Source organism: Lepisosteus oculatus, chromosome 26, assembly GCF_040954835.1.
Source record: "Lepisosteus oculatus isolate fLepOcu1 chromosome 26, fLepOcu1.hap2, whole genome shotgun sequence".
Classification (NCBI taxonomy): domain Eukaryota; kingdom Metazoa; phylum Chordata; class Actinopteri; order Semionotiformes; family Lepisosteidae; genus Lepisosteus; species Lepisosteus oculatus.
In genome coordinates this window covers 5,820,313-5,891,586 of record NC_090721.1, presented here as the reverse complement: position 1 = coordinate 5,891,586, position 71,274 = coordinate 5,820,313, and the positions used below count along the sequence as shown (strand labels likewise).

General features: G+C 38.7%; 7 protein-coding genes across 9 annotated transcripts; 1 reads left to right on the top strand and 6 right to left on the bottom strand.

The window, feature by feature from the left end:
• Positions 1-25,361: 25,361 nt before the first annotated feature.
• LOC107079942 (uncharacterized) lies at positions 25,362-27,800 on the bottom strand. Its single transcript, XM_015367600.2, has 4 exons — positions 27,616-27,800; positions 26,625-26,867; positions 26,009-26,248; positions 25,362-25,657 (listed from the first exon to the last, which is right to left on the bottom strand). Exons 1-4 carry the CDS (start codon positions 27,685-27,687, stop codon positions 25,445-25,447), a joined length of 768 nt encoding a protein of 255 aa, XP_015223086.2. The 5' UTR covers positions 27,688-27,800; the 3' UTR covers positions 25,362-25,444.
• A 370-nt stretch (positions 27,801-28,170) lies between these two features.
• mettl27 (methyltransferase like 27) lies at positions 28,171-33,220 on the top strand. 2 transcript variants are annotated; one of them, XM_015367602.2, is made up of 6 exons: positions 28,173-28,595; positions 29,551-29,687; positions 30,296-30,424; positions 30,838-30,973; positions 31,618-31,710; positions 32,218-33,220. In XM_015367602.2, exons 2-6 carry the CDS (start codon positions 29,562-29,564, stop codon positions 32,424-32,426), a joined length of 693 nt encoding a protein of 230 aa, XP_015223088.2. In that variant the 5' UTR covers positions 28,173-28,595; positions 29,551-29,561; the 3' UTR covers positions 32,427-33,220. The 2 variants fall into 2 exon arrangements, with proteins under 2 accessions (XP_015223089.2, XP_015223088.2); XM_015367603.2 differs by lacking the exon at positions 30,296-30,424 and having other exon boundaries at positions 28,171-28,595.
• Positions 33,221-33,652: 432 nt separating this feature from the next.
• Positions 33,653-62,166, bottom strand: LOC102683559 (claudin-4-like). Of its 2 annotated transcripts, none has more exons than XM_015367605.2 (2): positions 62,020-62,166; positions 33,653-36,043 (listed from the first exon to the last, which is right to left on the bottom strand). In XM_015367605.2, the coding sequence occupies exon 2, from the start codon at positions 36,016-36,018 to the stop codon at positions 35,386-35,388; it is 633 nt and encodes a 210-aa protein (XP_015223091.1). In that variant the 5' UTR covers positions 36,019-36,043; positions 62,020-62,166; the 3' UTR covers positions 33,653-35,385. The 2 variants fall into 2 exon arrangements, with proteins under 2 accessions (XP_015223091.1, XP_069040671.1); XM_069184570.1 differs by lacking the exon at positions 62,020-62,166 and adding an exon at positions 38,822-39,558 and having other exon boundaries at positions 33,653-36,006.
• On the bottom strand, positions 41,018-42,882 carry LOC102683149 (claudin-4-like). Its single transcript, XM_015367604.2, has one exon. The coding sequence runs from the start codon at positions 42,775-42,777 to the stop codon at positions 42,145-42,147; it is 633 nt and encodes a 210-aa protein (XP_015223090.1). The 5' UTR covers positions 42,778-42,882; the 3' UTR covers positions 41,018-42,144.
• Positions 43,852-45,810, bottom strand: LOC102696734 (claudin-4-like). Its single transcript, XM_015367601.2, has one exon. It carries the CDS (start codon positions 45,324-45,326, stop codon positions 44,598-44,600), a length of 729 nt encoding a protein of 242 aa, XP_015223087.1. The 5' UTR covers positions 45,327-45,810; the 3' UTR covers positions 43,852-44,597.
• LOC102682740 (claudin-like protein ZF-A89) lies at positions 47,396-51,400 on the bottom strand. Its single transcript, XM_069184572.1, has 2 exons — positions 50,835-51,400; positions 47,396-48,297 (listed from the first exon to the last, which is right to left on the bottom strand). The coding sequence occupies exons 1-2, from the start codon at positions 51,311-51,313 to the stop codon at positions 47,658-47,660; spliced, it is 1,119 nt and encodes a 372-aa protein (XP_069040673.1). The 5' UTR covers positions 51,314-51,400; the 3' UTR covers positions 47,396-47,657.
• LOC102682539 (claudin-4-like) lies at positions 53,596-58,969 on the bottom strand. Its single transcript, XM_069184571.1, has 2 exons — positions 58,331-58,969; positions 53,596-54,610 (listed from the first exon to the last, which is right to left on the bottom strand). The coding sequence occupies exons 1-2, from the start codon at positions 58,819-58,821 to the stop codon at positions 53,971-53,973; spliced, it is 1,131 nt and encodes a 376-aa protein (XP_069040672.1). The 5' UTR covers positions 58,822-58,969; the 3' UTR covers positions 53,596-53,970.
• Positions 62,167-71,274: the final 9,108 nt, after the last annotated feature.

Genomic DNA, 71,274 nt, shown 5'->3' with positions numbered 1-71,274 from the left:
TATTTTCTTTTAAATAAGAGATGTTAAAATGACTGAGAAAAAAAGTAAGGAATTATAACATCCCTGTATCACTATACATGATTTACTGATTTGGCCATTTAGAAGCCCCTTAAACATTTAGATCCTTACAGAGAATACTTATTTTTTATGGACACTCTGAATTCTAAGAACATAAGAGTGCTTACAAAAGAGAGGAAGTCTACAGCTTTGTCAGGGTTAGGGCCTTTGAAGATTTGGATCAGATGCCCTCTAAAGTTTCCCTGTTCAGAACTAAAAAGGTTCAATTCTTTCAGCTTGTCAGTTTCGATATTCCTAGGCCACAGAATGTGTCTGTTTGCTCTTCTCTGGACGGCTTCCAGAGTAGCAAGATCTTTCTTCTATCCTGGTGGCCAAAATTGTACACAGAATTGTAAAAGACAGCTTATTTGTGCATAGTACAATTTTAACATCCTTTCATTTAAATTTGATCCTTTTAACTATATATCCAAACTCTGCCTGCAACATGAAAAATATATATACATAGAAACCCGACACCTAAGTCTTTTTTAAACATAACCTCTACAAGTTAGGTGTTTCCCATTTGACACCCAGATTCTATGTTTTCGACGCATGCAACTCTGAGCATCATCTGCATTAACTGTGACCTGCCATCTGTTCCTAGTCTGGTATCATCTGCAAAGCGGATCACTTTGTTCATTCATAGCATGAGTTAGATGAGCTTTTAAGAGCTAGGCTAGAATGGCACATTAGATTTCAAGTGGATAGTAGCACAAACTGTGATCCTGTTACTGGCCACTTGTGACAGAGAGGCCTGTGACGAGGTACAGGTAGCATGGGAAATATACTATTCATACACCTTTCATTGAGTGGTTACTAGATAAGTTCCTGAGGGGGCACACTCAGGGCTTGACTAGTAACTGCTACTTAATTTCATATACATCCCCATACATATAACACATACTTAATTTCAAATACATTCACATACATTAAACACAGGTATGAGTGAGTACTGTGGTGTGAATGGAGAGCGCTCTCAAAATGGATGATACTCACTGTTTGTTTGGTGTCGGTACTTCCGGGGTGGAGTCAGCCTAAGGTGGCCTCAGAAGGCCAAACATAACCCTCCCTTCTCAAGGTTTATTTATGGAGATGGCATAAACCACATTCACGTGAAGAGAGGGAGATGTTATTGTTTGTATTGTTTATTTTCTGTATTGTTTGTTTGAACCCGGATCAAAAGAACTGTGTTATTAAGATATGTGATGTGGTTAGAAAGGATTTAATTATGAATGTATAATTTGTGAAATTATTATGAATTGGAGAAATGGTTTGTTCCAGAGGGGGAGGGGCTTACATGCTATTTAAGCTGGCTCCTCAGCCTAAGAGGGAGTTGTTGGTGGTGGTTGGTGAGTCAGGTAGTGTGACTTAAACCAGAGAGAAAACAATAAGAAAAGGAAGATTTGTCTTTATTTGAAGAATTATTTTTGTTCCTTTTTGGGGTTTTGTTTTTCTGGTGTGGGGGACTGCGTGCACTGTAAATAAACTGTACTTATTTTACTTGAGTGCTTTGTGGCGGAGCCATTATTTTCTAAAACTGACCTACTTTGGCCTTCCTCAGGCCATTGTGTGACACCACTAAAACCCGTTTTATTTCCCTGAAAGGATGCAATGATTAAGATTTTCTAGTACGATTTTATAGGTGGTTTGAAGATTAAGTAGACAAGTCTGGACTCTGGCCAAAGGAACTAATGTCAAGGAAGCCTGAGAGTACTGACTGGATGAAGGAGATTGTGGTTAAAAACAGCCAAGTGGCTAACAAATGGGAAAAGTTTTCGCAAGCTGCCTTAGCACAGAGCCCCTCTCTGCCAGCCAGATGCTTGAAAAGCTGATCAATTAACAGATGTTAATTAGTTAATTAGTTGTTTCACACCAGGAGGTGTCAAGATCCAGTCTTGCTGCAGGGAGCTTCTGGCTTACCTTCAACCCAAACCTCAAAATATTATTTTTTAATTAATCACAAAACTGTATTGCCTGTATTGAGACCAGTAAAAACTTTAAAGATAATTTAGAAAGTATGATTAATCAAGTGCGTATTTCAAATAATAAGCCTTAGTAACAGACTTTAATAAATAATTTAAAATGGCAGGGTCTGTCAGAAATTAAATTTATTCAAGCTAACTGACAGTTTGATCAAAAGTTGAAGTTGGAGCAAAAACCACAAGACCTCAGAGCTCTCTGAAAAATTAATTTCACACCCCCGTTCAGACAGAATTAGCGTTGACTCAGTACCACCAGATTTACTTTTATTTAAAAATTCTGTATTTCTCAGTAGCTTTGGCAATACAATGGTGTCTAGCATTTAGATGGCAAACTAAACCAGACTGTCAGGCTAAATATTTTTATAATGGGTTTGTGGTGTCAATCAACAAATCATACTAGCATTATAACCTGAAAGTGCTGGAAACCTCAGAATTTAAGAAAAAAAATCACTAAACAAATTTGTAGGAAAAGAACATTTTTGTTTCAAATTTAACAAAAACCTGTATTCTGGGACTGGGATTCAAAAACCTCAACCTGGATTAGGTAGGCAAAAGTTCCCAGGTATTGCACGTGTTTTAAATTAAACGTTTCTTATAAAAATGTATTTTGTTTCAGCTTTGCAATCAAGCCTAGGAATTTCTGACACACAACACAACTTCTAGCCTATTCCATCTTGCCCTACTAGATTCATTGCATTGGTAATTTGAATAGTGCATTATTCCAAGGCTCAGAAAATGAAAGAAACTTTTTTTCTGTGTCTGAAGATACCAACGGAGAAACTGGGATATGTGTAACACATTTATACTCAGTGTTGATGTGCTTTACAAAATGTAAAAATAGTATCCGTGCCATCGCTTAATTGTTTTTGCAGCATGAGAATCGGATGGTTTCAAGGAACTAATGGGAAGAGAAGACATTAAGAAAAAAGACATACCACATCTGTTTGAATGAAACACTGGTTATTGGAAGCACCTTTTTGTAAAAAGGATCAATTAAACATTCTTTTATAATCAATCATCAACAAAGCGCCTCTAAAGGTTTTTGATACAACTTCTCTACGTTTTGAAAACAAAGTGGAAAATTTACTCTGTGAATAAAAGAAACCATTGCCTGACACTGACAGAAAATCACACTGTAGTCATGCTGTTACTTTGCAACATCGGCCTTTTAAAACTGCCATTCCCACCATGATAGTTCCACGTTTCTGTTGGAAAGTCTTTCTTTTCCAAGCCTCTGTGACTTTTACACGGGAATTCTGAGGTAATCCTCTTTGGCTTCATCCAAAAAGTCAACTGTCTATAGGTCAATTCCAGCCTCCCTGACCTATTTCAGGATGCACAAAGATTAATATTCCCATGTTCCTCATCTCGTGATGTGGTCTCCAGATTGCAGATTAATCCCAACTGAATTTCCCGTGTCGGTAAACACTTCCGTCTGCAAGAAGAGAACCACTAATAAATTGATCTATTACAGAGTAATAAATTCTGTTAACCTCTAACAGACCGTTAATCTATCATCGAAAAAATTTAAAAGGTGTAATTTGCAATTCTGTAACATCTTGAAAATTGAAACGTTAGTTCCAGAGTGTTACTCGACTCTTGAACCCTGGAAGGCTGTTTCTTTCAGTGTTATACAAGAATATGAAGATGGTAAATAGAGGGTAACGAAGCTCTTTGTTGTGCTTCCAAAACTAGAGACACAGTAAGACGGCATCTTTCCTAAACAGGGGGAATGCAGCCTAGTCAAATACCCGCATCTCTGCTTGTGACACACAGAGCAATCACAATTTCATCTGTGACTTAATGATATTTTGATTACAGCACATCAAAGCCAGAAAAAATCAACATATGCCAGTATCAGAAAATATGAGCGGAATAGTTGCAATGAGGCAGAATGTGGGAATTGACATTAAGATTATGTCGCTTTTTAGTGCATTGACACATGACATGGCATTCTCATTTATGCTAGGAAACAGAGGACAACACATGTCCTAAGCAAGGCCAGGATTTGTTTAGCAAGCTGCATTTTTGGAAGTGTTCATCTTGGACAGAGGGGCAAACATAAACAAACAGGTCACAAGATCGAAATAAAACAAACGCCATAAATCTTAAATCTGCTGCCTTGTTTTTTCATCTCCCCTTGAAATACAATAAATTATCAGAACAAATCTCTTTCTTTCAGCACCACATTCTAAATTTCACTTTAACTCCCTTTAAAGATTAATGATCAAACTACCAGCCTGAACTGCCATTAATTTGTCAGCATACTCATCAAACCCCTCTAAAAACCATTCGTAGAATCAGAGTTTTTCCAGTAATCCGTAGTCTGCACAAATTCATCACTGAATAAAAAGAGACTAGTACTGGATGTTAGCCACAGTCTTTCAGGACAAGAACCTACAATTTTTCTGTTTGCGCAATATAGGCCCTTGCCTATTCATTCAGCCCAGCTCAGTACCTTCCTCTTTTGACTGAAGCCACTAATGAAATTGTAATTCAGGTCTTCATACTATCCAAAAATGCATCCAATATTTGCACACTGGACAGATGTCACTGTCCAGTATTTATATAGATTCAACCAAAAGCAGAATGAACTCTGTTGAAGCTATCAAACCGAATGGTGAAAAATATCTGATACATGATACTGATAAGGCCTCAATGCTCATTATTTCGAACTACTGATATACCTTTCGGAAAAATTCTATAACTTTCCAAGCCCTGTGCATCCCTTGCAGGCTTTAAAATCTTTAAACGATACAATGTACTACAAAATGTACAGTACTGGATTTGAGTATCTATGAATACATGTTTATTTTGTATTATTATTTCCCTGACGTGTATTTATTTTCAAATAACTGTGAGCAGCTCTGCATGGAATCATCCAGGAAGAAATGTTTGTATAATCTAAGTGGGCTAATACTTTTTTGCCAAAAATGGTCTAGATTTCTTTATACTGTTTGCAAGCAACAGTACAATTGATATTTGAGTGTTTGAAGTGGCACAAAGATCTACACCAGAGAACAATTAAGCACTTTGTTTTGATCTAGCTCATAAAAATATAACAATTTATCAATTAATGTGTCAACAGTATGTTTCACAGGTAGTACACCCAACAGCTGAAGAGTATATCTCTTCAGCAGAGCTGTAAATTCTTTGGCACGCTTTTGCAGCTCATGAAACCATTCAAGAATGGAGTCCAGCAGGTGCAGGTCAGTCTAAGCATCAGGCTTAGAGACAGTTTATAGTTGTTCTGCTCTCTTTAAGAGTCTTATTAGACACTGAGGGGTTTCTAAATTCTGGACAGTGACAAAGATTACAAGGTTTCAATGAAATGATTTAATGCTAACAGGAACATAAACGACACACAGGAGAATGTATTCATGAAAAAAAATGTTATGAAAGAAACTGGCAAATACATTTCAGGAAGAACACAAGAAAAAGTCGTACTAGCTCTCACACCACTCTTGCTGCATCTGTGCTATCAAAACTTTAAGACTGGTTGCCAGACTGGTCTGCGGCTCTGCAGTCAAAGCAAAAAACATGTACAGTATGTGAGCTAAATAAAACTTTAGTCAGAATGCATTGGAGCCTTTACAGTTATCAGAATGTTATTATCAGTTATTAAAATGTTACAATTATTCAAACATTTAATGCAATGACAAAAATTGAAAACAACAAGGGACCTAAAATAGAACCATGTGGGACATCAAGTATTGACATTGTGTATTCTAAAATGTTTTACTTTTCATATAGCCCCAGCTCAGAGCTCTAAGTGTAATGCCAATCATCATTGTAAATCTAATCCAAAATAGGGACCATGTATTTGATTAATTCAGCCCATACAGTCATTTGTTCAGCATTGTAAGGAGTGACCACTTCTGGTGCTTAAAGACTGGAGTTTTCAAGATTGAATGATCTCTCAATGTTTCGTTGAACAAATGGCCAAACATGTAAAAAAAACCTACTATGTCTTTATAATTTGAAGATTTTAGGACAGCTTATATAAGGTTCTCCTTGACCAGGGCTGGCCACTGATGAAGATGCAGAGCCTAAAACTGTGAGCAGACACAGACATGTCATAGATCAGTGGCTTGCGCAATTAGGGCAAAAAAGCTACATTTAAAAAAAAATCCTTGGATTACTAACTCCAGAGCAAGAAGCAATACTTATGCACATGGGCTTTTGGGGGAATATTTGATGTGTATGAAACCAGCACTATTGTGATATTAGTATATTCTCAAAGAGAAAGAAAACAACAGCTTAAGGTAGCCATAGATTTTCTGCTAAAGTTCATTTCATATTATTAAAATATTCCTTTCTGTTTTCCATTTTTTTAGAGCCTTTAGATTTTTTTAGCCAAATTTTCACCAAGCTAAATACCCTTAATATTCTCTTTTTTGTACAAAATCAATTAAACTTAGAAAATACTCTTCTCTGATCAGAGAACTGAGAAATAAGTAGAGTCTCTACATACAAGTTTGTATAAAATGTAACACAGATCCTAAAAAACATTAGCATCAAGAGACAGCTGCATTGAATTTTTGGATTTTAACAAAAAAAAAACTATTTTTAAATACATAATTAAAAAAAAATATACGTTTAAATTTATGTGTGCAAAATTGTTTGTGAGTAATGGAAATCTTAATATTGTTTCCATAAAAAACTGTCTAGACAATAAATAATACAAACTACCTATTTTCTGTCCAACCAAACAGGCTCTTAAGAATGTGTCAGGTCTATCAATCGCACAAAGCTTTTCTTAAATATCCTGCTGCCAAACAAATTACATTTGCTGATAGCTAACATTTTATTTCTTATACAGTCAATTGTGCCAGGCTCTGATGATCTGGAATATTGTTATGAATTAAATTAAGTATTCCTTTCAAAAATCTGTCTAATATACTTTGTTGAAATTGTAGTGAAATGACAGTAAGGGAGAATAATTAAACTTGAAATATCGCATTAAATCCTGTATTACTGATTTTCACATTCATATTATTATCGTGGCAATGCTATTAATTAATGCAAGCTAGAAATACACGCCTTTACCCAGGAAGAGTTTTGTGTGCAGAATTCATACACTGGCTTCCACCCCCCCCAGATGTTTGACAAAAATTCAGGTCTGACATGGCAAATGAGAGATCAAGTAATCAGCAGTATTAGCTTGTGAATTGTTATATATTTCCTGTCAAATGCAAATGTAACTGGCAATGCCAACTCAGCTACGCAATACGTCTACCATTCGATTTAGGAAACAGATTCATTTAGTTTAAACAGAAAAAAAAGAGTCTCCCTGGTACTTCAGTTCTAAGAAAAACAGTTTGCTTGAATTGGTGCATACTGTACCTGTCTGGCTGCTTCTAGACGTGATCTAAAGATGCCAAGCATCTTAAATTAATTTTTTACACAGAAACCTTGGTTTTGGCGGCTGAACAGCTTTTGCTATTATTTTACTATGTTTTTGAATTGTAATCTTTATTTTTCCGATTATGCCCGTGCAGTCACTTAAGCTGGATTTGAAAAGCAAACCAAGACAAAAAAGCACAGTTAGTTTGGGTTTCATGAACATATTATACGTTTGCACCTAACGAGATGTCTCCTCTTTTGAATAATTCAGACGATTGGAATTTTTCCTGTCTTCCTGTTTTTACATTTGGATCTCGGATAAGAATTCATGAATAAAAATCAGATGTTCTCAGCAGTCATCAATTTTGAAGGATATGGCTCAGCTGAGTTGCGTCTGGTTATCTTTATTGAATTTATTTCACTGATCAAGATTTCACTGGCAGATTTTGACCTGTCTCAATGTTATCACAAACATATTATGCACTAATTAAAAACTCAAAGTCAGCATTAAAATTTACAAGTTATTTTCATATTCTGGTAAATCAGACTGCATTGCAGAAATATTATTTAGCTCGGACACTGATTATTAATTTCTTAAGAGTTTATTACATATCAGGTTTACAATTACTGTAAACCAGATACAGTACATAAGAAAACTCTACAGACGTATTAGACTCCAAATTATAGTGTATAGGTATAACATATGCTTCAGTAGGAGGATTGGTAAAGCATGTGTTTATGCAAAAGGTTTTGAAAGTGGGAACAACTTATCCAGCAATGTTGCTGAAACCAATACCCTGGCATCTTTCAAGACATGGCTGGATGAGATATTGTACATTATGGATCAATTATCTACTAACAGGCTAGACAGACCAAGTCATCTCCTTATATGTGTAACCTTACTTATGCTCTTGTATAGTACTAATTGCATTCTTTAATGACAATAAAATGGCTGCATCTTCCATCTGTACACCAAACAGCAGAGAAATAATGCTATCATACTTTAAAGTCATTTTGATTTACAATCTGCAGTCTAGAGTAAGCATTCCACTTATCTAGGCAGAATATGCAGAGCTCTTTCTTGGTTTGTGTTTTCTTGATATATCTTGTAAACACAAAATAATTGCTGGAGTCAGGAGCAACAAACTCACCACAGATATGCATTGTTGTGTGTCCGTGATGTGTATTTATAAATGACAGTTGTACAAAGTATTTGGAGGTAATACAGGATAAACACTTTTCTAGTTTTGGCATTTCAGACCTGCACTCTAGATGACCCTGTGCCGCAGTCTCTGTTATGCATGTTAAATTCTTCGCAGTTGAGGGGATGCTGACCATATCAAGAATTTACAGAGGCTTCATACAAGCAGTACTTGAGATGGGACATAAAAGTGTTAAGCCCCAGGTTCAATGTCCGGGAATTGATCGAGTGATCCTTATCAGAAATTCCTGCTGTAGAAAAACAAAAAGGCTGTGAGGGGTCAACTCTGTACACTTTGGAAAATAAAGGGTGTGAACTACCCCAACTCACCTATTTTGGCAAAGGTGTGGGGATCCACCCTACCAGTTTCTGTTTTTTTGTCCAAGAATTCACTGTTAACAGAGTGGTAACTCTAAATTTATACTTAACATAGTAGCTCCTATGCACAGGGAAAAATTTGAGTAAGTAGATGTTCTGACTGATGAAAACCATTCGCCTGCAAACTAATTTTTCCTCAATAATGTCACCGAAATCCCACAACAATCCATGAAGTGGCAAGAGTCTGTTTTCCTGAGAGCCCAGTGAGCCCTAGCAAACTAGTCCTGGCGACACTCTTACCAGTTGCTTGCCAGTATTGGGGAAATGACTAGTGACATGATTCGGGAAATTCTTGACATCTGGGCCATAGAGCTCAACCTACAATCAGTTCTTTTACTGGTTGAGACATTTGGGAACTGTATGTCAGCTTTAAACAGACAATCATGGGGGAAAAATTAAAGGCTCCTGGATTACTATCAAAACTAGAAAGCACTTCACATCTGTCATAGTAGGCCGATCATGATGAAGCTTCAGATTTTAATTGTGCTGTGACAGTAGAGCAGAGGGCAGTATGCAGGTGCTGAAAATTGTTCCAGGCTGTGCTAGGTCCTGAAATGACACAGTGGTCTGTGGAATGTAATGGTTTCTTCACCCAGATAAATTTGCGGTTAGGTAATGTACTGTACTTCCAGACCTTTATTTTTAATTAAAATGAACGATTAAAAGTAAAACAGGAACGTTTGCAGATTCCTGTCACTGTAAAATGTGCCTGGCTTCCGTGCTTTTTATTTCAGCAGCTCAATAGTTTCAAGACAGATTCCGTAAACAAGTGTGCAATTGAAAGCATATGGAAAGAGTAAGACACTTGTACTCTCCCTGGTCCATTCTCTTAAAAGGAGCAGTGAACAGGTACAAATTAAAAACTAACAAGCAGCAGTCACAACTCATTTAGAAATGGCAGTCCGACACCAAAGGTTTTCTTTGTGCCAAGACAATACCAGTTACATTCCTTCCTTGAAATGTACACAAAGCACTTCTAATGTCATTTTTCCTTCAAATTTATTAGCAGCAGGGTATTTTTTAAAAATTAAACAATAATAAGGAAATTATTAAAATTAGCCAAAACATAACAACCAGATGTATACTTTCTCTCCTCAAAGCCATATTAGATCTAGTTTCTGAAAACCTACTACGTAAACTGAAAGCCTGTGTCCTTGAAGAACTGAGGCTTACAAGTCCCTCCAGAGCCCATGAACCTTTACAGTCATATTATACTCTAATAGGCAACAACTGAACCCTTCTAATGTCCTGAAGTGAAGAGAAGTTGAAATGTTCTCATAATCTTTTTTACTTATATTGATGTTATATGACACAAATAGTTACATTAACATTGGCTCACCACTAAAGAAAACCTCCAAGTTCAAGTCTTTGTACAAGCTACATATATTTCTAAGTAACAGATGTGCTGTTAGCCTTGTACATATGAACCCATCAGTATTTCCTGTATATCCAAGGAAAGAGTATATAACTGACCTCCAGCTGTCTCTGTCTGACCTGCTGCTCAGCAGACTTATTTATCTGGGATATTTCATTACATTCTCACTGGTATCTTCCTGTGTAACCCACTAAATAATGCACTGAAGAAACCCAACAGCGCTGTTTTCCATAACCATCCAATTGCTTGGCTCTTAGTTCAAACATTGCACATTTTCTTATTCTGAATTTTTAATTCTGAATTTTTCCGTCTTCTTTTTTATTTTTCTCATTCTCCGGTTTACAGAATACAGTGGTGCTTGCAACCATCTAAGGGAGTAAATAGTATTTGCTTTTTTTAAAAAAAAAATTAAAAAGCAGAGGTATTGTATATATGTATTTTTGTGGGATATGTAATCTCTCCCCTTGAAAATGCTTGGGCCAGATAATTTTTTTACAACAATCTGGGGGACACATTGCATACTTGAAAAACCCTAAGTGACCTGAATTTGATGAAAATCCATTTTATTGTGAATTTGGCTTTTCGGCCTGCAGTTTCTCCCTGTCTACTTCAAATTATACAAACTGTCATCGAGAAAGGCTCGTTTGAAGAAATGCAAATACAGAAGTTGAAAAGGAAATATGTCACACTTCGAGCAACCTGTCGTCCCATGTCCATTCCACATATGGTTACAAACATGGATTCCCCCTGTGCCTTTCTTTCATTGGATGTCAAGAAATTTTAGATCGTTTTAAGAGATATTATCCAGGGTTGGTACAAAATTATATGGGATTGGGATCAGGCTTTATTAATATACATAAAATTAAATTCACTAGCTAAAAGGCAAGAAATGGTTGTCTCAGTTTTCTATTTCTAGAGCCACTTACCTTGCGTGCCATATTTCTAAAACTGTTATTTCAAACTGCCCATCATTCTACTATCTCTGCCACTATTTCTGAAAAGAGGACTCAGCTATCATGCTGTGCTGGTGACAAAGTACTACTATGTGCAGATAATGCTTCTCCATGAGCCACTACAAGTACTCTTAGTAGATGTTACAGATCCATCATCTTGCCACCAGAGAGGTGCCCCAACCTCTGATTGATGGTCCAGAGGCGCACCAGAGGCACAGATCAAGCAGACGTCTGTAACCAATCCCTGATTGCCTAGTGTACCTAGGGCTTCACGCCTCCCCTCCTCAGGCCTATATACTGTCAACTCTACTCTCAGGCCTTGTAGTGCACAGTATTATATACCTCTGCTTTGAGATTTTTTCTCTTCTTAGTATTCTCCTAATACTGTCTTGGCTCCTTTGCTTGTTTAGGTCAGTCCTTGTTGATCAGTTCTTGTTATTTTTCATGTAAAAGCTTCTTGGATTTAGGATGACCTACCTGGTTCTGGACTTTGGCCTGTTTCTAAATTTTGGATGTGGATTGTGTTATATTGTAGTCTATTGGACTTCTTTGATAATTGGAACCCACACAGGGCCCATTCTTTTGTTTTTCTAAGCTGTCTAGGCAGCCTTTACACTCGACTTAAATAAATTTGACTTTATATAAAAAAGTAGTGCCCGGCCTCAATCTTGTTCTGCATTGCCTCAGCTGCATATGTTCTATTACGTGTGTGTTGTGAGGAATAATTTCCTGTGTGTTTGTGGAACTGAAAAGCGTTCTAGTTCTAGCATACTTTGGTACTATTGGTCATACAATGGAAAGCACTTCAAAGCTAGGAAATAAATACAGCATTATAACCTGTACAAGACCTTTGAAAGGGATGAACCCACTTAAAACTGTTCTCAACCTAAATTTGGGTTCAAGATAATGACATCTTTAGAGAATGACAACTTATATTTTTTAGTGGTTCAAGTAGGTAGCTGCATCAGCATGTGTAGGCTGCAAAGGAACAAATAAAGGTTTATTCCATGCTGAAAAGAGAAGAAAGAAACACAAAGTTCTGGCTGTGGAGCCTTCTTGGGGTGTGTCACTGTGTTTCTTTTCTTCTCTTTTTAGCATGGAATGAAACTTTACTCGTTCCTTTATATTTTTTAAAGTATATTTTGATTCACTACAAGAGGGTAAATCTTATTTACCACATGTTTAAGTGAAGGAAATGGAACAGTACAAAGAACAGTCTATCCATCTGTCCATCAGATAACCAGTACATATCTGAACAAACTCAGGGAGTCATCTAGTTTGGATAAAAGCAAAGATTTTGTGCACAAAAGTACTTGTCGTCAGGTAAACGTGTTTATTGCTGGATTTGTCTATATTTGGTTTCAAAAGCATTCTCATCACACAAGCCTGGACTGAGGTATTTTCCAAATATTAGACAAATACAGTAATTCACCTTACTGCTTTCAAAGTTTAGTATAGTACTTTCCTTAAACATGAATTTCAGTTACTAATGTTTTCAGAATCAGTGACTCGCACTCTCTGTCAGCTTTGAATCATGAAAATTGACTGATTACTGACACAAGCCCCTGGGGCCATGCATCAAGGAGCAAAGCTTCCTAATGTAACATCAAGGATTTTAGGTTGCACAATGGAGGGCCAAAGAACTGATGGAAATGTCAGAGAGTCTAGGCCAATGCTTATTTCTCCCATCAGGAATCTGCCCCATCTGCACGCACAGACCACAGCTTCAAGTCCACATTTTAAAAGTTTGGCCAATGTCTGGACAAGCTGAGGCCACATTTCAATCTGTTAATTAACCATTGGAAAGGAATTTCCAGAAGGTTCATTTTAGAGAAATACTTGCACAAACATTTGCTCTGTGGGGTTTAATGAAGCATAACATTTAGAAAAAATGAAATGAAATTCAGTTCATCTGTCAATCTGATACATCATCAAGCCAACAGGGGTAACATTGATGGATCATCGCATCTTACATCTTTAACATTAAACAGAGGAACTAAAGCTTTTGATTTTTCTCTGGACTATACAGATACTTTACAAAGAAGCGGAGGGTTTCATGAGCAGTCAAAAACATTGCCTCTACAGTTAATAAATGTCAGAGATATATCACATAGCTCAATAATTCAGACTCAAATGACGACATGCCAGAAAAGTATTTTCAATGCAAGCACACTTATTCTGTCTGTAGTGCAGACTAGACAAGAAATTCTTCAGAAATCTGTTTGGTGCTCCTGGATGAGTTAGGCTGTCAAGATATCTTCAGCCAAAGCTTCAAGGTATTGTCAGCATTTTCTTCTTCACTTTTCTGGTACTTTTATCACCTCTACATCCCTGTTCATTTATGGAAATATTACTCAACAATTTGAGCCTGGTTTTGTACACAGTGGAATCATTCCAAACCACACTGGCATCTAATGAAAACAAGCCAGTGACACAGAGTGCGTGACTCATTAAGGGCAATTTTAAAATCACTAATTTCTAGTAATTTACAAAGCAAACTAAGCTGATAAAATGCACTGTGAAAACAAATCCATTTAAGTTTCCACTGTGGGGTCCACTGATTATGAGCTTATTATTTAGAATATAAATAACTTAAATACGTTGCAAAAAAAGCAATACACATTTATAATAGCCATGTAATTGTGCAATTTAAATACACATTACAATAAAAAAATATGTAATCATAATAATTTGACAAATACCCTTTTGTTATACAACTAAATATATATATATACACACAAGAACGTGGCTAAGTTTGAATGAAGCCTTTATAAAACCCCTTTTCTCCGGTAATCAGTTTTTGAAGATTAAAGTGGGTTCTAATATCATTATGCATTTCCTACATATAAACATGATCCATATTTCATAATTACATGGATGGTAATGGACATAGTCACACTAGTATAACCTACCACCGTACAGTAGTCTTTAAAAGGCACCCATGGATTATCAGATTTTCAGAATCACATTCACTTTTACAGTAGATCTAACAAAAGAAAGTTATGCTTGTTGAAACAAAGGCTTGTTGTCTCATCCGATCATCATGATAATACGATGATAATCATTCACTTATACCTACAGCTTTGTGGTACATGGGGAAGTGGCATGGGTGTTTATTAAATGGATCCAAAGATCTGGGATCATGTTTATTTATAGCACCATCTGATGTGAAAATACAAGCTTTCCTAAAATGGGCACACATGAAAAGCAAAAGTTTTGTGAAGATCATCACCATCAGTGCATCTTAGGAGTTCTCATTAGAATGTTAGTACATATGGTGCTCTCTGTTTTATTTGCTTTCCTCATAAACCATATATCTGAAGCCTGTCTGGATCTTATATCATAACCTGATATTCATTTAAAAGCTGCTCTCGGTCTGATCTCCCTGCTAACACTTCTCCCACAACTGACCAAAAAGCTCCCACAGTCCACCATTTTTGCCTTAATGTTGATGCAGATTCAAAAAGTACCAGTGCCAAAATGATTTCTCTCATGAAAAATGTTTTAAAGGCATCGGCAATAATAGCCGATGTGTCTTCTGTGTAGAAGATCCACCCTAAATGTTTAAGGATGTAGTGAAACACAAAATGACCTCTTTCGTTACACCACCTAACCTATGAAAAGCATGTTTTTACTTTGCTCTTTGGAAGAAATATTACCATGGCTGTTTTTACAGCTGCTGCTGTCAAGTCCAGGGTCTAAGACATTCCTCGAGTTGCAAGGCTGAAGAATGAGAATGTTTCGAGTAGTAAAACAAATTACATTATTTCACTTGGTCACAAAGTGGAATTATTCATAGTCACTTCTTACATCATGTCTTCGCTTCGGTCATTTATTTTTATTTAATGGTAACGGAAGACAAAGAAAGTCAACCAGAATATGGGAGAAACTCTTAATCTGATTTTTTTTTCTGTTTCAAAAGCACAGCAATACCAGGCAATTAAGATTTTCATATTTCTCTGTGAGATTCCATACCTGGAATCCAAAAAAGTTAATGTATGACATGGAAACAAACTATTTTGCCAAGTCTTAAATCAATTTCCTGTTTAATTTACTGTATGTCCCCCAAAATTGTGCTCAGTGCCTGTTTAGACTATCAGCAAGTTCCTACACTTAAAATTTTAGCATGGCTTTGCTTCTGTATTTCTTTTTTTTCTGGTAAAGTGAAAAACCTTTATCAGATACAATTGATGGGTAAATGGCACTGTTCTTCATTTAAATGTGCAGCATAGCCCTCTTTGTGTTGGTTTACTACGTAATAAGTCAGGCTTGTGGTCCAGAAGTCCAAACTTGACAGCATTCTCAAGTCAAGTCTGTGTTTTTCCTTTCCCCATTTTGGATTCATTTCCAGGACATGTGTTGTTCCCACACAACATATCCTCTAACTGCCAGTTGATGCCACATTAAATAAATCAGCTTAATGGTTTAATTGGAGAAATTGATAACATCTCAGCCAACAACGGACAAAATCAGAGGATCTGCAATGGGGGGTTGTCCATTCAATTTCATTTTAATCATTCTTTCAATTTTTTTTTAAATGTCTCACTTGATTTCACACTAAGAAACATTTGAAAACCGGTGCCATTTCCCATCTGACAGCCCCAAATGTTTCTCTTTTACTTTACTGGTTGTACTTGACCACACAGATTCTCTTTTTGAAGCCCAAAAAAATGATGTCATCTTGCCGAAATGAATGCTATCTTTTCATTCTGATTAAAAAGGTCCTTTCTTTGTAAGGCTAAACTAAACTGATGTGAAACCTGGGGGGGGTGCATCTACTGTATATCATATAGTGGAGTATTTTGTGAATCTAGGTCAATACAAATTAGTGGACAAAACTGAATGTCAAAACTATTTGCCAGCAATTCGCTAAATAGTGCATTTCATTTGTAAAGAAATAAATCACAACCCATATACATTTTTGTTAAAAAAGAGCTTGGTGATTAGTTGTCACATATGCACAGTAATGCCAAATTTGAATGTAACCAAATACTTTTGTTGCATCACATATGTATTTATTTTATAAAATGGCAGCCATTTAAATAAGTCATTCCAATGAAATATTTCAAAGACTTCCAGATGTTTATACATTCCACGCAGGTGGCTTTGTGTTAAACATCACGCCCTTCAGAATGTTTAGGAAAAGACTGCTTGGCAGGAGGCCATTACCTGACCTCAAAATCTTCACCTGAGGAAGCGCAAGTGTACTTGTCGGCAGGTTTCAAATGAATAGAAACAGCAAGCAAGTCGGCAAACAAAAAAAAACTGCAAAAATTTGTTTGTAATTTGTGATTGGCAGGTGAGATGAAGCTCTGATGCAGTCCAGGCCTTACATTTAAAAAACAACAACATTTTAACAGTAATTTAAGCACACTTAACCAGCTCTGGAGGACAGATCAAGTCACTGGAGAACAGGTCTTCGCTGCTCTCGTTTAAAGTGTACAGCGCTAATTCTTTTGTGCCGGAGATGAGCTGGAGGCCTGCTATCTCACCTCCAGCTTATTCACCTGCTTTCTCTGTGGTCTTCCCAGCCACTTCCTTAACTGACCTGATCAAAAAAGAATTGCCCATAAATGGAGAAAAGTCCTGGCCCACACTGCGGTATGTGCACAGAATTTATGTGTGTGTGTGTGTTTCGGTAGAATGCAGAAAGGCAAAAGATATGTGTGTGTACTGTACGTGTGTGTGTGCGTGCATGTGTGTGTAAAAAACATTGAAAATTTAAGATTGTTCCACCAAAGCCTCTTTGCATTCCAAACCTTTCAGCTTCTTCGAGTTGCTTGGCATGAGGAGAAGCCAGACTTTCGGAATTTCAGCATTTCATTTTCGAGGAATGATATCTGATCAGATTGGGCCATGTGGTTCAGAGTTTTCCCAAGAGAATCCAGGAAGGCAGGATGGAGAACAGAATACCTGGACTGTCATTATGAAACACTTCTGCAGCAACCAGGTGAATTAGTAGTTAATAATGATAAGTCAAAACTGGCCAAAATCATCGCAGACATAAATACTATGGACAGACACTTAAACCCAATAAAATCATCAACATATTCAAATACTATTTGTCTTGGAAACAATATATGATTTATATACTGTAGCTCCATCTCCACATGGCAGGAAAAGGTCCAAGAAAATGGTATGATGAACCAAGTGTGTCTTAATCTTAAACTGAGGCTCTTCCTGCACAGCATTACAGTGCACCTCACCTTCCACTGCATCTAACAAGGGGAACACAAGTAATTTTACCGAGCAAAAAAGTTTGTTTTTTGCTTCCAAGTAGTGATGGTTCTGTGTTTTTCCCATCTGATTTTGTCCAAACGCTTCTCTAAAGAGAGATGAAGCCCCCCTAATGTGGAGGCTGAAACACAGTCTCCTGTATGGACATGATTACCTCCACTGTATCCGTATCCTGTCAGATCTGTTATTTGGGAGTAAGAATGGCCAGACATAATAGCTTAACGTTAACAAAACAGATTAACTTTTTGGAAGTAAGGAATTTTACAATCAATGAGTTAAATTAATCGCATTACTCACCTCCCCGCCCACAAAAAAATTACAAGCATGTGAACAAAATGGTTCAATCTCTACGTCTGAGCAGAAACATTTCCATATTTTGCCTCAACCAGCTCTGCCAGAATATCTTCTTTGATGCATTCAGTAATGATTTATAACTACGGATTACAGTAAATCCCTCCAAAGGGTTATTCAGAATTCCAGTGATGGTGAGCATTCTTCTCAAGTTAAATATCTAACATATTTTATGTACAATCTACCGGTTTCCCCCTTCAGTGGTACCACAAGGATGTCTTTCACCTGCCTGTACTCACAGTGTAATGTAGGATAACTAAAAAAAATCTCCTAGAAATGACAACAGTTTTCCATTCCTTAACAAACACAGATAAGAGCCACCAAGCGTTGGTTTCAAATACCAAGCGTCATTTCACAAATCTGTTCTTGCTAGGGACAAAAGTTTGCAGATTTCATTTCCAGGAGTGGGCTTCTAACCCTTGTCCATGACTACATGGGTTTGTTCTTTTGGCAGTCTCATTTATGAGCAAAGGGATAAAACGTCCAAGCGTGTACTTCCAGCTGTTTTAAGATAACCATGCAACATACATTTTCGGCATGAGGAGTCGAAAAGTCACATTTAACATCTTTTCAGCTCTTTGTGGGTTATTCACCAGAGCCTGGCCTGTTAAACGTTCACATGAAAAACTGAGGAGGTGGCCAGTCCCTGAGATGAAACCAAAGAAATAATAAAAACTCACCAAAGGAAACAGAAGTTTAAAACCCAAATGACAAAGAAAGGTTTGCGAATCAATCTATACATTAAAGTTTTTTTTGTACCGTGTATATATTATATTTGTAGTACTCATTTATAATATATTTCCAGAACAGCTGAATCTTTGCAAATGTTTCCAATGCATGAAAACAGTTCACACTTTGTATACTGTCAGAATCCCTGGCGCCCTTTGAGATAGTGTAGACACCAGTCCACTTTTAGTGGAGCTCTTCGAAAAGCACAAGTTTGAATTTGGAAACCTGAGCCTGCTGGATATCCCAAAGTCTTCATCACAGCTCCCAACCCCCTTAAGTTACACTTTAGCTATAACTCAAGGGGGAAACATAAAACAACCCTACATTCAGGTCCATGTTTGCAGTAGAAAACTAAGATGTTACCTTATCTTAAAAGTAGCTCTCTTCAGTGTATTAGTTCAGTAAAGTATTAAACAAGGATCTGTATGCCTGCTTTTCTTTGCTTATTTGGCAATATGGTGGAAATGGATCCACATGAGAATAGTATAATCTGGAAAGATTAATAAATTCATATAAATTGACATGGCTTACCAGGTAACAGTCAAGAGACTCAAATTAAATAAATTCTGCCTGTTTCCTTGTTACCATTCAGACAGATATAATTAACACCATTGTTTCATGGTTATTGTCTGACTATTTCTCCAAAATATGTTTAACAGCTCACAAATACTGGCAGACACAGCAGCTAGGGCCGTCTTCTGATATCATGCTCTTTATTTAGTCTGTTTTCATTAAGAAAACAATATTTGGATGTGTCAGGACAGGGTAATGGCTTCCAGGACTTAGGTTTTGGCACAAAACACCTCCGATTTGAAGTACAATGGTCAGCTTCAGAGCAATCATTCCAGTGTTCAATTCCCCTGCCTGAATGTTCACATGTTTCTGCAGTGAAACACAATTTAAGGATGGCTGTGGCAAATATTCCTTATGGCACAGTTTCACAGCAGGAAAACTGAAGTTCTTCTGTGTTTAGATAACTTTTTCCTTTACAAAAACGACTGGACCCACACTGCAGCAGAACTATAAATTATCAATGATGACCATTCAAGAAAACCTTACAAAAAAAGCATTGTTTTCTGAGGTACAGCCTGAAAACAGTGTTTTGCAATATTTCAACTTTTGTGGTGTTGAATAGCTCATAGTGAATTTCAATGCACTCAGCTCATATTCTCCCTTTACTCAAAAGAAAATGTGTTCTAGGCTCACATTCAATTTACCAGTCTGTATTATTACCATGCATTTGCATTAAATTGTTCTAATTACCAGGTACCTGTCAAGGGACTCAAACTGAATAAATCCTGCCTGTTTCCAGACTGTCCTTCCTTGTCACCAGAATTGGAAAACATTACGAAAAAAAATGTAAAGGGATAAAATCTCTAACTGCAAGGATACCTCAACTTCAGTTTTATCTGAGTTGTTTATTGCTAAGAAGACTTCGCCCATTTATTTCAAGCATGTGAACCCCTTCCATAACTCCAGATACATAATGTAGTACACACACAACATGTAATGCAATGCATATAACTAGTGCTATTAAGGAGACAATGTGCCAAAAACAGTTTTTATAATGTATGAAACTATACAGAAATTATACAGTACACAAAATGTACTTATTTGATAAACATATGATGCACGGGTAAAAGAAGAGCTGTCTTTTTTCCATTCAGTCATTCTGTTAATTCTGAGGGAAGCTCTAATCACATGCAATAGTACGTATGTTGGGTTAGGTCACCTAATTCTATACATTAATGTGTTGGAATGTGGTGAGCAGAACAGTGCTTCACCGATTAAATATGAAACAGTTTCACAGGCAGTTTCTCCACGGTCACCACAGTTTTCAAGACACTTTCAGAGCAAACCAAACATTGGCATTTGCACATACTATTAGGTTGTCAAAGGTTAAGCAAACATGTCTGCTACACAAGGAAGAAAAGAAGGCCTACATTGGCAGCTCTTCATCAGTACAGCTGTCATCCATGAGGCCGAGAGACATAGATGATTTTGATGCAAAATTGGAAGTTTTCATGTTTTCAGCACCTAAACCACTGAGAACGTCCATTGCTTTGGTCCATACAGAAAAAACAGCAAATCCAAACAGACATAGCATATAGAGAGAGTGGGATAAACTGGTATTATTTCTAATTTGTTCAAGCATTTGTAAATACCCGATCAACAATGTGCTAATTAACTATTATATTAATGGCCATTTGCGATATTGTTCATTTCTACAGTTTTGAACATGAGTTGAGTCTGTGAACATGCATCTTGTGAAAATCTGCACAGACTCTTACAGCTTCTGTTTTTCCTAAGAGGTTTCACATTGGAAAATCTTCTTTTGTTAAGCTGTATCTTCAGACTAACCAGACAAAGATACTACACATCTACATTTGATTCTGCACCACCTTCTTCCCCCAGTGCATTAAGTGCATACATACTATACATATCTAAAATATATTATTAATTACATTATACCGCCATAAAAAAGGCACTACATTCAGCAAAACTTCAAATCAAATTCATATTCATTCCAAAGTACCCCTAGTCTTATAGTAAATGTTATCTATACTTTAACAAACTTTATGTAAAAAAAAGAAGTCACAGTGATAAATTGGAAAATAAATATGGGAAAATGCTAACTTTATTACCATCTCTAGAATGATTAAGGTGAGAGAGAAATGCATCCTGGCTGTATATTTGAACAATTCTCATAATTTCCCTGCAGACATTATAGTTCTAGCAGTCTTTTTAATGGAGATTCAAAACCGAGGGAGTTTTTAAAGAAAAACTAAAAAAGGAGTTCAATTCTAATTTTACAAAGGAAAAAAAAAAAGGAAAGCTCTTGGCCCACTCCAAAAACAATCCAGACGAGAAAACATGTCTTCCTAGACAGGACTAAGTTAACCTCCTGCTGTTTTCATCTCAATGATAACATTAACTCCCATCAGCCCAAGACACAGTAAAACCTTAAGAACCTGCAGACTATTCTGTGCTCCACAAACATGGTAACGTGGATCCAGTCATATGCTATAGCTCTCAGCCAGTGTCAATGAGTGGCATAGCCTGAAACTGAACCACCAACTCCAGGCTGCACTTGTCTTGCATTCCAGACAGACACTGAGTCTCTTAGGAACCTTGACAGACAAATAAACCACAATTGCTTCACAATTACTATCTGGAAGGTAAAAAGCTTTCCATTTTAATATAATGCAAGTCCCTGAAGACAGACCACAAGACTTAGAAGATTTATAGGTATATGGAACTACAAAAGTGCAGTGTTAATAAAACAAGTTAATGTAATAGTTTGAGAAAAGGCATGTTTTTTTAGTTTTTTTTTTCCATTTTCTGTTCTGTACCACTAATTGAGAGCATTCTATTCCCTCTATACACGTGCTTCACTTGAGGAAAGGTAAATTGTTCCCAGGCAGCAATCTGCATGTTTTCTGCGAAGACTCAGCAAACTTAAATGCCCAGCTGCTAGCTCCAACTAGTCTGTGCCAGGGTCATGATTGAGACTCTTGACCGCCAGTGCCAAAAATCACAACAGCTGGAATGCGTGGACTGAAACAAGATTTTTTTTTTACTTAAATCCTTACTGAGTGACCATAAAAGGCTGAGAGAATTGTTCAAAGACCGTGAAAAAATGTTCATGTTACCTTTAGGTACTAGAAACAGCACAGAACATGACCTTGATGCAGAATACTTTCTAACATGACAGTTTAATTCCCAATTTAACCCATTTTCAAAACACATACAGAAGCAGAACAGATTGCATTTACAAATTATTTTCTCACAGCAAAGTGTTTGCTAAAATGAATGATAAAAGGCATCTCTGAATGAAGATTTGGACCGTTTATCTGAATTATTTTTGCAGAAGAGACAACAACATCGTAGGAAACAAACAATGTAGCTTTATCTCAAATAGAATTTCAGTTGGTTTTACTGGTATCTGAAAAAGTTGCATTTACTTGTATTTCGCTAGCATATAATATTATAGTAAAACAACCTCTGCTAATATATATAATAGTACCATTAGATTTACTAAGGTGGACTTAAGCTACATGGAATTCAGACTAGGTGATTCATTTAGTATAGTCTGATTAATACTTAAAAGTACTTAAGGTAGCCTGGAGCTAAAATGTACAGCATCTTGAATGTAAGAAGCTTAAACTCCTCTCTAAATTATACAGGCAGACAGTGCAAAATACACAGGTCAGGGGTTACAAAATTCATTGCTGACTAATTTGCAATTATAAATGCAGTTGTGCTTATTTAAATGTTTGTAAAAGGCACAAACACATCCTCTCTTTCCTCAATGGCATAGGGCATTAATACTTTATCTTTTATTACCTTAACCTGTCTCATTTACCTTCTAAGAGCACAAGGCTTCAGAGCACATTATGGAATCAGCTTCTCTGTCACAGGCACCTGTGTCTGGGCTGTATGATGCTTAAGCTTAACAGCTAACTCACTTTTGGGGTCTCCATTCTTTAAGAGCATACAGCATGCTCCATTCACAGTTACACAAAACGAAAAGAAACCTAATTGAAAGACAAACATGTAAATACACTCTTAGGACTGCATCTTCGTATCTTTGTGCCAAAATCTATGGATGCCATATTTCAAATGTAAAGCAAAACTCAATGACTGAAACCATGCTTGCTTGTGAGTCACACTGCAGTCAGAGCCTGCTGTCCAACCATTGCCTCAGGAGAACATAATAACTATAAGAGCCTTGTAGCCACAACAAACAAACTCAATAAGTCAAAAGACTGGTCTTCTGACACAAGGGATGTGAATGATTTTGAGAACCACTCACACTGACATCGCTATAACACTTCATTGTGTTTGGTATGTCCTACTGTAGTGATACTAGACCTTTTAATAACCAGATGAAAGAAGATCACTTAGGTTTCATAAAAATTACGATATTCAAAAGATGTAGCAAAACATAATCTTCACTAGAAGCCTAATGACAGGGTTTGGCTGGGAATTGTAGAGGTCAAAGGGCCTACACAGGGCTGAATTCTCTCCCCGCTGGCTGCTGAGACTGAAAATGTGCACTGATTGGGAATTTGTCCATTACTATCCATTCCAATACGCGTTTGAGTTTGAAGAACATTGTTGGTTATCATTTGCTCTGACTAAAATTCATACATCTGAATCTGCGATGTATGCCTTGTGACTGACTGCGATAAAGACATCATCAGAATTTGGGTGACTGAGACTGTGGAGTGTCGAAAGGCTGCCATGTCTTGTTATCAGGTGCTATGTTAACACGTCCACTTATTTACACCATCTCCCCACCCAAGGTCCCTTTAAATGGAAGGCCATTGCAAGGAGATTGAATTAATGGTTTAACACAATCAATTGTATGGGTTTTTAAATGAAAATAATCACCCAGAATTAGTAGAGATGAACAAAGTAAAGAAGCAAACAAATCTCAATTTTAAAGTCAGTATTTTGTCACCTGGCATGCAGTTTAGTCTTTTACGACTAGCTTTTTACGAATGTGTTTTTGGAGATATTCACAAAGTCCACAAAGAATTCTAAAACCAAAAACTGTACAGTTTAATTCTTCTATTTTATACATTATTACAAAACCTGGGGGAAACGATTAAATTATTTTAGCCAGCCCCGCAGGAATGCAAAGAGCTCTTCCTGTACAATAACAGATGTATGTCTGACTCGCTGATAATCTTTTTCTCCCATGAACAGGAGAAAGAATACCATGCCCTGTTCAGTCATCACACAGGAACCAAGCAGTAAGACAGCATGTCTTTGGGGGGTGGCAGGATACCGGAGCACCCAAAGGAACACATGAAAATGGGGTGAACGTGCAAACTCTAGATAAAAGATGCCCCAGCCTAAAATCAAACACAGGGCTTGTGCTTGTTGCAAATCCACTGTATCACCATAAGAGTTAATGACATTTGCGGGTTTTGCTTTTCTTTTTCTGGAGAACAGGTCTGATTTATTAGGCACCACCTAATCTTCACCCACCACCACCTAATCTCCAGCACCACCCTATCTCCATCTACTGATAAAACCTTATTACGAACCCTTTCACTTCTGAATGCTGACTGCATTCTCTGTGGTTTCACATAGAAACTATACCACAGTGAAGCTGAAAGCATAGATGCTACATTTCTAGCAGAAGGTCGCCACCTTCTGGAAGATCTGTAAAAACAGCAAACAACAGGTAAGCAGATTTTTCTTATAGTTTAATACCAGATCAGAAATCGGACAGGAATCGATTTCCCATTGTGAGCAATAGAGTAAATAATTTAAAATCCTAGGGCTTATCTTTAAATTAAAATAAAATGATCATGAATTCTTCTTAAAAATAAAAGCACAGCTGGAATAGGGAATGACAGTATACTCACATAAAGGGAAAAAATCTCCTGCTGTTTTCTGCCCTTATCTAAGTGTTTTAAATTTAGTTACTCAGTATTTTCATCTTTTGTCATTCAAACCTTGTATTCTATCCATACAAAATACAAGGCATGAAGGCCTAGGTCATTTTAAGCATCTCTATAAAGATATGGCTGAAGAGTGCTTAAAGTGCAGGTAATGTTCACACTTTCTCATTGATGTTTTTGTTTAACTGAGCTTTTAGAGAATAACCGTAATCATGAAGGGCAGTACAAGACGATTCAGACGTCTTCAAACATACAGTGTGATGCTTATTTGGTTAAATAAGAAGGCCACACTCTATCATGAATACAAAATGAAGGAAACAACCAAGCAACAAAGAGGAGACAATATTTTGTTTATATGTCAGCAGTGGCACACCAAGAGACAGAATTATTTCTTGTGCTGAATCTTCCTCCTGCAGTCACAGCGCTGACCTTTCCTGACTGCTCTCTCTACCACTATCTGTGCAGTACTCCTTCAGGCATGCATGAAGCACAGTGGACACCAGCAAGAACAAGAGCATGCAGACTCTGAGCCCTGCAGTGACTATAATTACGAAAACGTGGTCTGCTGTGTTTATCACTACCCTCATCAGGTTCAATGGGACTGCCACCAGCCGTAGCTGAAAAATACCCTGTTCGAAGACAAGGAGAAAGGGGGGGAGAGTTGGGGTGAGTTAAAATGTCCTTAAAAAAAACACTTTATAAGATGGCAATAGGTTTTTGTTCAATATATAACACCTTGCTGAAAAAATCAAATGTAGTGGAGCTGAATGTATAAATCCAACACTATTAACATTCAATAACTCTGCATAGTGATACAAAGATTCATATTAAACTAGACAGGTACATTGCTGCAATAAAGGAACAAATGACAATACTAGTTCAGTCCTAGCACAGTACAGAAAGCATGACTTATCTAAGGTACAACAGCTCAAAACTAGTTCTTTTGGTAACTGTAAAAGTCTACTGATAATGTCCCTCACCTTTTCTTTCAGTATAATCATACACATTCGTCCTGTCATGCTTGTGAGTTTCCATATCACCAGTATTAAAACGGCAGCTACAATGATCACCCTCTGTAGCAGATTGTGCCAGCAGGTTTTCAGAGGCACAAAGGGGCTTGTTATTTTGTGAAAGACTGTACGGTACAGTAGGGGACCCGTTGCCCATACAACAAGCCACATGACCTTCAGCACGGACTTCGCAACAGCAAACAATGATGGCTGCATTCAAATAGTAACAAGAAAATGAAAAAAATATATATTAATAACATCCACATTGGAAGTGTCAGCAAAATATGCCAGTTCTGTAATTATAATCATACTTTTAAGGGTGGAGTAAAGTGTGTCATAGATAATAATGGGAATCTTGTAGATGATGAAAGGGAAATGGTCAATGCATTAACACAATTGCGGTCGGGTGATTATCAAGGAAGAAAATAACAGCAAGTTCTACATCATATTACCTTAGAGGAGACAGAAGGTTTACAAGACTCACTCCAAAATGTACTTCCTTCCCAAATTGCATGCTTTATAGTCAGGCAGAACAAACAAGGAAACAAACCCTAGACACAGCATTACTTCATACTTCAAGACTTACCTCTGGTAAGATCCTGCCACCTTGAGGCGATTCTTCATTATTGGAGCTGCAAGGCTGGGGCCAGCCCTGCCTGGGCACAGGGAGAGGAGGAGTGGCTGGGTGAGACTCACACCAGCAGAAGACAGGTGACTTCTGGTTACTGGGTGGACCCACAAGGCCTTGTGCCCACTGGCAGACCCTGTCTCCATACTGCTCTGTCTTTCTGATCACATTGCTGTAGAGGACCTCTCTGCTGCTGAGAATCTGTGCGGAACCACAGAAAGTCAAACAGGCTGGAATACATGACATGCTGTAGAATATAGGATGAAAGGGAAAAAAAACGGAGAATTTCCTAAAGTAATTCGAATCATGGCTTTCATCCACAATAAAGCACCGTGTCTTTGTTTCAACAAAACCTACTGGCGTTTTCATAGATTTTAAAGAATAAAATATTAGGGAAATGAGGGATATTTTATCAAAAACACAAAGGAACTGGTTTATGATTGATAATATAGCAATTATAACTGAAGAAAGGGTAAAAACCAAAAAAAGGAAAATATTAGGCAAACCTAAATGAAGAAAAAGGAAAAATACATGAAGACATTGCACAATAATTAAGCAAGCAAAACACTGAATTTTAATCTTTCTTGATCAGTCGAGTTTTACTGTGCACATAATATGAATATTTAACTTCAAAACTAGACAGCTCCCCGGAAATTGAACCCAGGGCTGCAGAACTGTGAGAACTGATGCTAACCACTGCACCACCCTGCCACCCAGATCCCTCATTTTAGAGTTTGTATATGTAGTGTTTGCATGGCTCATCTTATGACAGCTGCATAGAAATAAATTGGTTTACAAATGAAGGTCATTCCCATAAAATGGCTGAATTTGTATATTTGGAGCAAAACATATCAGTCATAAAAGTGCCCTAAATGTAATCCCTCTTAACTGTCAATTATATAATTACAACTACTCAGTCGGCGTGATTTGCGGTTTTTAAAGGTCTCACCAGAGAGACTATGTTGATTAGCTGGGCGGCGAGGCTCACTAGGGTGGGCGGGGGTCTCGGCTGGCTCTCCATGTCTTCCACCCGCAAAATGAGCTCCGCAGTCCCAGCCAGACCCGCAGCTCTCCGGCACCCTTACGTCATGCCAACGTGCGGAATCGGCTGTTGTTTGATGTGCTGCTTGTAACACTGAAATCGTGTCGTCACAAAGAGGAAAATGTCAGACAAATATTTTGTGTAAGATATTTTACTCTCCATACACAATATGTGTTAGCAAATCAAGGAGTGAGCATTGGTACTAATCGGTAGAATATAGGCGTCTGAGTCTGAGTAAAGTACCAGTAAAGTTTTAGATGGCTTTATGGTAACTGTCTCGTATTTCTTACACATTTTTGCGATTAAGTTGATTTTTTAAAAGTATTTTGATGTTCCATTTGCGGCTCTAAGAAAATATCCTCTTTTGAATGATTTATGGGTGTGTAAAAGTACTCGTGTCTGCACTGCCATTCTTAGCAATGCACCTATCAACCTACCCATGTTTCCAGGAAGCTGATTTGCAGCAACCCGGAACCTCTCTCTAAAGCACAGAGTGCAAGGAGGGACTACACACGCAAGTGCATTACTGAAGACACACTGGGACACAATTTAGAGACTCCACTGAGTCGAACCCAGGACCCAAGAGTACAAGAGCTGTGTTAGGCGGCAATAGCGCTACCTTCCACGTCAACGTGCACCGCTTAAATAAACCCACTGCTCACAAAATCCTGGACTCAGATTTACAAAACACGCCGTCTTCACGTCGTTTCGAGGGTAGCCTAGCAGAGAACGATTCGTCGCCTTTTGGGGAGCTAAACACTTTCTTCTTTCGACTGCCTGGGATATGACATTGTAACAAGAAAGCTATTCTCCATACGGTTGAATATCAAGCACGTAGCCTCAGCATTGTTATTAGCGGCATAAACTCTGCTGTCGTAATTAACAAGGTGACTGAAACTCGTATAATTCCGGTGTTTTACAGGTTTTGTCGGGGGGGGGAGTCCTTCTTTCTTCCTCTGGGCACACTATTGCGTCTTTCTTCTATGCAAACTACCTTTAGTATATATACATGAATATATCTTTCTTGCAATATCATATAATATTATCAGTTATCTAATAAAAGCCTAACACTTGCTGTTTCGCAGTTGTAAAAGGACACTAGAGTTCTCTATGTGAACATATTTTACAGTACGTGATCAAGGCTGCAAGATGCAGCAAACATTTGGTGCATGTTCCAGTGTTATTTGTGCAATTATGGTGAATAATATAAAAAGACTGAAATCTGCTTACTCCGTTTTCTTCAAAGCCGTCCCATCGTGCTGCACCTATCTGTTTTCTTGGTCAATTAAGCAGCAGAATTGGAAGATATGAGAGAAGTTCATAAATTGGTCCAGTTTTGTCAATGATTGGGCTTATTTAGTTTGTTAGGAGCTGAGGTAGTATGAAACCTAGTATATGCTGTACCATGGCCCTCCAAGAACAGAATGGGACAGCCCTGCTTTTAAGTGTCACTATATACCATAAATACTTACTGTAATTACCCCCCCTGCGACATTATAATCCCAATTTAACTACTCCTTCAACAAAGATATACCTTGCTGTTAGTATGAATTCAGAACATGTAGGGAGTGAGCAGCACAACATTTTCCAGACTACCATGATATATTTCAGGTGAAGTCAACCCTGGAACTATTCCAGTGCATGCTTTTGCTTCAGCAATTTCTTAATAATCAAGGTTTCTTCAGCACTTGACTTAATTAAGCAATTAATGATCTGTTCAGTTATCAGTTTATTATAACGTTCCACATCTGTAAGTGGCATGGAATGGAAGTGGTCGACAAGCTGTGTTTCCGGTATTCGTGATTTCCACAGCTCACGAGAGACTTCATTTTCTGTTTCTAGGACTGAAAAAGATGAGCATGGCTGAGGCTGGCAGAACATTTTCGGAAGTGAAGGATGCAATACTTTCTGCTCATAAAGAATCGACTGTGGAGGATAAAATTGGTTTCTATAATAACTGGGCAGAAAACTATGAGCAGGTACACCATGTTCCACAGTCTTTCATGATGTACAACACAGTATTGAGACACCACATACTTTTCCTGTGCATTGAAGGAGTCTGGTAACTATTGCCTGATTAATGACATGTTACCCATAGATCCTTTCTATTTCTGTTTTTTTTTTATTCATTTATTTATACTTAACATTGTCTTTTCACCAGTACCTGCACAGGCAGCTGTGAATAAGAGCTGTGAAGAAGATGTATAAGGTATTAAAGGAAGATACCCCAAAAGGTCAGCCAGCCCTCAGCCTGTTGTCTTCCCTACAGCCTGAGCAGTCAGAATGAGGGATGTCCTCAAAAACATTTGTATTTTAAGACCTCTGTAAGATTGCTCAGTTTGTGTTTTCTGATGCAGTTTGTAATTGGCCATCTGTTTCCAAAATGCAAAACCAAGCTGTTTAAAAACAATTTGCCAATTAACAAGGTGAAGAGAACAGAAAAGTAATGCTTTTTTCATTTGTATATAGTGGTGGAAATTATGTGCAGGAACAAATCGTGCCTTTTAGTAAAATTCTATAAAGAAAAACTGGTGCATCACTTCTTTTGAAAGTCCTTATTTCCCTTGTATGTGATGTGCATTTTCAGGATGTTGCGATACTGGATTACAGGGCTCCCTCCCTGGCTGCAGAGTGTCTGTCTGCTGCATTCCAGGCAGACAGAGGGAAAGCACTGGTTCTGGATGTAGCCTGTGGTACTGGCCTGGTTTCCACCTTGGTAAGAAACTCTGGGCATTACTGCATGAGGCAGGAAGAGACTGGAACTTTCCCTTTACTTCTAAAATGCATGTCGTCCTCGAAGCAGTGGCCAACAAACTGCCGAAAAACACATTTGAAAGCTTAAAATGTTCTGAAGGAACTTCCATTCAATATTCAATAGTTTAAGAGGTCTTTCCATGTAAGAAAAGCCCTCAATAAACATTGCAAGTGAGAGGGACAGGAAAGTTGCTCATTGGGGTCTGCAAGTAAAATGTTTTGCCAGTAGAATTGAGATAGGAGGTGTTTTTCAATCATCGCTTTGCTATGTCAAGTTTTTTTTTTTAATGACAGGTGTGTGAAGTAATACAAATGTTTGTCTTTTTTAATTAGGTTGGCTGTGCATGAAATGTCTCTATTAGCCTGTGCTTGTAGTTGCAGAAAAAGGGGTTTCAGAACTTCGCTGGGGTGGATGGCAGTGAGAAGATGCTACAACTGGCCAAGAGCAAAGGCCTGTTCCAGGACCTCAAGCAGTGGATTCTGGGATCTGCACCACTCCCAGTTCCAGCTGGTATCTACTGTATAGAACGTATCTCACTTCCTTAATCACACACGTACACAGATACTAAAAGAGATTAGTCTGTTTACTGCTCTGGCTGCATAGCGTTAAAAGTACAAGGGGGGGTTATCTATGATATCTATTTAAAGTGCTTTGGGACTCTTTAAAAAAAGCTTATGCTATATAAACCAGTAATCCTCAGTTCAAACTATCACTTAAAATATAGGATAGGATCCACTTCATCCTCCATTGAAGAGCAGGACCCAACTGAGTGACGCCCGTGAGCCATTAAGTGACAGCAGTCCCACTACACAGTAGCTCACGTGGAGAATTGAATTAATCACATGCTAAATTGTGCAAGAGCAAAGTGGAATTTGACTTCAAGTCACCTCTTGCCACACAGTGCCCCAAGGTGGCCAGCAACACCACTTCCATCAGCAGCAACCTGGATTTAATTAGAGCACTCACATCCCAGTACCTGCTTAGCTTCTGAGATCTGGTGAGATCAAGCTACAATATGATAAAAGTGACGGAAAAGAAAACGTACCCCCAACCTACTGAAGACCTTCGTGATAATGTGCCTGCTTGCAGATGAAAGAGCGGCTGTGCTGTGTTTGATTGGAGATAAATGACTCAGTGTTTTCTTTTTGGTTTAGAGTCCTATGATGCTGTTGTCATTGTTGGGGCTCTAGGTGTTGGACATGTGCCTCTCTCAGTCGTCAAAGAACTGTGGCAAGCTGCAAAGCCAGGTGTGTTGGTTGTAAAGCAAAGGGGGTAGTTATTGTACAATTGGCACTACCTTGTCCAACTGAATAAAATATTAATAATAAGTTCAACCATCTGTATTTCTCCTATTATTACAATAAATCACCTTGACAGCTTAAGATACAAAAAGGATACAGAGGTGTAAACACTTATTCATGGTAATAAATGTGGGAGAAGGGAACACTAAAGTGGGGGCGGAGGAACAAGGTTTTTCTCTTCTTGAAATATACATTTGCGGTCAAAAAGGTAACTAAAGACCTTGCAGTAAAGACCCTCACTCAGACTGCAAGCTGGGCCCCATGATCTGATTGAGTTTGTTGGTTGCTAATTCCCCAGCCGTCCCACCCATACAAGTCTGGTGTCGGCCTGAGGGCTTGAGAGGGTGGCAAACAGAAAAAATACTCAGCAACAGCAAAATGAAGAAAGATAATGTGAGCACCCTTTCTCAACCCTTTCTCAATGCTTGTAACGAAAACCGAATTTCATTGCAGGTGGTTATGTGTGCATGACGACAAGGGGCAACACATCCAATAAGGAGTTCAAAGCCCAGCTCGAGTGTCTGCTGAAGGAGATGGAGAGAGAGGGACTGTGGGTCTGTGTGTCAGTCACAGAAGTGGAAGACTGGGAGAAGGCTGTGTCTGCCGATGAAACAGGCTACATACCTGGGTCTGTGTATCTGTACAGAAAGAGTACGCAATAAACACATCTCTGTTGAGATTCACAGTTCACACTGCCAGCAAATTAAGAGAATGGTATCACTCGTGGATATTGTTATGGCTTGGGGTGAATGTGCCTTTCTTTTTTCAGGTGTTACTTTAAATATATCAAGAGGAATACATTTCCATCTCAAATCTGTGAAAAGCATTTTGTTTTTAATACACAAAGCAAATCTGAAGTGTGAAGAAAGCCAGAATTGTAATTAAAAAACAATTGTTCCCACAAAGACAGGCTGTAAAGGTTTATATAAAATATCCCAAGGTGTGTTAACAGTTGTGTATAAATAGCAATGACTTCATCTTATACATGCAGTTATATTGCAGTATTTATTCCCTATTTGCTTCCACACTGAAATCCAATCCAATATCAAAGTCAAATACATTGACATTGTCTAGTTCCCAAGTAGCACAAGATTCTTTAATTGCGCAAACAAATGTTTGTCAATGGTGTCAATGACAGAGATGGACACAGCATTGCATTACACAAGGTTTATTTTCAAAAGTAAAGGTGCTTACAGACATTTTGCAAAGAAAGAAGAAACCTTACATTTGTATTAACTAGTATCTCTCCACTAATAACATGCATTAAAATATCACTGAGATTGGTAACAATCAGGTTATTCAAATTAAAAGCACACAAGACTAAAGACATAGTAAGCAGATTTATCCCAATAAGCCCATACCTGTCAACAAATAGATCTCTCCCTCTTGGTTTCCCAGTTCTACTCTACTGAAGCAAATATGCAAAAAACGCTAGTAAAGGAAATCTCTCCCCCTGCTCTCTTGTCTGCTTCTCTCTCTTTCTAAAGTCCTCTTGCCATGTAATCAGTGTGGCAGGCATCAATCTCCACAGACTGAATTACCGACTGTTTGCAGAGACACAAGGTGTGTAGAAGTAACAGCACTGGAAGAAGAGCAGACCGACAGAAAGAAAGGGGAAAGGAAAGCAAAAGACAGAACACCCACTCCTGACTTGCCACGGTAAAGAAATTTTCATTTCCACACAGTCGCAGCTCTGTGCTTATCCTCATTACACTGAAAAAAGGGAGCACTAGGATGATCAAGAACAGATTGTCGCAGGTGTTCAGTATTCGGTTCCTTTTGTTCAGTTGGAGAACACCTGCTGCAGAAGACAGTGCCACCACTGACCAGCTGAAGCCACCCAGCCAATACAGAGGGCTACTGTCAGATCTCTCCTCAAAGACACAAAGTGATTTAAGCCCTTTGTTGTGTTATGTGCTGTCCAGGGTACAGGAACAAGCACTACTATTCCTGCCAGGATGAAAAGAGCTCCGAAGATTGTTTTTATCTGTACATTTCCAAAGCTTAATCATGGCCTCTATGCATTGGTTTCATCACTCTTTTCTCCTCTCCACTGATAGCTGAATTGTGTTGAGTGGAATTATTAGAATTACTAAAATGACGTAGATCAAAATGGAGAAAACCCCTGTGCCAAAATTCCCAGACAGGTCCAGGAGGGACACGTAAAAGCTACACTGCAGTCTGCCTTTCACTGTGATGTTCTCAGTCCATCCACATATCAACCCAGTACCCCTGGAGCTCCCCAGTGTTGTAGTCAATGACACCAGTTGCTCTTCACGTAGGCAAGCACCTAGTCAGGGTGGCAGCAATGCAACCCTTTGATTGTTGATCTCCAAAAAGCTCAGCACAAATGCAGCAATCTCCATCATGCTCTTCTCCATGTTTGGGAATGAGCTCCCATGAGTGAAGCTGGGTAACAAGACAACAGGAGAGTTAACCTGTATTGTCAAATTCCTTTACAAGGTGTGGATAGCATGATAGCAGACTTGCTTCATAATTGTGCCCCCAAAGCAATCAATTGCTAATGTTATTTTTTGTATCCCTTAAGAAGGAAATAATCCTACCTTCTGTCTTGCTATCTGGGGGGCACTATGTACAGTGAAGATCATGTGTTGCCAAAGGGTAACGGATAGGTTTATTAAATATATACAGTCTCAAACTACTGTTATTGTTAATGTAAGGACCCATCTTTATAAACAAATCGGATACACCTGTTTCTACATCCATAACTATATTCCTTTCCTTTGTATTATGATATCTCTTAAGTGATATGGTAAATAGTGCATTATGCAGGACTGATTATAGCAATGACACTGTTTTTCATGCTGAAATTAATCACTTTTCCATTTCTCCCGTGATGGATCTATAGTATTTGTTGATCTCCTTTGTTACTGTTTGAGATGCACACAACTTTCTATAGAAAACAATAATTTTGTCATGCTTTACAAACCTTTACCTAATTGATTGTCCTTTTAAATACTGTAGATAAAGCTCGATATGCGAATGACATTGAACTTGTTTTAGCAGCTACAGGCAAAAAAGTGATAAAAAGGATCATTTTCAATTATATAACACAATACAAGGAGTTCTATATTAAAGTTAATACAAACAGTCTACATTTATCAAACTCCAGAAATAATAAGATCATAAAGATATTAAAATACCAACATAATCTCCATTTATTACAGACTGTCTTATCTCCATGTTTCTCATTTTAAAAACAATTCAAAATCAAAGATTTAAATAAAGAAAATCTAGGTAGTGTACATAGCATGAAGACTAGGAGATACATAATGGGTGTAAGGAGTAAATAATATTTTTCTACAAATATAGTCTCATAGCTAAAACAGAGTTACGCAATGTCTAATATAGTTAGAATCATGTTCTCCTACAAAGAAATTGGCTTCAAAACTCTTGTGTCACAATAGTTCTTGACCTGAGGATGTGTGAAAATGTACCAGACATTTGGCTGCGAATAATGAAAGTACAGTTTGTTTTGCAAGCACATGAGAATCAGGAAATGCATGAAATGTTTTGATATCCCTGGAGTCATAGTTCCTCTGGCTCCTCTGCTACTTGAGTAAGACTGCCCTCCATGCAAACCATCTGTCTGCCTTCAGTTTACACATAGTTCTTCATGGCATAGCTGCTGTGGGTGGTGGACTTGGCAGGTGTGTACCTCATGGGGTAGGACTTCTCCTCAGGAGGGCAGTTGCTACAAAGAACAGCCCCACCTAGAAGCAGGAAACCTGCAGTTCCCCACCCAATGTAGAGAGCAGCACCCAGCTCCCTCTTCAGTGCTTCAGGGACAAGGGGATTGTAGAAATCGTGGATGATGGAGTTGGCCGTCCAACAGATGGGGACTAAGGTGGTGACACCTGAAAGAAGAAAGGTAACTCCAGAAGCCAGCACCATGCGGGCTTTGATCCGGGGGTTGTCCAGACAGTTGGTGCATTGAGCTCCCATCAGGAAGATCAAGAATCCAAGACAGGCCAGCACAATGGTGATGACCACCAAGCCTCTGGCTGCCTGCAGATCAGGGGACAAATCCAACAGGGCATCATAGATCTTGCACTGCATTTGGCCTGTGGTCTCGTAGACACAGTTCATCCACAGGCCCTCCCAGAAGACCTGAGCCACCACGATGTTGTTTCCTATGAAAGCTGTCACCCTCCACATTGGCAGGGCACAGATCAATATGGTGCCCGCCAGCCCAATCATACACATTGATATGCCCAGAATCTGGAAAGCCATAGCTTCTACAGTGGCAGGAATCTAACTGAAAAAAAGGATAAAAGACAAGAATTATTCTATTGACAGTGCCTTCATGCATACTCGAGTTTTGTTTTTGTAGGTCTAGAGGAGTTCATCACAAGGCAGAGGTCCTGTTTCTTTAACTTCTGTTGGTTTTAAAATTGTTACACAATGTGCTTACATACAGTATAAATAATTAAGTCCAGAGGGGATGTTTGCAGGGTGTTGTTAGTTTATTTCTGGCCTATTTCTGATTGTTGGATGATGACCTCCAATGTAAGGCATGCTGCTAATTGAAAATTGATTGCTGATCAATTACTTTAGCAGCTCAACAATTCTACTTCACACGAAAACAGCCTGGGAAAGCGCTAAACATTTTTTTCCTAGCCCTCCAATACAGTGCTCAAAATTGTTTTTCCTCAATTATTAACAGACATTCCCAGCATGCTTATTAAAACCTTTCCAAGAAGCACATAGAGCTAAGGTTAAGTAGTGTGCCAACAATTGTGCAACACAGTTGGCTTCAGCCAAAGTGTTAACCAATGTGAACTGTTTAGCCTCTGTTTCAATAAGAAAATATGCACAGCACCACTAGGGAGCACTGTCATACAGTAATTTCATTACATTAGAGCAGCTGTGGGATCAGATTTTCAACAGCTGATGGCGCTTCATTAACATTGCCAACCTGAAAATCTTTCTCTTCTCTTTTAATGCAAAACTTTCAAACTAGATTTTCACCACCATTTGTACTGACTTTAGGAAATGTCCACCGTCATTGCATATTCCTAAGTGAAGAACATTCAAAATATTGAAACAAAAATGTTCTTATTATGAACGAAGAAACTTTAAAAAGGAGGGACACAATCCTGTGAAAAACTAAACTCCCCAAGTACATGTAAATCCACAGAACAACAGCAACACTGTTGGAGTGTTCAGCTGGGACTTAAAACAAGCTTTCTTGAGATTCTGCATAGAACTGTGGAAAGCATTTTCATTTAAATAATTGTATTTCTACAAGGCCAAGATTGTGTGGTGATAACAATATTGTAACGCAAACGGACGACATTGGAGGTTGTGCGAGCCGGCTTACCAGCACGGTGACGTCACCGCCCTTCCCTGTGAGTATGCGTTACAATGTGAAATAAATCTGAAAGCAAGTAAAAATCCCCTCAACTCCCAGTACATTTCAGTATTTTGGCGAGCTCCAGCTATAGAAGATCCAGATTGATCTGTGGGCACTATTTGTGTTAATTCCAGATCACACAAACCCACAAGACAAACACACCACTGGGATCAGTTTCAGTTACAATTCTAGCTCTTAAAGCAAATTGAAAACCAACTAGAAAGGCACCAAGGACAAAGAGAAACATATTTCCTTCCCCTGTCAGCAATGTATCCATGTCTGTCTAACCTGAGCAAGATTGTCACCTCTACGTACTGAACACAGAATTCCAGATACACAAATGTCTGTTGTGACACCTTCTACAGCGGCCAATTTAACCCCTGTATAATATGCCCCATTTCCCTCTTATTCAAGCAGGGACAGCAGAGATTATCTAGATGATCAGACTTCTCCATTTGCAGGCAAATGTTTCTGTATTTGCTTTTACAAAGAACCTTAATTTATATTGCAAAATAATTTAACCCAGCACCCACATCTCACAAAGAGTGTGGATGTTTGTTTCAGTTTTCGTCATGATACTAGTGAAATATGTAAGAGTGACAAAAGTCGTCAGACTACTGTTGAAGGAGAGTTCGGGATGCTTTTCCAAAGTATTAGCTGTGTTTTGTTTAAGCAGCTGTGTAGTCTTAGACCTATGACCCCATAGTGACTGCAGGTGAAGATAGGTGAAGAAGGTGAGATACCCAGATAAGACTCTCACTATGTAACATTTACCAATAAATAAAAAAAACATTTCCTGGTTTCAGTTAACATTTTTTTCCCTCAAGAGTCACATGTGCAGTGCATGAGTCATAGTTAAAAAACTAAGAATGCACTTGATTCTTAATATAACATTATATTATTGTTATGTTATTGATATACAGTAACAACATTATATGTCTGACATATTGAATTATTGTTTTTTTAATTCAAGAGGTTCATTATTAATTAATTGTAAAAAGTACAATTCTGTCATTTATTTACATGTACAATTCCAATAATTGTCACAAAAAGTAACCAAGAATAAAGCAGATATTGGTGAGTATTCACATCAGGACACAGTATTTAATACATAAAGAGTAAAACTTTCAGAAAATTCCACATTGCTACAAACTTCATTTTATACAGAGACAAAAATGGTATCTGTGCGGTTATAATCTAAATTAAAAACAAAATTATAATTAACAAATTCTAAACAATATTAAAGGTAGAAGGTCAATTTCACAACCACACACAAACAATAAAGTATGTGACTTTACAAAAGACTCTTTATTTTTAAATACAACACATCACAAAGAACATGCATGTAAAAGTATGCACACCTACATAAAATAAAAATTGCCTATACCTTATCTACAAGCCATGCTTGTACGTAATCTTACAAGAAAAGATATGAAAGGTACAGACAGTGGTACATTTCCAAAATACTGACTTCCAAAAAAAGGCTTGTATCCATTAGAGGTCTCTGTACCGCTGTGCAGTCAGGAAGGGTATTTTTATATTTTACATGGAGTATCACACATATGATTTGGCTGATGCTGTAGACCTTGGAGCAGAATATTTAAAAGAGTAGGCTTTCTCTTCTTTGTGTGGACAGGTGCTACAAAGCAGGCCCCCTCCAAGGACCAGCAGAACTGAGGCTCCAAAGCCAATGTAGAGGGAAGCGCCAAGCTCTCTTCTCTGGGTATCAGTGAGCAGAGGGTTGTAGAAGTCCCTGATGATGGCGTTGGCAGACCAGCAGACAGGAATCAAGCAGAGGACTCCGGTAGCTATGAAAACTGCACCAGACGCGATACAGGCTTTCCTTTTAGCTTCCGCGTCTTTCAAAAAGTTTGTGCACTTTCCACCAACAAAAGCCAAAATGATGCCTATCATGCCCACCGCTATGGCGACCACTATAAGGGCTCGGGCTGCCTGGAGGTCTGTGGGGAGAGCCAGCATGGAGTCGTAGACCTTGCACTGCATCTGCCCGGTGCTCTGCACCACACAGCTCATCCATATGCCTTCCCAGAAGATCTGAGCCGTCACAATGTTGTTGCCGATGAACGCTGTCACCCTCCACATGGGGAGACAACAAATGATTACAACCCCGATCCATCCAACAAGAGCCAGCGTCACACCCATTACTTGCATTCCTACGGACGCCATCGTAAAAGTTTGCCCACTTCTTCTTTTTCTGTTGTCTTTAAATTTTGAGATCACCCTCCTGTGGCACAGAGTTTGTGAACGCAGTCCCTCCCGATGTGAGATGTTCAACGAACAAAAACTCACTTGAAAGAAACCAGCTGCTGGTTATATTCTGGCCTGAAAGGGAGGTGGTTACCCTTCTCGCAACTAGAAACCAGCTCCAAGCTAGAAAATTCCAGCTCGACAAGATTCTTTCAAATGTAGCACAATGAAGCCGAGAATGAACTGAGGCAGTCCCTTCATGCATTGAGATCAGTTTACTAGGTTTTGTGTTTCAAAAGATTTTGAAGAATATAAGCTGTACAGAAAACTAGTTATGGAGCCTCTTCATCTCTTTGTTGGGCTTAAACACCTCAACTTATGTGACTTTAACACGAAAAAGTGAATTGTATATAGTGCCTTTCATGTCAAGACAACATTGTACTTTACAGTGGAGGTAACAGTTCATCAACTTTTGAAGTATTTATTTTCTAACCCTGACTTAGTCACTACTTAATAACTATTATGTTGCAATATTGGGTAAAACTAATTTATATACAGGGAGCAGGAGCCTATCCTGAAAAGCAACAGACACAAGGCAGGATATGCTCTGGACAGGCCACCCATCCGTCACGGGCACACTCACTGCAGGACCTTTCCCAGAAAAAAAATTAACTACCAGTATGTCTTTGGCTTCCGTGAGGAAACTGGAGCACCCAGATGAAACCCACATCACCACAGGAATTGAACTCAGAGGCAGTAGTGCTAACCACTGTGCTGCTGTACCTACGATTTCTATTAACCACTGCTCCATTTCTTACTAAATCTATTTTGTTCTATATGTCTTCGAAAAATAGGGGTGATGTATTCGCAGAACAGTCAGCACCACTGCCTCACAGTTCCAGTGTCCTAGATTCCATTTCAGTTTGAGGCACCTGTCTGCGTAAGATCACACACTCTCTAACACACAGGTTAGGTCTGAGGGAAGTGGGGTTCCATGGGGATTTTATACTTCAGTAATTTTTACTGTTTCGACAAGTACTGGTTATGAGACAGAAAAACAGAACCAAATGAGCCTGGTGGGTCCATTGACCTTGTCTCATTTTGCTCTTTTCTGATGTTAATAATTTTCTCAAAGTGATGCTAACTTACAGCATGTATTTCAGTTTAACATAGCACATCAATGTAATATACAGAATCATTTGCCTTTAGGCTAATTTATCAAATAAAATAGTATTTAATTTATGTGGGGCACCACAGTGGAGCAGTGGGTAGCAACACTACCTCACAGCACTGGGGCCCTGGGCTCGATTCCTGGGGTGCTATCTGTGTGGAGTTTGCATGTTCTCATTGTGTTCATGTGGGTTTCCTCTGGGTGCCCTAGTTTCCTCTCACACTCCAAAAACATACTGGAAGGTTAATTGGCTTCTGGAAAAAATGGCCCTGTTGTGAGTATGTGTGTATTGATGTCTGTGTGTGCCCTGAGACGGACTGGTGTCCTATCCAGGATGTACCCTACATTGAGCCCATTGCTTGCTGGGATAGGCTCTGGCTCCCCTGTGACTCAGAATTGGAAGAAATGGTTAGAAAATTCCTGTAATGTTCCTTTGTTGAATTGTTTCTGTATGTTGCATCCAGAAACCTTGCAAAAACATTACAAACGTTATATCATTTGGCATAAAACTTTCATTTAATAATATGTCAGTGTAACGAATAACTAGAAGATAACATGCAAAACTACATTACTCTTGGATGAGGTCAGAACTGTTTTTTTCCAAAAGCAGTTGAACCGGTTTGTTAGGTATAAGCAACAAGGTGTAACAGACTTGCAAAGCACGTTTTTAGCTATCATTTTTATAGGGAAATCCTGCAACTGTGCATCATGCATTTTCTTGCCTACAGAGGAATGACAATTGAGATTTTGTGTAAACGTTTCATCAGTATCATTCTTCAAATTTCACATTTAAATCATTTTTGATAAGAAGCCTACCTACACAGTTTACATGGCTGATACAAATATGCATTCACAAACACTTACTATAAAAAAATAACTTGGAGAAAACCTTTTTTTTTTTTAAATGAAGCTTTAATCTTTCTCCTCAAAATCATAAATACAGAAGGTACATTAACATTGGATAAAAACATCAAATGAGCAGCTTACTGTTTAGAATGGATATATGATAAGAAAATGCTAAGACAGTTCAAGACCAGAAAAATGATTCCCAAACGTTTTACCTAAAATGTCAAAAGATATCCAACAGAAGAGAATCATTGTGAACATCCTTTAAGTGTTTAAATGTATGTTACCATTAGTAGGTATTCTTTTATCAATACATATTTATGATTAAAATAAAAATATCATACAAGGAAGTGCTGAAGGAAATGACTATCTTAGGTTCCGACACAGAAACTAAACATTCTTTGCTTTTTCTATTTGCACCCTACTTCCATTCACTTTCACTGTGTGCCGATTTAAAATAAAACACTTCGGGACAAATCAGTTTCCTCAGGCTTTCATTGTTTTTTGTCTTTCAGGTTGCAGAAAACAACATAACTAAACTTGTCCAAAATCATCATGATTCCTGTCTCAATCCGCAGAACACATGTAGTTTAAAGCATAAAAAAACAGTCCTGTCGATAATACCATCTCTTACAAACAACAATGTATTATCTTCACATTTACAACCGTGACAAAAGGAGGACAGAAGTGTTGCTGCACAAGAAACGCAGTTAAGATTAACACAGCTCAGCATCAAGATGAGTACAGTTCATGTTTCTTCTTATGCACTTAAAATGTCTTACACGTAGGCTTTGCTAGTCGCTGCAGACCTTGCTTGGGAGTACTTGACAGGGTATTCATCCTCATTTTTGGGTGGACAGGAGCTGCAGAGCAGACCTCCTCCAAGAAGCAGTAGAGCTGCGGCTCCCCAGCCGATGTACAGTGAGGCTCCGAGCTCCCTTCTCTGAGCTTCAGTGAGCAGAGGGTTGTAGAAGTCTCTGATGATGGTGTTGGCAGACCAGCAGACAGGGATCAGACAGAGCACCCCTGCGATGACGAAGATAACGCCACTTGCAATAGCTACTTTGGCTTTGGACACCTCATCCTCCATGAAATTGGTGCACTTTCCACCAACGATGGCCAGCAGGATGCCGAACACAGACACCACAATGGAAATCACAGTCAGGGCTCGGGCTGCCTGGAGATCCTGGGGAAGAATTAGCAGAGAATCGTAGATCTTGCACTGCATCTGCCCCGTGCTCTGCATCACACAGTTCATCCACAGCCCTTCCCAGATGATCTGGGCCGTCACGATGTTGGCGCCGATGAAAGCCGTCACCCTCCACATGGGGAGAGCACAGACTACGATCACTCCAAGAAATCCAATCATGGCCAGAATAAGGCCGAGCATCTGCCTCTTGACCGACACCATCGCTGCGTCTTTCCTTCTTACTGCACTTCGGCTAAAAAATAATACACCTGCTGCTGCTGGTGTCTCCGTCTGTCCAACAGTATTTCACAGGTATACGATGAAAGGATGTGATCAACTAGTTATAGTCTTTCGCGAGGGGTGGAGCTTTCGCTCTTCGTCCCCTGAAACTTGCTCTCGATCAAAAATTCTGGTCTAGCGAGATTCTTCCAGTTCTCAGCACAGAAAGGCACAGGGGAATGTAATCAGGTTTCGGTCCAGCTACACCTTAGCCTCCAAGGGTTCCAAATATTTGAAACCGGTCAGTCTATTGACAACAAGAACGACCTTTTCATTCCATTGTCACACCTGTAGAGCTACTCAGACCTGTTTTGCTGCAGAAGAAAGCCAATACAAGTTCAAATGTAACACCTAGAACAGTTCAAAACCCAAGGCTCTGTTAAGTACATTTTACTGCATTATATGTGAGAGTTCAGCTTTTTAGCAGACTTTTTCAGGACTTTTGCATGCTGAGTGGAAGGCCATCATTTGTTTTAACGATGAATAATTTTAGCTGCAAGGATTTTCTTGCTATTACCTTCTTTTTCCCATTTCTCAGGTTTTGGACGCAGTCCTCTTTAACTTACAAGCTCCTGCTTTGAATACAAAACCTGAAGCAACGCCAGTGTCTCTGGAAGAATGCGGATCACCAGACAAAACACATAACAGAGCATTGTGAGGCAAGGAGTCAAGAGAAAGGGAGATGGGGAATGATTTGAATACAAATTGTTGAATCGAAAACGCTTGCCACTGAGGTATTTTTCATAGAAAGAAATGTGTAGACCAAATGCAAGTTCAGATGACCACTGAACAAGACAACTACAATTTCCAAGGAGATTTAACATGAGTCTAGACATGTTAGAATTGTTATAATGTTATAATTATAGAACAGAGATAAATATTGCTTGGTGTATAGGCAGCACATATAACTAATTAGCTGGACATCCAGATATAAAGCAATTACTGTGCCTACCTAAGTACTTTGGTAGAATATTATCACTAACAACCTCAATGATACATCAAACTACAAAGACAAGATTTACGCAATAAAATGTTTTATTAACAGATACATTGAAAACCGTATAAAACACTTGAATTTGTACATGAGATAGAATAAAGTAAAATATGGAGTGCAAAATGTGTTAGAACATTCATAAAAACAGTACCTATACAGTTTTTACTGGATATATCTTACAGCTACAGATGACACCTTTGTCATGAATATAATTGATGTAAGAATCTTAAAAATGACCAAATGAAATTTACTTTTTAAATTCTCTCTGAACACTTTACATGCTTTACATGTATAATTTTTATACAATTATAACGTGTGTCACATACTGTATTCTCATATTGTTTTTAATTAAGGTTCACGTTCAAAGCCATCTGTCTGTATTGTTCTCACATACAAAAGAAACTCGTCAGTTCTAGAATGCTAGACCCCAGATTCAGAGCAGAAGTCATTTATCAAACAGCTGACCTCAATGCAGAAGAAAACAAACGCAGACATCAATAACAGTCGTAATTTAACATAATTTACACATGTAATGTGATTTTCTGGATTGCCGTCCTGCCCAGAACATAATCCTGCCCCATGTTTTCAGGATTGTCTCCAGGGTACCCCAACTCTTGGCTTTCTGCGCATGGATTGATGTCAATCCTTTTGTAAAACACAGTTCCCTGATCTTAAAGTTATAATGATTCTAAAGACCAGTGGAAATGCCATATGAGAAGCAAAAGTGCAAGACATAGGAAATACATCTATTTTTATCATTTTGAATATTTTACAAATACGGACCAGTTGGTGGTTTTGGCATGTATGACCCAACATATTGTCTGTTTGGTCCATATTGTCTGTACTGTACATTTGGTCCATATGGGTGGTTGGTTACAATAGATCCTGTTTGTGAATACCTGGCACTGTAGGGTTGATACCGGTACCTGTCGTCTTGGGGTGGACAGGTGGTACAAAGCACAGACCCTCCAATTAACAGAAGACCCGAAGTTCCCCATCCAATGTAAATTGCAGCGCCAAGTTCCCGTTTCCCAGAACTGATAAGCAGAGGATTATAGAAGTCACTGATGATAGTGGCGGCAGTCCAGGAGACTGGGATCAGACAGAGAACCCCAGAAATTATACAGATGACTCCCCCGGTAATGACAAGCTTTGCTTTTGATGATTCGTTTTCCATGTGTCCAGTGAATTTTGCTCCTAGGAGAGCAACGAAGATGCCGAGGGCACCCACTACAATAGAGATAACAATCAGGGCTCGGGCTGCCTGGAGGTCCTGGGAGAGGACCAGCAGAGAGTCTTGGATCTTGCACTGCATCTGCCCCGTGCTCTGCATCACACAGTTCATCCACAGGCCATCCCAGATGATCTGAGCCGTCACGATGTTAGCTTGGATAAAAGATGTCACTCTCCACATAGGAATAGCACAGACTATGATCACTCCCAGAAATCCAACAATGCACAGAACTAGGCCCACGATCTGCCTCGCGATGAGCCCCATTGAAATGTTTTCTCCTTCTCCAGCACTGCGAGCTGCTGGTGTCTACCTAACAAAGCGCCTTCAGTATTTTCAACTTCTAATTATATGCTTTTACAAAGGGAGGGGTTTGCTCTCGCCCTGTTGTAGAGCAACAGGATTCCAGACCAACAAGATTCTTTCTGTTCTCAGTGCTGTGTGACGGAGAGGGGAATGTAGTCGGGGCAGTGGAGATAGGTCAACTACACACCTGGATGTTCAAAGTCTTGCAGGAAAAGTGACCTGACTGGTGATAACATGACTGCCTGGGTTGTTTTATTGCAAGACCTGTATTGCCACACAGACTGGCTTTGCAGCGAAATCAGAATGGCCACAGATTCCAAAGTAGCCATCAGAAAAGATTGCATTAGTCTAATGGAGTACATTGTACTGGTGTTTGTTGGTGCATGTTGGTGCACAGACATAAGACTTTTTTTCTGATCGTAATTCCAATACAATGTTGTTCTGGACAAAATAATGTAACGTGCAATGTGTCTGGACATTAAAGCTTTAAGATAAAAACAGCAAAGTAGTAAATGAAATTTATTTTCATTTTTAAATGAAATTTAATTTAAAACAACACTTGGAATGCACACAAGTCACGCTAATAATTACAGCACACTGGAGAGCAGGGTAAGGTACCACTGCGTTTAGTCCTCATGTTTTGAACGAAAAATAAACATGCATGAGGCAGAGGTGTTATCTGAGAAAACTGAACTTCAAAAGATAGTTGTGGGTGTATGTAGGCCAACAGGGACAAAGCAATCTGAGTGAGAATGTACTATTAATAACATTGAACAGATTGCTGCCATTTTCTCTCACTGTGAAGCACAATACATCTAGCTTTGAAAACATTAAAAGCATGCATAAAAGTCTGTTGATGCACAAGGTACAACTACTGACACGAACTAGTAATCTTCAACAGAATCAAATGACAGCATGTATTAAGATTAATTCAGCAGTTAATAGTAGGGACAACCCTACAGTGAAATCAAGAGTGTGAGTTTGCTCCCCTCTGCCACTTCATCCCTGCTTCTCTAGAGCCATTTGAAGCACAGCTAAAGATTGAGAACATGCAGTAAATCTATTTGTAACTATAGACGAGTCTAGCGTCAGTTCCCTACTGTAGAGCACCTGTGGGCTAAAGCTTTCTTTGCAAACCAGAGATTAGCTCCCCAGTGATAATGAAAACCAATAAAAAGAAAAAAAAAAACATAGGTCCACATCTTACTGGGTAACACTAGCTCTTAGCAGAAGAAATCCCGACTGATTATAGTACGAAGTGTTGGCAAAAGGGAAAACATTCCAATACTCTTATAGATAACATAACCAAGAACCTCGTGGAAATGTTTCGCCGCTCCGAGCCCTTTGTAACAAATCGTGGGACTATCGATGGAAAAAGTATAATTGTTTTATTCAAAACCGTCTAAATGCAGACATTACCTCCACCTAGTTCAGCGTCGAGCTGTAATTTGAAAAGAGTAACGAGCAAGGACGTTCAAGGGCGATAACCAAAATATATTGAGGAAGTGAGCGGAAAGCCCTTGTAACAGTGACCCCCGCAGTCCACAGAAATCGATGTGGGAGTAAGCGTTTATAGCAAACCGTTAAAGTTTGGAACCGGAGGAAACTAAACCAGGTAAAGAGCGACTGTCAGAACAGGGCGGTGCCAGCATACTCCACACGCTCTTAATGAATATTACAAGGACCAAACACCTTAAGTTAAAGGCACTCTAGAATAAAGTACTGCCGTTGTAAAAGGATGGTGAATACACTGCAGGCTGGTATGCCTAGCTACCCTTCCCCCCCCAACCAGTTTTAAAGCATCTGAGAACACGCAACCAGTGAGGTGATATGTTAAAAGCACGGCAACAATCGATCATTGAGGGCACTCCCGCTTTTACATATATCTAACCGGTAAAGTAAAAACCCCCCACCGGCTACTTGGAGAGTAGAAAGAAAAAGTAGAGAAGAGTCCCCCCCCGCACAGTGAGGTCTAAACCTCGATGCTCAAGTTTAGATAACGTTAAGTGGAAGTAGAGGAAATAAGTCAATTCATTAAAATTGAATTTTATTGCATTTCTCAACCTTGACTAAAAGCTAGTTTAAAACACTTTACAAAACTCCAAGAAAGTCCAGCACAATAAAAAAAAAGGGCACACCAGGAACGTCCACCTGAATTTGGTGTCAGTCTGCAAACCAGCGGGGAGATGGAAACCGGAGCCTCTGCGGCACGCCTGCCGGATACCAGGTCTATGGGGGGGGGGGGGGGGGGGGGGGATTCCGTCTATTTATTCAATTTTCCCCCTCGTGGCTTTACACATAAGCCCCTCCAGTAGCGTTGGACCTTGCTGCAGAATATTTGGCGATGTACTGACGGTCCTTCTTCGGGGGACAGTGGCAGCACAGCAGTCCTCCTCCGACGAGAAGGAGCCCCGCGGCTCCCCAGCCAATGTAGAGGGAAGCGCCAAGCTCCCTCCTCTGGGCATCGGTCACCAGAGGGTTGTAGAAGTCTCTGATGATAGTGTTGGCGGACCAGCAGACGGGGATCAAGCAGAGAATCCCCGAAACGATGAAGAACAGCCCGGATGCGATGCCGATCTTGGCTTTGGTCGATTCCTCCTCCACGCAGTTGGTGCACTTGCCCCCGGCCACCGACAGCAGGATGCCGAAGATCGCCACCAGCACGGAGATGACGACCAGGGCTCGGGCTGCCTGGAGGTCTGTGGGGAGAGCCAGCATGGAGTCGTAGACCTTGCACTGCATCTGCCCGGTGCTCTGCACCACGCAGTCCATCCACAGCCCTTGCCAGATGATCTGGGCCGTCACGATGTTGCTGCCGATGAAAGCCGTCACCCTCCACATGGGGAGAGCGCAGATGATGATGTCTCCAAGCCACCCGATTACCGCCAGCGAAACTCCCAAAATCTGCAGCCCCACAGACACCATTATAAAAGTGGTTTTTACCCTCCCTGATTCCTTAACGATTACTAATAAGTTTTCCTTAAAAGTGCCCACAACAGCAAGCGCCTCTGCTGTGGTTTATATACCCCCTGAAGGGGCGTGGTTGTTAATCATTTAAAATTAGAAACGTCCGGTGAAGTTAAGTGTTTGGGGCCACCACCTGCAGTTTTCTTTTGTTCTGTGAATATTAGGATTAGGACAAAATGGTTGTGGCCGCCCTGCCCTTGATAAATTAAAATCAATTTGCCTTTTGAAAATCAGCATCACACCCGTCAATGGTTTAATCGCCCTACAAACATTTCAAATTTTTATTTCTACTTTTTAGTGCTATTGTCCTCCCAGTGATCGGAAACAAGCTTTCATTTCTTTATATTGAAACATTCATGCATGACTCTATCCACTTGTCTTTTAATACATAATTATAGAGCCCGTATCATTGATGTTTACATGAAATAATTCATTTCAAAAAGTTCAATAATCTAATTTAAATAATTTTAATATGGTTATGTTTGTATTTATGTGAGTGTATATGGTTCGTTTGCAAATTAGAGGAGGACACTCGGACCATGATTAGTTCGATTGTTAGCAGCTAATTGATCCCACGACCTCATCTTGCAGTTTCTTAAAAGACTGAATGGTATTGGTTTCATTAACAAGAATGGGCACCGTGTATCCAGACTCACTTTCCACAGCACTTTGTATAGAGACGTGTCCCGCTGTTCTCATTTTTAACCGCAGATCTCTAGTTTCAATGTGTCCTCTGATGAGTGCTTGATGATTGATTTTGATGACATTCATACGGTTAATGTTGTCCAATTAGAAAAATAGCATTTGTGCGACTGAATATACCTATATGCTATGAACTACTATTCAAACTCGATTAAAGACAGATGTAAATTGCGGCAATTCATATTTTTTTCAGATCATGTAAACTTCACAACGCTGAGAGACAGAACCGTCTTTATAGATGTTTACATACCATTTATACATACATTTATACATACCAGTATAAATGAGCAAAGACAACTATTTCGCCCGTATAAGAACAAATTCATAATATTGGGCATTAATTGATAGCGACTGCTTGTTTTTGAAATAATCCGTCACTGTGAATTGTGCTCCTTCCAAGATTAAAAATAATATAATAATAACGCCTAACAGTTGTATACAGTAAATTAGTGTCAAGTTGCTTTTTTACACAAATTCTCCTAAATAAATACAGTAATCATCTCTATCAACACGTGGAAGTATAAACGTAACATAGAAACGAATTATCCATCCATATAATAAATAATCTAGCACTTTAAAACTTAATTTCTCAAAGCGCATTCCTATACATATTGCATAAGAAATCATTTAATTAACAGGCAGCCCCCAATTTATATACCGTATTAGATTTATGAAGTATGAATTGTTCCAAAGTTAAAACAATCCTACTTTCATTTAGTTTTGACTAATGATTATTCGTTGGTTAATGAGTTGCGACGGGTTTCTTTTTCATTGTATCAGTTAAATCATATTCTAATGTAGTTTTTGAGTATCCACGGAGTGATTCCTTTAAAATCCAAAGTAACTTAATCCCGTTATTTTTGTACAGGTAGCGCTGTGACTAAATTCTAAACACCCCCGGGCATCAATTACTTTCACCATTTGCTCATGTTTAAAACGCAATACATTTCAGTTTATGATTAGTTCTGTGCGGAATTTCGCAGAAATTACATTGAATGTAAAAATGTTAATATTCTGACTTTGACTTTAATGGGCATCTATAAATTAATGCTTTAATGCCCAGACGCATTAAAGCAGTAAAACACTCAGGAAAGGCATTTTGTCCTTCTGGCAAACGGATTACGGAATTGGAGTAAATAATTTGGGTTAAAAGTCTTTATTACTATACTTTTTAGAAGTACAAGAAAAACAATGGGATCTTCTAAAAGGGTTCGTCTTTCTCTGTATATAATGTGGTTGACTATACCTCACTTTTTACTATAATTAAGGAAATAATCAGCAATTTACAAAAAATGAAGCACAGTACATTTTACAAATACGTTTTGATACATCGAAACAGCGTGAGGTGTTCAGCGAATATTTGAACATTTCTTTCTACAGTGGAAAACTTTGAAACTATAGTTGAACCGTTTACTGCGTCACCCCAAAATCATCAAGGCAGACTGAGATGGACATCGAAAAGTAATAGACTTTATTACAAAACCCTAACTAACGCTTTATTACAACATGTTTCTTTTACTTACATAGAGACTTTAGTAACAATCTCAGCTACAGCTGTAAATACAATTCGGTAGTTGAAGGCGGAAAGTTCGAACAAAAGACAATGAGGCTCAAGTAAAAAATATATATAAACGTCTATTAAAGCTGCTTCAGACATATTCCCTTCCCACAGCGGTAGACCTTGTAGCAGAATAGGCAGCGGTGTACGGGCGGTCGCCTTTGGGACACTGAGAGCACAGCAGTCCTCCTCCGAGGATGAGGAGCCCCCCGGCTCCCCAGCCAATGTAGAGGGAAGCGCCAAGCTCCCTCCTCTGGGCATTGGTGATCAGAGGGTTGTAGAAGTCTCTGATGATAGTGTTGGCGGACCAGCAGACAGGGATCAAGCAGAGAATCCCCGAAACGATGAAGAACAGCCCGGATGCGATGCAGATCTTGGCTTTGGTCGATTCCTCCTCCACGCAGTTGGTGCACTTGCCCCCGACCACCGACAGCAGGATGCCGAAGATCGCCACCAGCACGGAGATGACGACCAGGGCTCGGGCTGCCTGCAGATCCTGGGGGAGAGCCAGCATGGAGTCGTAGACCTTGCACTGCATCTGCCCGGTGCTCTGCACCACACAGCTCATCCACAGCCCTTCCCAGATGATCTGGGCCGTCACGATGTTGTTGCCGATGAAAGCCGTCACCTTCCACATGGGGAGAGCGCAGATGATGATGTCTCCAAGCCACCCGATCACCGCCAGCGAAACTCCCAAAATCTGCAGCCCCACAGACGCCATCAAAATATGCGATTCCTTGGGCTTTGTTTCCTGTGCGCTAAAAAACCCCTAATTTCCTCCGAAAGCGGTTTCTCAGAAGTGATTTGTTTTCAAATATAAAGGGTACCCCCTCAAAGGGCGGAGTTTGGACCCTATTACGTCCGGTGATAATTAACTCATTCAGCTGAATAGTCCATCTTGGTTTCGGTTCTTTTGTTCAGCAGACAATACAACTGGGAAAGGGACCACTGTGTGAAACTGAGAGGCCAATATTATCTAAGGAACAGGTAAAGGTTTGTTCCATGCTAAAAGGAAAAAAGGAGACACAATGTTTCGGCTATGGAGCGTTCTTCAGGTGTCAATATCATCTTCATCCATTCACATTCAAACCCTTGTGCGTTGAATTTGTGCTTAAAACACCTTAGGTCCCAGTTTTTGATTATTAATTTTTCACTGCTGAAACGATTCCTTAAAAAGGCAGTAAATATGCTTTCTAAAATGTTAACTATTACTACAACTCAGCTCCAATTACTTCTTAAAAAGTTCAATTTGCGTTACAATGATTTTTTGTTGGTGAAGGCTCATACACAATTTTTTAAATCCTAAGTTTCCCCTTTCTTCTGCCTATTTGTTATGTGTGTGTTATGGATATGTAGCTTTACTTATATGTGCTTTTAAAGTAATGAGTACTTATTTTCTTATTATAGGTAAACGGGATACTTTGTCCATCAGTAATATTCTAGTATACGTGGATTCTCTGGGAGACATATTCTTTCTCATGTGTTGTGCTATTAATTAATTTTTAGATACTTTATAGCTAACTCAGACAGCTGACAGCAAAAACATAGCTCTTCTTACATTCGTGTAAATCATAAACCTACTTTCCCCACGAAATATCTCCTTGCACCTCCCCCAAGAAGGACACGACGATGAGAAAAACTAACAACAGCAGTTAAATAATTACAGGAGTTCACACCGGGTTGCCCAGGTTTCTGCGCAGAAACTGTTGCGCACTGGACGCTGTGTAGATTTCCAACACTTAAATTACAAAACGGATCCTACCACAGAAATTGTGACATAATGTCTACTCAAGTCTTTCTGGTGATTTTGTTAACCTCCTGTACTCTCGTTGTACTGTTCAAAGGTCACAACAAATAGGAGAGGTTAGCAAAGCTAGCTGGAGCACTTTCCTATAGAGAGAAAACGTGAAAACACTACACCATAGTCTCTTTCAATTGAAATCAGCCTGAGCATCTAATGCAACGTCAGCTTTTAAAACGTTTAAAAGTAGTTATATGCGACATCTTAAATTACACAGGCTAAACTAGCTAAAAACTAGGTAACATTTGAAGCACACATTCAGTGTTTAAATCAGATTGCGTACCACCTCAATACAGGCTAAATGTCAGTGTCATATTCTTTGACAAGACCTTTCTGACCTCATTTTTGCTGAAACCGTCGGCAACAAGAGGAACTAAGTATTTCAGGAGTTTCAAGAGGAAAGCAGTTCAACGTACACCTCAAGGAATTAAGATGCTTAAATCCAATTGGGATGTTTCCATAATTCATCAAATATATTAGGATTAAAACGTTTTTATATCACTTTAATAATACACAATGTTTTTTAAAAAGGATAATTTTAACAGTGTGTGAACTGTGTGAAAATAAAAAGAGATCACTTAAAATCCATGTTAGATCCAGTCTCTTGAGTGAAAAATGGAGGTTGGAAATGCCCTGCAATGTCTTGTCGAAACAGAATAATTTAAATAAGTCATATTCACTGTCAAAACCTTCAAAATAAGATAAACGTCCTCAAACAAAGCAGAGAACCTGTTAGACAAATGACAGGTGTAAACAGAACAATGCGTGGTTTTCTTTTCAAGGCTGTTGTTCACGCGTTGCAATTTATGTCCAGTAAACACAAAGATAACCGGTTTTACAACCAGCACCGAGAGATGCACTTTCCAATGCCATTTTAGAAGGTTCCGCTCTTTGACCTTGGATGTTCAAACAAAGCTAAATTAAAATAATGTTTAAAAATAGAGCGGTGCTAAATAAACCAGCAATATATGTCGAATTTTCTTTCTTTAAGGAGACAATTGATAACCTTACGTAAACTGTTTACTTTAAAACTGAGGATTCGATGTTACCCTCCAGTAAGGATGAAAACAATTAAGTTTCCAGCCTTGCGGGCTATTGAGTTCACATAATGCATTTATTTCCCTGAAAGCAACCAGCTTTCCATCCTTTCAAGGCAACCACGTCTCCCTGTAAGTCCACAAAGAAAAGGCAGTGCGATAAGAAAAAGTCATTCCGATTTTTTATTGCAAGATTTTAAGCTGTAGTTTTCCAAATAATTAAATGTTTCCTTAAAACCAAACCCATCAAGTAAAATAAATGGAATGAAATACACAAATGAAGGAGCAAGATTACTTGAACTTGCAAAAACCAACATTACTAGAATAAAGCAGGTGTCCTCAAAACGATCCATTCAATAATATCGCAATAGAAGAGTTGATTTCTTTCAACAATACATATGCTTTGCCTGCTCAGCTATAAGATTTAAAAAGAGAAAACTTATGAAAAGGGCACAAAGGTCCCAAAAATATCAGTTTCAGCTACCTGGCATAAGGGATCTGGAAAAGACAGAAATAGCTCTATTCAACGCTTCAAAGTCCTTACACATAGTTCTTAGATGTGGCAGTAGACTGCACTGGGGTGAAGCGACCCCGGTAATTTTGATTTTCTTTGGGAGGACAGTTCCAGCAGAGCAGACCTCCTCCAAGAAGCAGAAGAGCTGCGGCTCCCCAGCCGATGTACAGTGAGGCTCCGAGCTCCCTTCTCTGAGCTTCAGTGAGCAGGGGGTTGTAGAAGTCTCTGATGATGGTGTTGGCAGACCAGCAGACAGGGATCAGACAGAGCACCCCTGCGATGATGAAGATAACGCCGGAGAGGATGCAAACTTTGGCTTTAGTTGCCTCATCTTCTATGCAGTTGGTGCACTTGCCTCCAGCAACAGATAGCAATACTCCCACGATGCCCACCACTATAGAAATCACGATCATGGCCCGAGCCGCTTGGAGATCCTGGGGAAGAATTAGCATTGAGTCGTAGACCTTGCACTGCATCTGCCCGGTGCTCTGCACCACACAGTTCATCCACAGCCCTTCCCAGATGATCTGGGCCGTCACGATGTTGGCGCCGATGAAAGCCGTCACCCTCCACATGGGTAAAGCACAAACAATTATGACCCCAAGCCATCCAATCATGGACAGAGTAATTCCCAAAATTTGGATTCCTACCGATGCCATCACAAGACTTGTTTCTCCTTGGCTGTATGCAAAAGACCTTTTGGATGTATTTGTCCTGGTGAGCACTTTCCAAGTGTTCGGTAAAACGATATGACCGCGTATTTATACACTTTTTGAATGGGTGGGGTTGTAGTTCATGCAAACAAAGAACAGTAGTAATTCGAGATCATATGGGTCTTTTTGTTTTGTTTCCCAGCACAGTGAAACAGGTGACCTCAAACAGCGCGGATGTACTCTGACGATTCTCTCCCAAATGGAATGGTTTTAAGAAGAATAAAAGCTATGCAGGTTTGGGCCTCTCACCATGTCTTAGATGTGATATGAATTTAGTTTTACCACCAGAGGGTCAAAGTTTTCAATTTGAATGTTTCAACCAGTCTGAAATGTATACTTAATTACAAATTTCTTTTTAAGGCACTTTGCTGTGAGAAATTCTGACCCTAACTTTAGCTTTACCCTAACGTAAGTAAATCAGTAATATATTAGTTTAAGTCGTTCAGGTGGGTAGCTGCGTCAGCATGCGTAGGCTGCAAAGGAACAAGTTTCTTTTTTGAAGAAGGCCTCACACCTGAAGAAGGCTCCACGGCCGAAACGTTGTGTTCTTTCTTCTTTTTTTTCAGCATGGAATAAACCTATTACTTGTTACTTTATTAGTTTAATGCAATTTGATTCATGTTTATGAGGTGAACTAACAAAGAAATCTGAGATCTGAAAAATATGCTCTAATTCCCTGCTTTGCTGACAATTAATTACTCGCATGCCTTACATTTATAGATCTATTTTCTTCCTGAAGGATCCTGAGGTTTCAGCCATTATGCTCCAGCAACCTCAACTGCTGATCCAACAGATCAGACAGAGAAGAGAGGAACTGCTCCACCACGTGAACTAAAGTATTGCAAATATCCCATGTTTAAAGCATTTTTTAAATGTTTTATTTCAAATTATAATTGAATTGCAGTGCTTTAGTAGTCTAAAGATTAATTAAAACATAAAAACAATTAATAATTCTAGATTTGCCATTAAAATCACTTGGTGTAAAATTATCATTTTAAAGGCGATGATGCTCAAATCTATGTCCATATTAAACCTGACACTGAAGAGGCTGTCTCTAACTGCATCTCTGACATGAAAACATTGATGACTCAAAAATTCCTTGATTTAAACTGCGACAAGACTGAAGTCTTTACAGCACCTCCCATCAAGTATGTTAAGCCAATGCAGTAACCCTATCTGTGGATGGTACTGTACTTGAATTTCAATCTCAGCTAAAGAACGTGTAGGTGATATTTGATCCAGGGTTGATGATTTAGCCACATGTGCAAAATAATGGAGTTTATTTAACTAAAGTTTGGGAGGGATGACAACAACCACGCTCAATCATATAATAAATACCAAATGCGATATCTCTTTCCCTCTCGTGCGACTTTTGCATCCCACTTCCACCCCAACTCCACCTCTGCAGCTGCCCCTTGGTTACCTCGCAGGGGGGGGTCCTGGCCTCCTCGTCCTACGGCCAGGAGGTCGGCCCTCAGCCCAGCGGGTTAAGCCAAAGATTCACTCCACAATAGTTCGTTACGCTTCGATTTTGGGACGTTGCCATTCCTCGTGAATTTCAAATATCTCATTCTTCCACCTGAGAAATATCATCAGAACACATCCTATGTTGTCGCTAATTGTTGCTGAAAAGCTGATCAACCCTTATGTCTTCTCTCAAATTGATTACTGTAACATTTCAGAGAGTCACCTTCCCTGAGCCCTTTCAAATCTAGACTCAAAGCCTTCTTCTTCAGGGCTTTTATTTAACCCTTTAAACCCTTAGTGTAGTTATATATTTCTGCTGTCTCCTCTCATTGTGTGCCTTTTTTGTCTTACTGTTAAGTGCTTTCTAAAGGTACTTGTAAAGGCACTATATGAAATAAAGTTTACTATCACTTTTTAATAATTACAATAATAATTATAATAAATCTGAATTCAGCTCTGAGGAGGTAGGCTGGCATAATAAACAACACTGCAGTAGACTTCCGGAATGTGCATATTTACTATCATGACAACAATGAACCAGGTCTTCAGTTCCGCAAGAGGAATTCCAACATGTTACGGCAACACTGTCTAGACAAGCACTGACAAGCCCAACTGACAAACCATCTAAAAAAAGATTGAGCATGGGACAGGAGTTTAGCTATTCAGGAATGATTGCCTACATTATATTATAGTTCAGGTGGGTAGCTGCGTCAGCATGCGTAGGCTGCACAGGAACAAGTAATAGGTTTAATCCATGCTGAAAAAAAGAAGAAAGAAAACACAATGTTTCGGCCATGGAGCCTTCTTCAGGTGTGATACGTGATAATACATTATATTATGCTAGACCTCACATATAACTGAACATCATGTGTTACCTGGTTATCTAAAAATATTTATGACCTTTATATTTAAAAATGTATATGGGATAAAAGCACCCGAAATCTGTTGTGGCTAGTTTGCTTTTGTTATTGAGTAGATGGCATCTAGAAGGCATCTATTTTCACAAAACATATGGCAAACCCAAATTTTACAAATGGGAAGGGCCAGGGTGAAATAAAAAAAAATCTTCCCATTGCAAAGTTCCTGAGTGGGGACTGAGCCACACCCAGGTATTTTCAACTTTCCTAGGAAACCTTCTTAGGAGGTGCACAGCATTACCTGCAAGACTCTTGGTCTGGAAGGCTTTGTTTAACAATTACCAGATAAATCAAATACTGTTTTTATATTCTCCTGTCTATACATTATTTTACTATGAATGTTAAACATTTAATACAGAAGGGTATGTGTTCTCATTTTTCCTCTTTATGTATTTGTGCAGTTAAAAAGGAGAAGAAAACTAAGCCCAACTGTCTTTCATCAAAGACATTTTGTTTATTTTATGTATGTGGGTGTAAATTCCAGTATTTATCCTTAGGATTTTAATATTGCCTTTTGTACTAATATATTTCAATGCTGAAATAATGTGACACCATAGAAGCACAGATATAAAGTACAAAACAATTTATTTACAATGTGTATTGTATCATGTCACATGTTAGATATTCAAATAACAAATTATAGTGTAATTATTAGCAGTATGTGTACATAAAACATATTTCCACATTAGTCAAGGCTTTTCAAGCAAGCCAAGACAATGACATATACAGACTTGAAAATGCTTAACAAATTATAAAAGCTTCCAATCAATAGATGTTCACAATAGTTCTCCACAGAATCCAATAGGACACTGTTTTAGCAAAACATGAAGGTTTTGTCTCCCTTTACAAACATATTTACTCCAACATTATAAACCGTTGCATACATGTACAACAAAATTTAGCAAAAAGTTTAAAAACAAAATTCTCTAGCAATCTTTCAGTAGCACTTTTGTTCCATCCACAGAAAATCTATATTCGTCTGTTTGTCCAGACAGAGTTGCAAAGTGAACACATGACCGTTAACACTTACAGTATGTAAACCTTTCTTCAGTATGTGAACAGGTCTACAGTGCCAGTTTCAAACAGCGGGAACATAGCAAAAGTCCAAAACGAAGTCCTTTCACTCTTTTCATATCCTGATTCTCCTTTAAACATAGTCCTTAGTTGTTGAGGCAGGGTTTCTTGCAGCAGAATATTTTGCAGAGTAGGATGGATCTTTTGGTGGACAGTGGCAGCAAAGCAGAGCTCCCCCAATGATCAGCAGGGCAGAAGCTCCCCAGCCGATGTACAGGGACGCACCAATCTCCCTCTTCTGGGCCTCGTTCACCAAGGGGTTGTAAAAATCTTGGACGATTCTGTTGGCGGTCCAACAGGCAGGAATCAGGCAGAGGAGCCCAGAAACAATGAAGACCACACCTGCGGCGATGCCGATCTTGGCTTTGGTCGACTCATCTTCCACGCAGTTGGTGCACTTGCCGCCGGCCATGGACAGCAGGATGCCCATGACGCCCACGATGATAGATATCACCATGAGGGCTCGTGCGGATTGGAGGGCTTGGTCGAGAGCCAGCATGGAGTCGTAGACCTTGCACTGCATCTGCCCGGTGCTCTGCACCACGCAGCTCATCCATATGCCTTCCCAGTTGATCTGAGCCGTCACGATGTTGTTGCCGATGAACGCTGTCACCCTCCACATGGGGAGAGCGCAGGCAATGATAGCCCCGATCCATCCGATAATGGCAAGAGCAATCCCCAAAAGCTGTAGCCCAGCAGCTGCCATCTGAAGTCTTTCTTTTTCTTCTCTTGGTTCAGGTGAAGCTGGACTTGGAAATCAAGAGGAATGTTTCCTCTGAAACTCTCCCTCCAAAATGTTCTCTGAAATGGTGAGAGCAAGCAATTATATGGATTCTCAGATGGGAGTGTCTGTGTTATGCGGTGATAGTAGAGGGAAGAGAACTTTCAAAGCAGGCTTCTGAGTCACCCAAACCATTTGACTATCTGTCAGAGTACAAACAAATGACCAAATATGGTCACTTCCTGTGCGACGTCCTGGGGCTGTTCTGAGAGGTGGGGAATGAAAGTAATTTGGTTTCAGCTTAATGAAGAGATGTGTTCTTTTTTCTTTTGCCTTTAAAAAAATCTTTCACTGAACAACAAAATATTGAAATACAATACTTTTAAAAATAGGGACAGCTGGGACTACCTTTTAAAGAGGCTAATCTGCACACCTTTGAGGCATAGCAAAAGATCCTGACTGCTACAAGTTCCAGATGAAGGATAAGATCTCCAAACTTTAGCCTCACAGGCAGGCGTCCGACAAGCAATTTGTTTTTGCTTCTTGTTAGGTCAGTTAATAAAGCAAGGGTTAAAGATCCAATGTATCTCATGTGACAAAGACACCAGTCCAACTGGTACAAAACCCTTATAAACTGCATTTTACAAAAATTGTTGTGTCATTAGCAACAACAAAAAATATTTTCCTTCCTGGGGATTTCTCAGTTGCTCTGATACAGCAGTCTTTCATCAGCTTTAGAAGGAGTTAAAAGGAATGACTTTTTTACGGCTAGCATGAGGCACCTGTTGGGGGATGGGATGAAGCTGAAACTCTGAAACCAGTCAGGCGAGGAAGCAAGAGGTGTAGTTTGTGCAAGAGAGTCAGGAAGGCTGGTCTTCGATTTTAAAGACTCAAGTATTTATGTGTTTAAAGGTGACTATTTCAAAACAAAATAAAGTTTTAAGAGGCTATTAAGGGGGCACACTTTCATTACTTCAATCAGTCTAATTTATTTCCAGCAAATTCAAAATCCAGAATTACAAGTTTCTTTATTTTGCACTGCCCACATCGCACATCAAAGTTCTGCCTCCCTAAATCAGGAGGTGGCAACTGCGTCACACAACAGTTAGATCATGGGAACAGCCCGAAACAAGATTTCACACCTGAAGGGAAAAAGATATTGGTGCAATCTTTTGAAATACTGTAATATTTTGTATGTTTTCAACTTGGGTTCTGTTCATTTTGTGTCTCCAGTTCCATTTTAAGGACATTAGGCTGATTAATGCTTTAAAAGTGTAATCAGAATACTACCCAGAGCTAATTGCCAGTGTCTAATCTTCATTGGTCTGTACACTGATTTTTAACATTTTCAGTTCCATTCATCAAATACTTAAATAATGGGGTACAGTTTAGGAATTGTCTAGTTGTAGTCCTAGAGGACCAAGGTTTCTGCAGTTTACCTAAGTCTTTTTAAATTCAGCTGCACCTGAAGAGCTGGGAGACATTATTAAATTGCGGTTAAACCATTAGCCAGCTAGTTTCATTCATTAAGTGCTGAACTGTATACACACACACTTTCCGTTCAGGACTGGACACCTATGGAATATACCATTCTCTTAGCTTGTGATTACACTGTAATTGATGAAAGCAGATATTCTGAAATGAAATTAACAAATAACACAGTAAAAGGTAATGCCAAGTAATTGCTTGTGGATCTAAAAAATAACTGACAGCTTCTTTTTTATACATTCATATATTATGGAAGATCTGAATCTTCAGTAAATGAATACAAAGTAAGATATAATAACCAGTCAATCTGTGCATGCTTAGATCAATGCATTCAGAAAGGAGCAGCAGCTGATCACAAAAAATGACAGAGGAGTTGCAGGTTTTGTGCAAAACAACTATGTTACCCTGTAATGAGGCACAGGAGGAGAAGACTGATGTGTAAAAAAATGCTGTTACATTCTGAACTTTAATAGTTTGGAATGAATAGTTGAATAGTTCAGTTGCTCTAATCTGTTTTATACCAATTTCACTTGAGAGGAATTCACTTGATGAAAAGTTTGCATGACTTCAGTTTCTTTTTTTGCAATGATTGATTACTGCAAAACATTTTGCCCATTTTCACCCTTTGGTACAATGAAAAAGTAGTTTTACTGACAGAATTATCTTTGGTGTATTTCATAAACTCAGTAGGCTTTAATAAGAAGCTCAAGAGGGGATAACCAACCAGTGCAGCACTAAGGACTGTTTCACTGCATTTGAATGTGATCTTACATACCTAGTATAACAAATTTATTAAGGCTACATAATCACACTTTAACATTGTATGCTATAGTATTCACAATCCATTACAACCTTTATAGTTTATAACATAGTCACACTTTATTCTTCATACATTAGAATTAGTAGTTTTCAACTATAATTAAAAATTTTGCTTACAGCCATTGACTATAAAACAGCCTCTCCAGTCTCTTTATTGCACAGTGTAATTCTCTGCCCATATTCTGAAAGAGAACTGACCATTCCAATTCTGACATTTGCTCAGTAATAATAACCGGAGTCTTGTTTTGAGACCAATCTCACTATTCCAAACCAAAACTCTTGCTGCATTCAGCCGCAAGGCCCACAATGTCTTTATTGTTCTTTGTGTTTCTGAGGAAGAAAGAAATTCTTTGCCCAACTAGGATTCAAAGAGGTGAGAAGGAATTCAAGTTACATTAGCCAAGCAAGACTGTGAAATTGAAATTGACTAGAGATGCATTTGTCATTTCCAGTTATTTAGTCTTTGCAGAGGAATGAGCAGTAATGCAAACTGTCACCACTATTATTCTTGTAGGCGTCTTTCTGTTATATGCCTGAATATGAGGATGAAGAAACGTAAATCATGTACAAGCTTTTCAACTGCAAGACAAGCAATATTTCAGAATCACTGTATCCCAGCATCACACACACTGTAAGCTGCCCACTATGTAAATCGGGATTTCATTGATCTTGGATGCACTGAAACTACATGCGACAAGTGACGTCTAGGTATCGTAAAAAGAACATTTGAAAAACTCATAGTACCAAAGCAATATCCTTATTTAATACTCATCACTCTTTGTCTAAGGTGCATTGAATGGTGACCTCACAATCTTTTAAAAAAATCTATACATGAAAGCTTTGAGACAGAAAGAAAAGAAAATTCAGAATTCTGACCTGGCACCAGATGTCGGCAAGTCCACCGGGATTTTACAAAGGCTCAGCTTTTCCAGGAAGCAAAGGGAACTTTTAATTCTGACTTCTCCAGGTATAAAAACAAGTAGAAGTCTACAGAAGAAGGTTATAAGAAAAATGATAGAAGGATTGTAAATAAACCAAGAAAACGGGGTTGTTGTATTCTTTAAAAAGAGAGAGAGAGAGTGTCTAAAATAGCTGATTGTTTCCCAAATGAATGAAGGTATTGTGTTTGAAAGCCAAACCTGCAATTAAGGGTCTCTTTTTCCAGGGCGTCTCTTGATAAGATCGTATCCTCAGATTGAGTTTCATACGCAGGTATGCACGAAAGTTCTACAATTAAGCTTTCGAAGAAAGATATTTTGAAGAAAATGCCTTTCAATCTAATCCCAACACCCCAGAACAAAAAGGTCATCCAAATACTGGGCCTCCCCTTTAGCTCAGAAAACAACTTTGTTTGCTCATGTTCTTTACAGCATCTTTACAGAATATTGCTTTACAGTGATTCATAATCAAGCTGCTAGCCATTCATTATGAGATGTTTTTATACAAATGCTAGAGGAGCAGAATCCTCAAAGATACTTCAAATTCTACATCTGCACAAGTAAAATCAAGGTTTAAAACCATAAACCATAAACAGGTACTGTGCTTCACCCTTATTAGGGACAATCTTCCTGATATAGTGAACTATGAACAGTGAACTGGAAGTATTCATGCATCTAACGAGATACACTATTCATTGTGACTATTCCTGTGTGTTAAGAACTTGTGGTCATGACAGTTCCTCTTCCCTCAGCATTGTGAAATGGCACAAGTTTAATAATATAAGTTCCTATAATTAATACCTACAGTGTCTATTAAAAGAAGTAGCCTTTCAATATAGGGTGCATGTTAAAAGCCTACATCTGCATGGAGTTATGAGTATGGAAATCAATTAGGAATATTAGTGATAATATTAAATAATTCTTAAACAGTTATTTAAACTCATTGTGACTGCTCTTAACACACATTGTAACACAGAAGGGTATTCCTTATAATACAGATGAATATGTGTATTATATGGTCAGAGTTGGCTGAGAAACAGCTGTCTAATTTTGAGGTTAGGTAGTTAAATTTGACACACTTGAACAAGGCCAAGGCCGAAACGTTGTTTTTCTTTTCTTCTCCTTTCAGCACAGAAAAAATCTTTACCCATTCCTGTGTGATTTGGAGTTTATATGAGCTTAAAAATGGACCGAGAAGCCAAAAGATCATTTGGTCTCCCATAGCACTGTGCTAAATAATATCTTTCAGTGAGTACATGCGGAACACAGATTCTTTTTTATTTTCTGAACATTTATATTCCACCATCAATTTCATTAAAGCGTGTTCTGGGTTTAACCTTAAGTGTCTGGTGCCAAGGCATCACAATATTCCTGAAAAAAGCATCTCAGTGAATTTGCATCTCAGTGCGGGTTACCGGTTAATACAGAAATATAAAATTAATTTACTACATAAAAATAAGTCCGCTGGCATTGCTTGTGTCTCCGTGAGTGTACCTCATTTAGTTCACGCAATAAACAACTGCTTTTCACTGAACACATTCCTGTTCCTGTTATTTAATGCTTGGTGGTCATAGCCACACAAAAGATATAGAATACAGCAGTGTTCAGTGACAAGAGGTTCATGTGTCTGAAACCCAGTCACTATTGTATACCTTTTCATACATTCTATGCAGATAAGACTGTATTTATCTTAGTGTTTCATAGCTTTCATTGAATATCAAAAACCATTAAGCAGGCTGAATTAAAGACATATGATCTGGGTCAAATTTATATCATTCCACAAGAACAGACATTTCTATGTCATAAGGGGTCTTCAGGAGAGGACAATGGGAAATTCCCACAGAGCGATGTTTGTGGTTGTATGTGGAGGGAGGAATGGGGGGAGAGGGGATGTTAGTAAAGTGAAAAGTCCATAAAGTATGACAGTAAATTCCTGCTTCGTCACCTCACACTCATACAGCGGGGCTGCGTGAGACCCGAGTGAATTTATAGTTCTCTCAATCAGAATGTAGGGCACCGCACACAAGGCTGAGAATAAAAGGTAAGAGTGGAGCTGATGGTTATGCTACAGTGCCTGTAACAACATGTTGTGAGCAGGCGAGCACACCTTGTTTCCAAAGCTTATTGCAAGTGCAACACAAGACCCACCCATGCACCTGCCCCACCTGCTTGGGTTCCTCTTTTCCAGCGTTTTGCGTGCAGAAACTGCGGCAGTATCCGCACATGTGACACGTCTTCGGCACGTCAGGGACAGCTCATTGTTGAATGTTATGCTGCAGTTACAAAATCTATGGCTTCTGTCGGATAGGTAGCCAGGATACATTTCAAAATCTTTCATGATTTACAAAGAAGCCAAATGCAATCCATTTCAATTCCAAAGCACAAGTACACTGATACTGTAATGTTATAAAAGTCTCTAACACAGGATCAGACAATGTTTTAAATTTCTCTGCCTAAACGATCTGAATCTATGATCTCAAATGTTATCATGGGATTTTGTCAGATGTTCCATTTGTGGTGTTTTTATGAAACTCTAGCGTTTTTTAAGACCCATCTGAGCTGGTATCTCGTTTCATTTATTTTGGGCTTCCACCCTCTACATTAGAGACTGGAGAGCTGTCACCTTTCAGTAGAACTTTTATGAGACAAGAATAGAAGGAAAACTGCTACCTTTTTTTAATTTATCTAGTATTTTCTTCAGTAAGGAGAAGCTTTATCTTTATAGCTTTATGTTTCAACCCAAAGAAGGGGTATGTATACAATGCTCCTAGACTTTTTTTCAAAATATGTATAAACAAGCTAGTGACCTGTCACGACAGGTAATGAATCCGACTCCCAGCTTTTGTTTTGAACGAGCTGGCTGGAGCCAGTCTGTTCAGCAACTTTCCAGTGTTCTCAGAGCCTCAGCCACACCTTTCTGCGTCTCTACTGTTCGTGTGAGATACACTGTGAGGTGGCTGGTGTACTGATACATTTTTACAGGACTGACTCACAGAAAGTGGTTTCAGTTAGCGGTTTTTGCATGAGACAAACAAATATATATTCCTCTTACCTTTAATTACTTCAGACTTTGCAATTCTGCGGTATTTACTTCAATTCTCCATGACCTCCTTAGTTTTTAAAAACATGTGTGCAAATACATATTGAGGCCACTGAATGGTGCAATTTAAGATATCAAGTATGAATGTATGAATTTGTTTAACATTACACTGATAGTTGGGTACAAAGTTAATTTGTTTTTGGAATGTGCATTTTAGGAGGTTTTAGCAAAGTGCCAAACAAACACAGCGGTAAAAAATGGACAATATTAATATATTTATTAATGACAAATATATGACCTCAGTTAATGACCAGGCAGCTAATAACACAAATGATACTATAATACAAAATGATATATTTGTTTTATACATGAGTTTGAAACCCCTATACTATAGAACAATCCATATTCATGTCATTATTTAATATCATATCATTTATTATTGTGATTGCTAGTTTTATTAAAAGAATTTGAGAAACAGTAAATTAATCTGGTAGGAACTGGCATCCCATCCAGGGTGTATTCTGCCCTGTGCCTGTTACTTGCTGGGACAGGCTCCAGCTCCCCCACAGCCTTGGACTGGATCAAGCAGTTGAGAAAATGGGTGGAAGTAAGTTAGCACAGGCTTTCTATTTTTAAACCACCATCAGCATAATGTAAATTAACCTTTGGGGATTTAACTTTACTGAAGTTCTCAGAAGAAAAACAGTGTAAAAATTTCCACCCTTTTGTTATGGAGGATGCATTGTTGATTCGATCGTTTGAACTTCCAAATAATTAGCACACAATGAAGGCTCAGTCTCTGAGTGTGAATGACTTCATTCTGTGGAGCTCAGGGCACTGGAACAATCCCGGAGCAGAAACCGTCTCTCCCTGCAGTTTCAGTGGCTAAGAGGACCATGTGACACTGCAGTCACACCCAGAGAATTAGCAGGTATTGTCATCGGTTATTTAATAATGCACGGCTTCCTGTCTGCGTTACCCAGCATTACACAGTAATCTAGTCTCAGATCACTGACCAATCTGTACGCTAGATGAGCACTCTGACATTAAAATTAGCATCGGAAAGGTGCATTAGCGATATCAAAGATGACATAGATCTGAGAGCTCCTGGTTTTGCAGGAGAAATGTCACAATTGGCATGAACCATGTGCCAGTACATTTTGTAGGTCTCCTTAAAATTCTGCACCACAGGAAAAGACTACATTTGCTCAATAAATGACACCTGAAGAAGGCTACATTCTTTTATTTTCAGCATGGAATAAACCTAAGTTTAGCTGTTCCTTTGTTCAACAAAGTCTTATATGAGACCATTTAATATCATTCACTGGTCTGAAGCTGATGACAATGTAAGGATTCTGACAAAACCTCCTGCTCTGTTTGTCTTGAGATAAGACCTGAGGACTTCAATCCCTAGTATCTCCTTTGGCTATGAGTAAGGGGTTCCAGTTTTCTGATTAATAGGTACAAATTGAAATGTTTTTGGAATGACACATAAAAAAAGTGCCAGGTATTTTCACAGCACTTTTCTTTTATGGACATCTGGATAGTATGTTGGCTTCTCTCGCTTCTTAGGTAAACACCAAACACCCAAAGCACATCCACATTTTCTGACATTTTATAAATGCTGAAATTACCTGCATAGCCAAATTATTGGTTAGATTTTAATACATTCTGGTTTCTACTCAAGATGGTCTTCACCAAAGCATCCAGAGAAATAAATTGGCAAATGAAGCAATTAAAATCTCTGGCAATGTTCAAGTATGCGTGTTTCTCTTAAAGACCTTGAAGTGTATTAGTAATTTCAGATGCTAAAGACCCGATTGAGTAAGGAGGGGTGGGAATGGAGGCTTAGATTATGTAGGATTGGTTCTGCTAATTCTAAATGCTGGATACATACAAATGCATGATATATACAGTATATACATGCTATATATATCTTATCCTCAAAAAATAAAAAGGTTTATCTCTTTCACATAAGATTATTGGTTGTAAAAGCTGGCAGACGGCAGACACTGTAGAGCAAGAAAGACAATTTTGTTTATTCATTAAGCACATAATGGTTTGGGACAGACTGCTGATGAAAAACCTGTTTTGTTCTATTAGAGGCCCAGAAAGGTGAAACCTGTATGGCAGATGAGGGTGGAACACCCCTATTGACTTTCATGTCAGTTTAGAGAGGCAAATTTGCATGCCGGCCTTCCATACCTATCCATGAAAATGCATTTACTTTCCTTTCTCACATGAACAAGTGGATGCTCAAGAGTATAACAGCAGTGTTATAACATTAACACCATGTTAACATGAGACCTGATCTTGCAGTTACAAGAACCCTAACAACTGCCCCACACTTCTGCCCACATACACTCAAACTGGAAAGATTAGCTTGGACTCTGCATACGAATTACTTTATAAAGCTTTTGCCCACTCTGCTTGAGGACCTTCTAGTATTGTGCTTCCATATGCTCTATGCACTTTGCAATGCTTTATCACATTACTTTATGTCTTTTCCATGTTAACCTTTGTGTGGGAAGATACATACCTCGGTATAGCATTAAAATACAAGCAGAACTTATCAGTACTGACTGCCAGAAAAATCATCCTGGATGAACGATTTCTGAAGCAGCTGGAGTTCAGGACCCTAAAACATAAAGGGGACAGAAGACGATGGAGAGTAAATGGTTCACAGCACACTGATTGCAGGAACAATTGTATTTCATGTGCACAGAAAAGTTAAGGGGAAAAATGCACTCTGTAGCTACCCAGTTGGATAAGCTATTAACTGACCTTTCCAGACCCTGAATTGTAATCTCCTTTGTCAACAATGTTTCTTTTAGAAGAGGACTACTCAGACCGACAGTCCCCCTCAGAATTAAATTCTAGTTGATATTTTATTTCATGAACTTTTAAACCTTTTCTACCAGATATCACTGCTCAGAAACTGGATTGGGAAAGGGTTGTTGAATTCCCGACAGGGCACACCTGCTCAGGTAATAAAAAAAAAAGCTCCCTTGTGCTCTTTTGCTAAAGGTGTTCTCATGGTAACTGTTCCCTCCTGCAAGCTCTTGCTTGAACTATAAAGGTTTTGTTTGTGTAACTAAAGGAGGAGGTTAAAGCACCCTTGGTTATCTGAACTGGTTCAACTGGTTCTGTGTTCCATAATATGTAAACGGTACCATGGAATTGTATCAGGTGGATACATGGCCTAAATCCTTTCAAAGTTTCCTTGGAAATTGTGCATTGAGGTTCTATGTAACATTTTTTAAAATTATTTTTTAACATCCCATCCCAAGATTTGCTTGGGAGATTCACTTGAACAGAAAAGCCCTATGGGTCAGAGTTAGCACCCGATTCAACAGTGAAATTACAATTATTTCCCCTCTTTACAGCAGTCCCTTCAATTCAGATTCAATTAAATTTCCAAAGCTTTTGAATTCAGCATAAATCTGTTTATAGTTTGTAGCCTGGTCCCAAACCAACAAGGAATGCACTTTATATTTAGAAGCCTTTTCAATCTATGTTAAAATAATCAGTGTATTGTATTTTTTGTAAATACAAAACACCTTCTTCTACAGAACAGAAAGCATAAAGAAGCAAAAGCCTGTATTAATATGCTCTGGCAAAGCCTAGCTATCCTTGTCATTAGCAGGGAGGGATAAAAGAATTTTACATTAGCTATAGGATTCAGCAAAATGCCTGAATGGTCCCATTTGCCTGTTTCCTCCCGGTTGGGTTAATGTTCAATAGTGGTTGACTAGTCAAGGTGAATATTGATTATCTGACAGTACACGCTGAAACTATGTAAAACATTTGGTAACAATCATTTGAGAACACAGTCTGAGAGAAAACAGACACCAGTGTCCCCAGTGTTTAAGAAAATGTAATAAACTAAATAATAACTAAACGTGTGTTCTGTGGGGTTAATACTTCATAGTTTAGGTCTCTGAAGAAGCAGTTACCTCAATGTTAATTCTGAATCTTCTGTTTTAGGTTCCGTATTAGATCATGAGAGATAACACTGTGGTTGAAAAACAGGACATAATCACATTTTTTATATGTAGCATCTAATCATTTCTAGAATTTATTTTAAAATTTGTTTCTGATTATTTTATACTCCCCACAAACCCCTGTTTTCCAGCTTTTCCTGCCTGCATCTGTTAAATTTAATCTTATAAACCTGTAAAAACTCACAATCTAGGCACCATTCAAACCGACCAACGAACAAATTTGTTTTTCTTCAAGGAGGCCCAATCACAGCTCAAGGGGACAGGTTTACTGCTGGCAGAGGTGTTTGAGTTTTGCTTTAAAGGGATGTTATCCATAATCCACCTGAGTTTCTGTGTATTGTGAGAAAAACAATGCCCTGTAATTTGACACAACCAACACAGAGACAATCATTGTTTTACTTCCTTTGAGCACAGAGCTGAGGATGATTAAACATTAAGGAGGCTAACCAGTTCTTTTATTGCTTTTTCCCAGAGTCTTAGCATTAAATAATGGGTCAGTGCTTTACAAAAACAAGAAAAGAAATTCTCTGACAGAAACAAGATTAATAGTGCTATAATTGCTGAAGATGTGGAATTTAAATCACTTTTAATCACGAGCATTTACAGTGATCTTGTAAATTTACAAGGGGCTGATCAAAAAAACCTGATTAGCAAAACCATAGTTTAAGGACAAGCAGAAACTAAATATAGTGGAGCAGTATGTGGTCTCATAATCTTTACATGAAACTCCACAATCTGGTTCTAACCATGTAACAGATATTGCAGAGATGAGTCAAACGTACCCACCATGAAACTCACTGTGGTTACTTTAAATAGATGATGAGTACCTGCTTTCAGTAAATAATGCAGGAGAAACAACCCAGACTGACGACAAAGTCCTCAGGAAAGGAGAAACTGAAACTTCATGTATGCGCAATTACATGCCTTAAGGCCTTTGAAGACAACATGGGATGGCTTTCAGACAGTTTCTCCTATTTTCACGTAAGTAAAGATCCCAGTGAAGGCAATCACAAAACCCCAGAGACACATGGACAGGGGACAGGACAGGAAAACAAGTTTGGAAAACATTGTTATAACTCATTCGTGAATGGGACAGCTCAGAATTTGTTTCTTTAACCTTTTTCTGTTGTTTTTTTTTGCTGAATGAACCATCATTTCTGAATTCAGTGCACATCCATCAGCTAAGCTGCAGCCCATCCGCACTGATTACCACCAATATAAATGAAACACCAGTGAGAAGGCCCCAGCTCCATGCCCTTACAAAATCAAACTCTTATAGCACTAACCACATTATCATTTCCACACAGCTGAGACACAGAGAAGTAAAAATCAGCAATGCACAGACTAATATAGTTAGAACTATGCTATAGCTAAAACAGTTTCAATGATTGCAGTACCTTTTACAAAGAATCATTAGCAGAAATTATCCTAATTGTATTTCCTGGTAGATAATATTTACAAAGATAATATTACTTTAAAAGATATTTAAAAATCACAACTACATCTTAATTGATACTACACTATACCAAAATACTTATGAGTAAAGCATGCAAAAAAAATCGATAGTGTATGGAACTGGTTATTAATAAAATCCTGATAATGATCACAGGTTATTGGTGTGGTGAATTCAAGTTAGTATTTACCATTAAATTAGCATTTCATACATTCTGAGCTAAAAACAATTGGCAACAGTCTTAAAACTAAGCCAATAAATTAGCTTTATTTTCAAAACAATTCAGTCTAAATGCAGTGAAAAACAAAGAATATACTTGGGTAATAATGTATTTGAGTTATAATTACTATTATTATTTGAGAATACATTGTAATGTAAAATCTAAATATTATATTTGATATCATTTATACTTCATAGCTGGACGTGTTATTTATTAACAAAGCAGTTAATAGAAAGTGGACAAAACTTTAACCTTCAAGATATAACAGTCCTGAGGTCAGAAGAGATTTAGAAAATGATTTTAAGATCTTCAGAAATGGGATGTTACCTAATACGTTGCCGTATGACTGATGCATTATCGCTAATACAAACACTGCTCCCAATGTGAAATGTGAAATGTATGTGAAACTTTTCCAGAAAGGACGATTTGTCAGACTACAGATGCAGCATCTGCATAAATGCAATGGGGATTACATT

Excerpts from the sequence above, each read along its gene's own strand:
- LOC107079942 (XM_015367600.2), bottom strand. The coding sequence starts at position 27,687 with ATGGAGAGCCAGCCGAGACCCCCGCCCACCCTAGTGAGCCTCGCCGCC. Across the intron at positions 26,868-27,615 it reads TAATCAACATAGTCTCTCTG|ATTCTCAGCAGCAGAGAGGT; the intron begins GTGAGACCTTTA and ends GGTTCCGCACAG. Across the intron at positions 26,249-26,624 it reads GTGGCAGGATCTTACCAGAG|CCATCATTGTTTGCTGTTGC; the intron begins GTAAGTCTTGAA and ends ATTTGAATGCAG.
- mettl27 (XM_015367602.2), top strand. The coding sequence starts at position 29,562 with ATGAGCATGGCTGAGGCTGGCAGAACATTTTCGGAAGTGAAGGATGCA. Across the intron at positions 30,974-31,617 it reads ACCACTCCCAGTTCCAGCTG|AGTCCTATGATGCTGTTGTC; the intron begins GTATCTACTGTA and ends TTTTTGGTTTAG. Across the intron at positions 31,711-32,217 it reads GTGGCAAGCTGCAAAGCCAG|GTGGTTATGTGTGCATGACG; the intron begins GTGTGTTGGTTG and ends ATTTCATTGCAG.
- LOC102683559 (XM_069184570.1), bottom strand. The coding sequence starts at position 39,328 with ATGGCGTCCGTAGGAATGCAAGTAATGGGTGTGACGCTGGCTCTTGTT. Across the intron at positions 36,007-38,821 it reads CCCTCTACATTGGCTTTGGA|ATTCTGGGCATATCAATGTG; the intron begins GCCTCAGTTCTG and ends ATGGCTTTCCAG.
- LOC102683149 (XM_015367604.2), bottom strand. The coding sequence starts at position 42,777 with ATGGTGTCGGTCAAGAGGCAGATGCTCGGCCTTATTCTGGCCATGATT.
- LOC102696734 (XM_015367601.2), bottom strand. The coding sequence starts at position 45,326 with ATGGGGCTCATCGCGAGGCAGATCGTGGGCCTAGTTCTGTGCATTGTT.
- LOC102682740 (XM_069184572.1), bottom strand. The coding sequence starts at position 51,313 with ATGGCGTCTGTGGGGCTGCAGATTTTGGGAGTTTCGCTGGCGGTGATC. Across the intron at positions 48,298-50,834 it reads AATGCCCAGAGGAGGGAGCT|TTTTATAATGGTGTCTGTGG; the intron begins TGGCGCTTCCCT and ends GGTAAAAACCAC.
- LOC102682539 (XM_069184571.1), bottom strand. The coding sequence starts at position 58,821 with ATGGCAGCTGCTGGGCTACAGCTTTTGGGGATTGCTCTTGCCATTATC. Across the intron at positions 54,611-58,330 it reads AGGGAGATTGGTGCGTCCCT|TCTTGTGATGGCATCGGTAG; the intron begins GTACATCGGCTG and ends AGGAGAAACAAG.